The 72089-nt window shown below is 41.6% G+C and overlaps 1 protein-coding gene across 2 annotated transcripts; it reads left to right on the forward strand.

The window, feature by feature from the left end:
• The first annotated feature begins 6177 nt into the window (after nucleotides 1-6177).
• Nucleotides 6178-55228, forward strand: PRIMA1 (proline rich membrane anchor 1). 2 transcript variants are annotated; one of them, XM_026046716.1, is made up of 4 exons: nucleotides 6178-6270; nucleotides 12452-12602; nucleotides 34842-34971; nucleotides 54609-55228. In XM_026046716.1, the coding sequence occupies exons 1-4, from the start codon at nucleotides 6178-6180 to the stop codon at nucleotides 54706-54708; spliced, it is 474 nt and encodes a 157-aa protein (XP_025902501.1). In that variant the 3' UTR covers nucleotides 54709-55228. The 2 variants fall into 2 exon arrangements, with proteins under 2 accessions (XP_025902501.1, XP_025902511.1); XM_026046726.1 differs by lacking the exon at nucleotides 54609-55228 and adding an exon at nucleotides 51447-51585.
• The last annotated feature ends 16861 nt before the right edge of the window (nucleotides 55229-72089 follow it).

Consider the following 72089-nt stretch of genomic DNA (forward strand, 5'->3'; position numbering starts at 1 on the left):
TGTAATGGAAATGGCAATTTTCTGGCCGTAAATGAAGTCCTTACCTCTCTTCTACCATAAACAACCATAGCCAGATAAATGCTAAATCAAAATGGAAAGACTGCTGTCATCAAGCAACAGATAAATCCCCCGGGCCAACATAAGGAAAAGAAAAAGAACGGTGGGAAACTATTTACAAAGCCGGGTTGCATTTGAGTGTTTCTGATGACTTTTATTAATTATTGAATACTTTCATACATTATTCACCTTTCCCTGCAGTTTCTCCTATCATCAAAACCCCCCAAGGCCTGGAATCAATCAGGCAGCACATTGTGCTCCTGACACCTGTGCAAGTGGAGGGTTCATGTGAGGGAGACAAGGACCCTCCCAGTGTGCTGTAGCTCTGCTCTTTCTCCTGCTAACTCATGGTTGAAGCAGTCCTGCCCAGAAAGTTCTTCTTGGATTATTCCAGGGCACTCTCCTACATTAAAATGCAGAAGATATGAGGCAGGCCTGACCTCTCTTGCTGCATCTCCTCCAGGGATTTTGTATGCTGCTCACCCAAGTGCCCTGCCTGAGCAGCCTCTGCTCTGAGAGCCAGATGGCCAGGGTGGTCCCAGCCACAGTGACAGATTGGACAGCCCACCCTTGAGGTCTGCAAGCTGGCAGCTTTTTAAAATATACTTTCTATTTTTTTTTTCAGATTAAAGTAGAAGTAATAGAAAATAGTAAATAGAAATAAAACATTTTTGACGAAATATTGTCCAGCCTATAGACCTACAGCAAAATGTTTTGGTCACTAGAGCAATTCAGTCATGTTTAAGCTGGGAATAGATTCCCTTGGACCTATAATTTTGGGGAAGATCCTGACTCTGGGTGTTTACTAAGAAGATATTTTAAAAAAAAGATACAACAAAACTTGACTTCAACCTTCTTTTAATCAGTTCTCAGTGCCTTTAGTACCTTAAGCAAAATATTCTGAGGTTCCTACACACAGCAGAGGTTAAAAAAAGTCAACTTGATATTTTTCCCTAAACATTGTAATTCTATCCTTGCTCTTCTGCTGGAAATTCTTACACTTTTGTAAGTTTATTCATCCTCATTCTTGTCATCTATCCACCTCCATAACAGTGTGGACAATTATAATTACTACAGTTAGTCTACTATCTTAAAGGTAGCAGAGAAACACATTCTTAGTAGATGCATGGAATAAGCAGAGGTATTTTTCTAGAGCTTGCTGAATTTTACAAGTAATTATCATCTGATCTCATATTTTCTAGTAGAGCAGCTATAGACCATAGAGCATTGGACAATTATACTGAATTCCACATTGCAACTGATGAGGAATTCCTCTTAAAAATGTGTAGCCAGCCCTGTTTTACATCAGACCTCAAGAGAATAAAATGGAGTCTAAAAGCAAATATGAAGGAAATGACTTCATGAAGTCTTTTACATATTCAAATACCAAGAATATAATCTTCTGTAAAACATCTGCAAATGTATGTAAAAACAGATGAAACCGAAGCAGTAATTGAAATGGCACCATCCTGCAAACTGAAATTTATTCAGGATGAAAGGACTTCATTATAATAGATATAATGGACTAAAAAGGTAAGGGGAAGCAAGATCTATCGATACAGCTAGAAAAAGAAAGAGACATATTTGGGGGTATTCAAGACCTTCCTAACACATGGAATCTTCCCAGATATATTTATTTCCACATGTATTCCTTTACATTTGTGAATAAAGTTCAGTGATGCTGCTGAGCAAATCCACTTGCTGAAGAAAACAAATCGTGACAAACTACTGAAAGTGAGTAAGCAGGAGGCCTGTTTATCACCAAATGCAGCATTTTAGAGCTAGGAAGCTGAAAAGGAGAGAACAGGCTCACATGATAGATAGTCATAACTGGGGTCATTTCTGGTCGTGAATACAAATCTGCAGAGACCTGTGATTTAAGGTGCTGGAAAACAACCTAAAGATTACATGATGCAGCCGTATATGCTGCTCCTACTTTGCTCCTCCTTTGAACTGACATAGACCTATTGGTTTTGGTGAAGTTATTTCTGATCTACACCAATGGAAAGCAGACACCTTGCCCTTGGTTATAGTTGTAGGGCAGTAGCCCATATTTATCTAGGTGAAAATGTGAAGAGCCCTGAATACGTTAAAATTTAAGATCCACTTCCAGTATTTGATTAACTCTTAATTCAACCTATATTTGAAAAATATATTAACAACTCATTCTAGATGTATTTTAGGCAGGAATCTCTTTCCACCGAACTGGAATCATGGAAAGACTGAATGAGCAACCCTTCTAAAATTGAGACTATTGTTTATATGTATAAACACCATTACATTAAACTAGGATTATTCTGTATGGAGTAAAATACTTAGAATTATCAAGAGCAAACCCAACTTTTCACCCTCTAAAATTACCTAAGATAGTGTCTGGAGAACTGCAAATTCCTCTACTGCTTTTGCTCATGTAGTGACTTTTGTTAGTTTGTGGATACCTAAATACTCCCCTACAGGCTGTGAATTCCTGTGTAGTGAATGTAAATTTATGGAGAATAAATTTGCTTTTCACATATCAAAAGCACTGCTTTACATAGAGGGAACAGTAAAACATATTTTTAAAAGAACATCAATAGGAATGTTTTCAAAATGATCAAATGTTCACTGTAAGGCAACAATGTGAATTTACCAGTCTGCTGATGCTACTCTTGGATTAACACTAGGAATGGGAATAGAGACAGTAATTGAATTCGCAGTGCTGAAATATTTTTTCTTTGTGTTTTGGTTAGTGCTTCACCAGGTCTGAGACTCTTCTTGAGCTCATTGATTTGCAGAAATGTAAATGCCTTGCAAGGCCTGCCTAACCACAAAGCTCCGTCCTAAGAGCGGTCGCCCTCACTTCCCTTGCTCTGACTCCAGCTAAAAGCCCATCTGAATGTATCAGAAGTTAGAGGAACAAATTCTACCTAAAGTCAGGCTGGTGAGAATCTATTGATTTTAATGAAGGTTTGACAAGTCAGCTTGCAATAGACCCTCTGAACACTTGAATACATACTGTAAACTCAGTCTATAGTAACAAAGCAGCCTCTTAGGGCTCGTTATAACCATTATGGCTACTTAGATTAAAGGACTACAGATAATGTTTGCTTGTACAGCTAATCAGTGCTGCAGTTCTTATAATGTTTCCTGAGTAGTCACTGTACTGGAGTGTTAATCATGATGGTTCTCATTATGAGGATTTGTTAAAAAAAAGAACAAAAAAAATAAACTGATCTCCTCCTTGATAATCAAACCAAAGGAAAATTAATAATGGCCATTATTCTATTGAGTGTTAATGTGTGTGTTAAATGTTACAGAAAATGCTTGAATGATATTGCTCATGCAATCTTTTTCTGAAAAAAAAATATTTTCAAATAACTTGTTTTTGCCTTTTTTTTATATAAGCAGTGGCACTTAGTATTTATAAATCACTTATCCTCTTCAGAGCACTGAGCCATAGCTCAGGCCTGTGATACTCACACAAGTGAAGGATAAGGCATTGCTTTTGATTTCTGTGATGTGCTAAATATGCCTTGAAAGTCAGGACCCATTTACTACCTCAGCCACCAGACACACCACAGTAGCTATATTTGGACATGCCATTTTAACAGATGAGAAAATTGATGCAGATAATTTTAAAAATGTGCCCGAGGTAACACAGGGAAACACAGTTAGAAGCAGGAATACAGCTCAGAAAAGTTCAGTTATGCTTCAGCAATCAAACCTGTGGCCAATGCCCATCTCCACATTTAAGCAACACGTATTTCCTTGCACCCATCCTGCTGCTACAAACCACATAATGTTAAGCAAAACACATGTTAAGTCTGTCCTTGACTTGGAGCTTAAAGTTTTATAAATACCATATAATTGTCATTTTTGTAAGTGAGAAATATTCCTGGACTGCTACTTTCTCTCCATAGCAACTACATAATAGAAGTCAACGAAGTTAATGACAAGCACTGGTACCATGTTGACAAGAACTGGACACCTGTTCAACACTTTCTTCAGCCATTCATTTTACTGGGAAATACTCCTGCATGAGAACAGCATGACTGGATCCAGGGCTGGAGACTGAATTTCATGTATCCGCAGGCCCATCATTTCACTAAGGGAACTGCCCCTTCCCACTCTACAACAGGGAAGATGCAAATTACCTGGACAAGCTCTATTCTTATTTATATTGCAACAGTATCCTGCATTGCACGTGCATTTGTGCAAGTGCAAGGGGAGTTTTGCCCTGTGTGCTCTGACCCCCAGCGTGTCTTTGAACCAAAGGAACAACACTTAGAGCCTGGAACTTGGGCTAATGGCAGGAAAAGCTACAGTTCTTTTGACATTAAGTCACTGTAAACACTGAACGGAAAGAAACCTGTGTTGCATTTCTCTCTCCATTTTTCTTTCTTTCTTCCTTTTTTTTCTTTCTTTTTTTTTTTTTTTTTTTGCTGCACAACGCCTAAAGCCTTATCTCTCATTCTGTCAGGAACCAAGAACTATGTATACAGATGGTGCAATTTATTATGCTCTGTACTGTGACCAAGTGCTGAAATACCTTCAGGAAATCACCAGAAAGCCTGAAAAGCTTTGCTGTCTCTTGAGGCTCCAGATCAGTAAAACTGTAATTGAACAAGTACAATGTATTAAGCACTGAACGTCACATAGTACACTAACAGAGAAGACCTCATCTTTTTCAGCATCATTATAGAAAATATTTTTGCTGTACAATTACTGTCTTTTCCTCACGAAGTCATAATGTCTCTCTGTATTCTCTCTATATTGCAAATGTATATTGGTATTGCACCCAAATACATGCAGAGCCATAACGGGCCAAGTACAGCTCAGGTGAAACTGTGTTAAATTTCAGTATATTGTTCACAACTGTAAGATATTGCTAGGTCTGTTTGACCTCACACACATTTAAACTCAACATTGAGGGTGGGAGGGAAGTAATGATGATGTAAAAGGTGAATTTTAGCCCTTTTTGGAAGAAGGGCTTGCATATTCACATATTCCTCCTTCATTGAGCAGATTTTTATGAAACAGTTTTGCTTAACTTGGCTGAGTGGGTGCCAGAAATATCAATGCAGACTAAAATCAGTATCCCACACATATTTATCCTTGGGTATGAAATAAAGAGCTTGGACCCCACATCTTGTTTGAAGCTGCTAGTCTATTTGTTTCAGCGCTGAAAGCAGCACCCAGCCAGGGATCTGCATGAGCGTTTTCACATGCTTGAAACCAATCCCACTTGCAGCAAAGGCCCCGTTCACAGAGCAGTGGTTTTGCTCATTAGCTGCTTCTCCGAAAGCCAGCGCATATTCATCTGTGGTTTTCTGCACTGTTTCCTCTTCGCAAAGAGGCAAGAAGGTGGTGCCTTTATCATGAAGGCTTCTTTACCCCCTTCCCTGCGGGCACTGCTGAGTACCGGCACCAGGGAGGCCCCAACATTGGGCTGCGGAAACAGAGGAGCCCGCAAGTCGCGTCTACCACAAGAGGGAGGAGGGGGAAGGCGCCTGACGGGGATGTGGGGCTGCGGGAGGGCCGCGGGGCGCCGTGCCCGGGCGCTCGGTGCGGGGCTGCCCCGCGCGGGGAACCCGCGGAGGAGCCGCCGCCGGGAGGAGCGGGCAGCGCGGGGCGAGCCCGGCGGAGCGGCGCGCCAAGCGCACGGCGAGCTGGAGAAATCGCTGCGGCGGCCGCGACCCGCGCAGCGCCCGCGGCCGCCCCGGCCCCGCCGGCCCGGCCCTGCTCGCCCGCCGCCTCCAAACTTTTTCCCCCAGCCCGGGAAGGGAGGAGGAGGGAGGGAGCGGGCGCAGCGGCCGCGGGCGCCGCGGAGCATCCCGGCCTGCGCGGCGGAGCGGAGCCGGGGCGGGAGGCGAGGCGAGGGGAGGGCCGGGGGTGGCTGCACGTCTTCCCGCGGAGCAGAGCGGGCGCTTGCTGGGCGCTGGGTTTCCCGACCACCCTTTTCCCTCCCCACCCGCCCATCTCCCTGCCTCCCTCCCTCTTTCCCTCCCTCTTTTCCCTCCCTCCCCTCCGGAATTAAAGTTGGGAGAGTGGCGCTCCGGGGATGGGTGCGAGCCACCGCCGCGGCTGCCGGCTCTCCGCGCCCCGTCCCCGGCTCGCCCGGAGCCCGCCCGCCCAGGAGGGATGCTGCTGCGGGAGCTGCTGGCGCTGCTCCGCCGCTGCTGGCCCTCCCTGCTGCTGCACTGTGCCCTGCACCCGCTCTGGGGCTCCATCCAGGTAGGGACACCCCGCAGCCCGCGCGGGGGGCTGCGCTGCTCGGGGGGGGGGGGGTGCCGGGGATGCCTCTCGGTGCACGGACACGCGACGCCCCCCCCCAGCGCGTGGGCCCGCAGGCGGCTCCCCGCGCCCAGGGCCCTGGGGCTGCCCCGCGGCGGCGGCCCCGGGCCGGGCGGGCGCGGATCAACACCTGGGCGCGAGCCCGGGGCGCGCAGAGCTCGTGCCCGGCTCCCCGCTCCGCGGGCGCAGCGCGCGGCACTTGCGCGGCCGCAGGGTGGCAAGTGGGGCTGCCTTAAGGGGCAAGACGTGCAGAGCAAGGGATGCGCTGCACCAGGCTCCCAAAGTCTGGTTTTGGTAATGTTTGCCCACGGGTTTTGGGTGCTGGTTGCGAGCTGAGGGTTTTCTGGCGAAAAGGCTGAATCAGCTTTTTGTCAGTGCTGTTATGTGGTGTGACCTTGATTGTAATGTGGGGTGACCAACACCCCTTATGCAGATGGACTGAGGGAAATCACAGTGCTGAAAGTGCCCATCCAGTTCAGAGAGCCAGAATAGCAGCAAAGCTGAACTCACATGCGTCACTTTGATATTTTCAAGTTTATTTATAATATATGTCTTCGGAGGAGTGATAGATGGAGCCAGCCAAGTGCTGTTTAAAACTGAACAATTACAGTTTCTTGCTTGGTGAAAACATAGTGGAGACTCCACGTCTTTTACTCCTTGTTCCAAAGTTAGTGACTCCCAAGAGATTAAACAGAGATGTTTTTTTTAGCATCTTGTCTCTTGCCATGAATGACAGAGAGGATTCATGAGGATTCATCCTTCTTGTAGATTAAAATAATCAGAAATACAGCAAAAACAACTTCCTTCAGGACAATGCCTCTGTCATAAAAATCCCTGCCAGCACTACCCTCCTCCTGTCCTGCTCAAAGGAGCCAAGGGAGCTGGGCATGAGTTAAAATTGTAACTATATATTTTTAAAGGAAATGCAAGTGTATAAAGAGACACTTTTTGAATCTCTTCCCTGTAATTACTCTTTCAATCAAGCAGCTCCCCCCACCCAAACAACAACAACAACAACCCACATACACAAAATTTGCATAAACGTATTTCCAGGAAACCACTCAGATGATCTAAAGTGATCTTTCAAAAATAAGTTCACTTATAAGAACTGAAACAGGCTTTAGAAAACATGAAAGCCAGGGTGCCCAGCCTTGAAATAATTTAAGAGTTTTTTACCTCATTCTTCATCTATAATTGTGTTGTTGTCTACTGTTCTGTGTAAGAACAAACAATAAATCTCCTCATATTCAAGATTTCTGCCAGCCTCTTCCAAACCCAGAATGTATACAAGGATCCCAGCATGTACAGATAGAAAGGATAGGTCTGGACTAGTGGAGTGACTGCAGAAGCTGTGACCATGGTGAAGCTAATGAATCTCTGTAGTCCAGGAATATTTTAGAGAGCCCATACTGAAGTCTTGCTGTCTTTTCTCTAGTAGTGTAGAAAGCAGCCCATTTCTTTCTGTCCACACGGTTCCCTGCAGGAGCAGGTCCTGTAGAAATGATGTCCATCTACTTATGCCCAGGTTTCTGGCAGTGATTGCCAGTGCTGGGCACCCTCACCAAGATGTCAGCCCTCCCTTCCCATGCAGTGGATTTTCCCTTATCTTTAAATCCCTCCCTAGACTCCTCTTTTCCACATTGAGTCATAATCTTCCCTCTTACCTTCAAAGTCTTCCAAAAAATACTTTCCTCAGCTAATCCAGTAGTGTCCCATCTCATATCAGTCTCCCATCTCTGCTCTTCTTTCCTTAGCTCCTCTTCACTCATTCTGCCATGATGTGACTTACACGTGCAACAGCTTTCCCATCCACATCCCTTCGTTCCCTCCTCAGACCCTGCTTTGAAACACTTAAGAGAATCAGTTAGACACTGATGAGAGAAGAAGCATTTATCTCATTAAAAAGAAAATCTTTTTATTAATGTAGGAGCCAGCACAATGACAAGAAGGAAAAGACGATCCTATCTGGGGCTTTTGAAATAATTAAAAACAAACAACAGATATCATGGTAAATAGTGGGGTCACATTTTTTTTTTCTGATTTCATAAGTACGGATCCGGATTAACTCTACTGTGAATTATGCAGAGCTGTTCTGGATTTCAGCAGCAGCATTGCGATCTCCTCTGTGTAGACTGCTTCCAAGAAGCAAAGCTCCTGCCACATCAGCAGGCTTTTAGAGATCTCTCTGCTTTCTCAGTCAATTGCACTTTTCTTTGCAAGCTTTCCTCCTTTTACCTGACTCAGAAAGTCACAAGAGGGCCACCCTCTGGGGACTGTATTAATCCTCTCTTCCCAGTTCTTGGATCTGTCCTTTACTGTATAGCTTGTTCCTGGACTGCCGCAACACTGTGGGACTGCACTGAAATCCTAAACAGCTCTGACCACACGCAGGTTTATCCTTCCATGCTATGCCAAGCAGGACTAGGACCACTTTTTCTACAGGAAGTCTTGGATTAAAGAGAAATATGCCATAGACATAAACTTCAGTTGAAGGAATACAAAAGAAAATCACCAGTCTCACTTTTGTTTGCTTTTCCCTGGAGATCTGCAGATCGGTTTTGTATCTGCATGAATATTTAAAAGAAAAATGGCCTTTTTACAAGACATGTTAACATTAAATACACAAATCCATAATGTCAGCTCTCTACATAGTTCAGGCTAGGAGGAAATATGTCACCTCTAAGTCCAGGCAACACGTCTGGCGAACTGTTAAATGTGTTAAGAGAGACTCATGCCAACCAAAAATACAGGACAAAAATATAAGCCAAGAAGGCAGATGTTCATTGCGCTGGAAGAATGACCGAGTGGCGCAGAATTAACAACCAGAGAACGTGGCCTGTTCCATAGATCTCCAGAGAGGACACCTTGCTGAGGCAATCTTGGGCCTTTGAACCGGCGGGCAGCCATCGGGTGTTTGATTAATCCTTATCTGCAAACTACTGCTGAAACCATTCTGGGGCCACGTCAACGTCTGGCAAAACAAGCAAGCAGTGAAGTTTGAGATTGAACTCTAATTAGCAGGGTTGTCCAGTGCAAGGTTGGGTTCTGTCAACATGCCTTTTTCTCTCCTGCCATCGCCTGTACAGGCAGCTTACCTTCAACTGCACACAGTAGAAAAGAAGCATAGAGTAATTTATTTCATTATCCTTTGCCTGAGCAAAATTGTTCCCTAAAGCATGTTTTCCAGTGATTTGTTCTGCTTACCTTTAGAAGGCACAAATAATAGCCTTTCTTCCTTTCAGAAGACTAATAGGCATCAACAGTGGGATTTTTTTTTTTCTTGGAAATGAGCCAAATGTTCTCTTCTTCTTCGTTTTATCTTCCTACTCGCTACTGTCTTGTTAGTTAACCTTCTTGCATCAGTCCCTGACTATTTCTTGCCTCCTCAAGGTCCTCAACCTCGATTCATGTCTTCCCCTTTTCTGCCAGATTTCAGCTAATTTTCAATATTTCTGTTCTTTTAAACTAGCTGTCTAACACAATCTCTTGGCCAGGTAATACCTGCATCACTTACACTATCTTCTAGGATAAAATGGTTATTTTACTGAGAGTCAACAGTAGGGAAACAAACAGGTAACAAAGCCTGCTCTACTGAATGTCATCTCTCTCATGACTACTTCAAAATTAACATAAGGAATGAAAGGTCAAACTGATACTGAGAGGCAAAGCAAAGCAACTTCCTTTAGAAATAATATTTAAGAATGCACAAGCAGAGAGTAGTTATGTATGTATAGGGTTAATCTTGCCTGTAAAGTAATTGAGAGGAATATCCACGAGTTTCTGAGGATGTTCTATTACCAGCCTAAGGTAGGAGAGCCTCCAGGGATTTAAAAGCAGTCAATAGTTCTAAAAAAAGACAGAGCAAGCCTTTTGGTCCTGCTTGATATTAAGTTATAGCAATAAGTCAATGTAGCTTTTCCGTACCAGCACTGTGTTCAGACATATATACACAAAGCTGCTTCTGGACTGCAGATGAAGTTGGCTCCAAGTCTGTTCAATGTTATTCTTCCCTGTCTCTGTTTTCTCCCACTTCCCTGGCTCCCAAGCAATTGTAGTGATCCACAGGATTCAAAAACTGGAGTACCATAATTAGACATTAGTAATGGCTTCCAGAGGGCCAGTGAAGAGACAGTGCCCTACTTCTTCCACAAGGACCGTGAATGTTATCACACTGGTCTGACTCAGCAGATACCCCAAGTGAAGTAGACAGCTACATATTAACAACCATGAAGGATTATGAAGTCAAGTCACTTTGATTCATTAAAGCATTCAGAGAGTCTGTACAGGTTCAGGGAAGCTGTTTTGGATGGTCTTTAACCATCCTTTTACTGTTACTGATGGTGAAGCAGAAAGTTGGAAATCACTTCTGCTGAATTTGTGTTTCTCTGTATTTGGTAATAGATTTTCACAAGCTTTTTAAAGAAAAGAATCTTCTGACTTGTGCTGTGTGGGACCTTCCAACTCAGCTACGCGGAGCCTTTTCCACTCCTCTCTTCCCTCCCTGTAATAATTAATCAAAAAAGCTCTACCTCCATCTCCCCAGGGCCAGAGCAATGCATCTTTCTATATTTAGAGACTACCTATGCACATAAACACGTCTTCCATGCAGTGATGTTGTTTTAATTAGCTGTATCTCTGGCCAGAAACACGAGTTGAATGCATGCAACTTTCCCCAGCCAAGCGGCATCACACTACCTTGATCCCAAGCTGTGGATTGTGCAGAATGAAGAAGCTTGAGGGCCGTAACGCAGGCTGGGAAGTTGGGGTGGAAAAGGTAAAAGGAGATGGACCTTGTCTACCTTGGGCTGGTATGGGAAGAGGGCCAAAGATGCTGTGGAAAGAGGCTGGGCAGAAGAGAGGAAGGGGAGAAGGTGACCAGGGGCAATCTTAGACATATGGAAGGAGGTGGAAGAGGTCTATCTAAAAAGGTCAGAAAGGCTGCTGTAAGCACATTCTTCTAGCAACAACCATCTTGTCTTATTAGGATTAAGAGCTAATTGAAGAAAGAGACGTGTTAGACTGAAACTATTAGGGCATTAACACTCCTAAAACCAAAAAAAAAAATCAGCCTATCCCTGTAGAAGATAACAGCTGAATGCTTGCTTAAATGCCCTTAGATGTAGTCAGGCATGAGTCTGTCCTGCACAGTGCTCTAATTCTAAATTCAAATGCATGTTAGATAATGCATTTCCTAATCTTTTAGGCTTTGTATCCTTAAAATAGTATCCTGTACTTTCTGCATGATTTTCAGTTCATTCAGAAAGAGCTGGATTAGAAACCTTTGAAGCTAACAATTCTATATCATAATGTAAGATTGGAAATTTTACAGTTACTGAATATTCCTTAAATTCCTAATCATAAATATTATCGGTAGTAAGGAAAATTTGCTGTTAAGAGATGCTACTTGTCATCACCAGCTAATGGATTGCCTGTTGCCCAGTGACACCTACTCTCAGCTTTTTCAATGTCTCATCTTCAGCTTTATTGCTAGCCTACACAGTACTCCAGAGAGGCTACAAGTTACAGGTTTGGCATTTCCATTTTGGCAATTTTTTATATGATCCTCAGATGAGCAAAATGTGGGTCTTGCCCTAGTGTGTAATGAAACACTCACCAACATGGTCTCTGAACACCAAAGACAGGCTGGCAAAACAGAGGAGAGATCTCATCTGGCTTTGCATTCTGCTATAATGAAAATTAACATAATCCTGACCCCAAATGTCTTGTAATCGTTATTAGCTCTCTTCGGCTTGCAGCAGCAAGCCTGTGAATAATGCATGCTGCTAGATGGGTTTCCTAAGGAAAGAAGGTTTACGTAATCATATTGTCTGCCAGTACCCGCCTTCTCTCTTCCACATAATAACTCTGAAACCAGCTGGCCAATTTCAACCAAAATTGACAGAGAGCAAGAAGTCTTGAAGGTATTGTGTTAGGTAGAAGGAAAAGAAAGAGACTACATAGGGCAGAGACAATTTTAGTGGCCTCGCTGAGGAACAGGCTGTGGTCTGAGCTCAGTTGGCATCAGCTGTTAGAGGTTCTGCTCAGGAGGTCAAGTCCAAGAAACGCGTTCATGGAACATCAGCTGGTTTTGCTGCTCACACTGTGACTTGTTTCTTCGCAGGTCACTCAGGGCGAGACCCAGAAGTCATGTTCCAATCCCGTAGCAGAGAAAGCCACAGAGAGCTGCCAGCAAATTTGCCAGTGTAGACCACCTCCGCTGCTACCACCGCCTCCGCCTCCGCCGCCGCCGCCGAGGTTGCTGGTGGTCCCAAGTAAGTAGACACCGGTACGGCTGCGGTGTGTGCCGAGGGAGGGCCAAGTGACGGAGGTGCCTGGACAGGTGGAAGGAGAAAGAATGTGGGACAGTTAGCTCGTTTGTCATTTTCCACTTAGCAAATGGAAGAACTGTTCTCAGAAGAGATGGAAATCTGTTTTGTGATCAATGAATAATGCCTGGCTGTTGGAGGAAAGCCAGAGATTTTCCCTCCTTTCATTACATTATATATGATTCCTTGACTTTCAACGACTCAGTAACGTCCTAGCCCTAGGAAATTCTTTCTTTCCACTCCTGTTCACCAACACAGATGCTGCTATGTTTCCCCTTGATTTACACGACCTCCTGCTTAGTGGGGTCTGCACCCTGGATGTCCATGTGGTCCAAGACGAATCAATTTATAAGTAAGCAAAAAGTCAAACACTTTGCCTTGGCAAACCTACAGTTTGGGCTCTCTTCAAGGCACTGAAGCTATGCTGATTTACAATAGTAGTTGGTCAGATTCACTGTTCTAATTTGCTTAAAACTGTAACAAAATTTAGAAGTCAATGACAAGCAAGCGGTTTTCTTACTAATGGAGGTACCAGCTAAGGAAGAATGCTCCTAGCCATGTTCAGATTGCCCAGTTCCCCCTGATTTTCAACTATGCACCCCCACATCAAGCACTCGTTGAAGCGCAACCTGAGCTTACCTTTCTGTTGGCTACCTCTGCATGCTCCCTTCTTGCTGTGGGTGTGCATTGACTTGCTCTAGAGATGAACTGCCCTGGAAAGGGGAGGGCATCATAGTCAAGGCTGCCTGGAGAGGCTGTGGGGACTCTGCCCTTTGAGGACTTCAAGATACAGCTACAGAAAGTCAAAGCTGCTCCAGTCTGGTGCTGGCGTCTGTCCTACTCCAAGCCAAAGGCTGTTGCCTCGCATGGCTGTGGCAGTGGATGCATGGGCAGAGCCCATTGACAGCACAATTGGCCCTGCTGTAGCACATGAACTGCCTGGAGCACGGCTGGACTCTGCTCAGATACTTTTAGTTCCCTAGTACCCTGTTTCATAGGAAATCTCCTTACCACTTTCATATTTCTGCACATTTGCCTTTCCCTAAAAGGCAGCCTATTAATTCTTCTCCTTGCTTAGATAAACTCCCCTGGGACACTGTTGCAAAGTATATCTATTATCCTTCTCTGCAGTTCCCCCAGGAGAAATGAAATCATTAGGTAGCATCATTTGGCTGTTTGTCAGCTCCATCCCCAGATGTGCAGCAGACATGAGGATGCTTTCTGCAGGATTTTGAGACCAGCAGAGGACAGGCAGAATTTTGCAGCGTGTCTTCTGCCAGGGGTGTGTTTGGTATTTGTGCCACGCTGTAGCAGAAATGTTTCTTTCAACACTGAGGAAAATATTATGGGCAATAATATTGAAAATTCCCTTGGTCTTCCTCTAATATTCAGAAAACAAAATACATTGCAACCCTTTCCTTGCACCTGGGCTGCTCTCTGGTCCGTGAGGGAACTGCTCTTGCTCGCAGGAGAAGGGGCCGAGCAGGGTTAGCACCAGGACAAGCCCTGCTGCTGAACTGCACAGGGAGGAGAACAGCGACTGTGGCACTGACGTGTCTGCGGTGAAGTGGGAAGGAAATTACCCCGGAAAAAGTCTGCCACACATTGCAAAGGAGGAAAGGGAAATCAAATGGTGTGTCTAGGGCCCACGACAGGGGTAGCATGATGCTTACTCAGGCTGGATTGCCAGGTGCCTAACCCAGTTCTAAAAATGAGCTGTATAAATCCAGATGACTAATATTTAAACAAGCTATTTCATTTTAAATGCAATAAAAAAAAAGAGATTACACATTCCTTACACTAGCAAGCTTTAAAGTAGCAATCAAGTGCTTCATCTTGAAAGACACTTTCATTATCAGCTGTCTAGGCACTGTGATTTAACCCATGTGTAGAGCAATCCCTTTCCTTGTGAGAATGAACAAGCCTTCTTGTTAAATATTGATGTTATGGACTTTGCTTTTAACCAGTGCTTTGGGGGAGGCAACAGTAAAGGGACAGGACCTTCTATGACTAAGTGCTTGATGCTAGACTTGCAATTTGTGTTTTTTAAGTGATTAAAGTTAAGAGAGGGAAAGAAGAAGCACAGATATCTGCAAGGTTTTCTTTTTGCTTTTACAAGACACAGTGTCTGCACCATGTGATACTTTGAAAAGATGCTGGCATCTGAAAAGATGCTCTCAGAGATCTTTGTCAGCCACCAAAAGGCTGCAGCCTGTTAAGCACCATCCTTTAAAGCTCTTTTTCCATTCAAATTAAGAGCTGCTGGTGGGTTAGATCATCTCTACCTCCTTAAAACTCTATTGTGGCTTGTGCCTAATAGTGAGAGACAGAAGGTATAAAATTTCAGTCCATCAAATTACTACAGACCCTGACAGCCCAATTATCTGCTAAATGAAGCCATCTAGTGCCCTTTGACACGTCCTGTCTGGTCTTCAGTCGCTGCTTTGGAAAAGCTCTTAGTGTCCCCAAACCCACCCAGTGTATTGCCAGTCCCACCAGGATGTATGGAATGGCAGTAAATAACTACATGAGCAGCAGAATCAATCTCCAAAAAGCCTTTATTGCCCTTAAGGGGGACTGCGAGGGCTTTCATGAACAAATACATTACATTTGATATCTCTTCAGATCTTTCAAAATCAACAGGTAGATCCAGTGACAAATCTTCACCTCTATTTCAGATAGATTTATACAAAATCTGTTAAATATATAGAATTCCAGAACTAAACTACAATATCTGGTAAATGTAGTGTTTACACTGATGGATGATGAGCTAATTCCCTCCATCGAGAAAAGAATAGTATCACACAGAAATCAGCAGTCAGTTCAAATAAATGAAAGGTGAGAGGAAACACCAGCAGATATTTCAGTCATAAGCATGAATATGGCAAATGAAATTAGATTATTTGACTCATACATTGTCAAATATATGTAACAAAATTATAGGCTGGTAAATTCAGGGAATCCTTCTGCCGTCCAAACTTGACTGTTTCTGTTCTTCTCAGACGTGATCCTAGGCCCCCTTTTCCCCATGTTTATAATGCCTTAATTCCAGGTTCAGTATAATATATTCCCAGGATAATAATGTCTCGTTCAGTACAGGTCTGCTAAAGGCCTGCAAGGATAGGGGCTCCAAGTGGTAAAAGAAGTAAATAGGGTGTTGGTGGCTGTGTGACAAGCTGGTTGGGACCATCAGGAGACGTGCTGCCTGAGCCAGTTCCTCCAGATGGTCAGAGAACATTGATGTTTCTCCTGTAACTCTCTTTGCACAAGCGGCAGCCTGCTGTTTAATCCATACCTAAAAAGCCCCTGGATGATTTGGTTGATGTAGTGATGGAAAAGCTCATAAGGCTCTGAGGGGTCAACTAAGTTTATATGCTGGCAGCAAACAAGGTATAAACTTTCAATGCCATTCAACATATTCCCTAGTTATGGTTGTAATGCCCTCAAAGAGAGATGCTCAGAATCTGACTTTTAATTAACTGTTTCTCTTTCCCTCCATATATTTTGTATTTGGATTAGGCCCAAGACTAAAGCAAGGTGAATGGAGAACATGTTTAGGCAGCATTTCTAGTGCTGCTTCACAGGCCCATGAGATTAAGCTAGTTCAGAGGATGTTGACCCTTCAAAATCTAAAATACTGCTGTTGTCAACACTTAAATACTTTGTAAGCTCACAGAATTCTCCACAGGCATTGCAAAGAAGACTGGACTTCATTTGAGGCTCTGGAAGTAGAAGTCAGGTTTTTAAAATTGGAAAGGATTAATGTCGAAGTCCCAAGTAAAATAATTAAAAGTAAAATAGAAATAGTGCAGTCAGTGTAAGTTTTAACCTATGTGAAGTCTGAGAAGTTTGAAGAGAAAAACATTCATAACTGACTTTCGTATGAAGGCACAAGGCAGGGAAAAGACTTTCATAGGAGCTCTTCACTTGCATGTTGGCAGCATTTCCCATCTCTGCTCTACCCAACTCCTGCAAAGAGCGAGGAATCCATATCATCACCTCTGTTTGGGTGATGGCAGTATCCAGTCAAACACTGGTCCACTGAAATTTAGAGGGAGAAGCTTTTTTAAAAAGTAATTATCTCAGCTTGAATTTATCTTGTGTGTTTATGTCATTTTAAGCTTTTAATATTGTACAACTGAGTCTGGATATGTGAACCTACCTTAGAAAATTGGAATCCTTGCACATTGTATATATAGGTAGCTCTTTACAGCTCCTGCTCAAAACCCAAGCAAAGTTTGCCCAGAGCTCTCAGTTGAGATAACAATAAAATCAAGTAAGTACTAAGCCAAAACAAATGATGTCACTGCAGAGGACTCTAATCTCCAGGCTGTAATTGTACTATTTTGTTTTTCAAGGTCAAATCCGTTACTTTATCTATGTAGACAATGCATCTAATTAACTAATGATTTGAGCTAGTGAAAATGCCAAAGCAAAAACGAACAACTCCTGGAAGGGAGCAACCTTTTTGGCAACTTTCTCAGCAGAAATATATAGCTTAATTTGAGAAAGCGAGTAGGTCTCCTTCAGTGTCTGTAGGAAGCATGGGGACATTCAGATCTATCAGGACAGATGGTCACAATGTCTGTATGCAGGCAGAAGTCTGAGTACAGTAGCAGTGTAACTTCTTAAAATCTGAGGTTTTACAAAACTAAAATTTGCAAATTTGGCTTGCTAACAGTATAGACTTTTGCTGTGGGAGTTTGTCATAGAAATAAAAATTTCTAGGTACTGGGGCATAAAAGAATAAGAACAGGGTTTTTCTTAGGCTTGCCTGTCACCTAAATCCTGATGGCAGAATGAGTGACCCTTGCAGCTCCAGTAGAGAGCTGGAGCTCTTGCTGAACTCTGTCTACAAAGGACCATCCAGGGGAGCTCTGGCAAGCCCAGCACTCGCTGCATCGTTTCATGTACTACACAAGTACAGATGATGCTGTGCAACCTTTGGCCTTTGCAGAAGCCTATGACTGTCCTCCAGCAGTTGAAAGGAGGCTGTGTTTGCAAACGTGAGTTGAAACACTCTTGGAGGCTACCATATGTCTTCAAGTGTGGAGAGCCAAAGAATTTGTTGAGGACAGCCTGGTGCAGCTCCTGTTGTATGGGCCATGTTTCCTAGACAGTTTTGACTTTGAAGTTTCCCTTTGAGGAAACCACTTCTCGCGAATGATTTACGTCTATTTGAATATCCGGTAAAAATGTGACTGTGCTCTTAAGTGCTCTGCTGGAAACAGCAGCCCTCATTGACCCTCATTAGGCAACAACCATTTTAAGTAGTTTTGAGATACTTGGGCAGACATGATCTTGGATGGACTTCTCTAAAGCACTGATACCCAGAGGAATCGGAAACAAGTGTATGAGGGCTGTTTCTGTTTTATAATGGGAGAAGACATTTTCTTCATGCTTCATATAACATAGTTCCTACTAAAACTGAGTGGCAATGGAGGAGAACTACAGTAGCACCAGAAGGGGAGGGGGAGCACACAAACTCCCACGTCAAGAAATTTATGGTAATGACAGTTAATGTGAGACAATATTGTTTTAGCACAAGTCTGGTCTAGACAGTGATTTTTAAATGCAAACAGAATGCTGAAATTGGGAAACTCTTTCAGTCTTGGTAACACAGCTGTTGTACTGTGAATTACAGTCTTATGTGAGAGTATTGTTTATAAATTACAAAGCAAAAGCAAAATTAACTTCTGGATTTCTCCCATACACACTTTAATTTTACTGGAGGTTTGTGGCTCCAAGAACTGGAAGGAGAAATCAAGGCTTTCGAATCTTGATTGAAATTCATCCCAAGAACTTGGAGACACGGGAGATGGCACATGCAGATGCTAGTCTGGGTCACTATCCTGTCATTTTCACATCACAGGCACTGTTGTCTCCTTCAGCACAGTGAACCAGATCATTAAGCATCCCGCATGGAATTCAGGCAAAACCCACACCCTTCAGTCTCAGATGCAATGACAAGATTTCCTGCCCAAAACTGCAAACATCTCCATTTTCATCATTAAAGAGATAAATCCTTCAAAATCCTGACATTTTTTAAACATAATATAGCTACTTCTGGTGTAGCAATCAAAATTGCAAGTCCTTTCCTTCCAGTCAAAATGAGAATAAATACTTAGAGTGAGATTTCTTAAGTAGCAAACAAATAGGAACTTGGAAGTACGTTGGAAATTGTGGATGTTACAGTAAGCTTAGGGATTGGATTAGTGAAGAGAAAGCAAGTAAGACTGGAGAGGGTTCTTTCTAATACTTTCATGCCATGATATTGCTATGAATCATGTGTATAACATCTCCTAAAATCATCCTGCTGTAAACTGTTTGTGATTGTAAAACCCTGGTGAGACAGAGCAGACTGTCAATCCTAGCCCTCATTGCTTTCCGTGTTCGGAGTTACTGTAAAATCTGAAAAACTTTGTCAAAACTAATTTCTATTTAGGCAAGTGATGAATCTTCCTCCTATCTGGGACCCTGCAGATTTGTTCTGAATTTTTCATGCAGTAATAAATCCATAATATGGAAAAATCCAGTCCCTTGAAAATGCACCCGTTGATACTTTTTCAAGCATTTAAAAGTAAGAGCCTCAGGCCAGATTTTGCATTGCAATGGGAGTTCTGTTATCTATAGATTAAGAGTATTGTCTAATTTTGAAGCAAGAAGCATTAGTTATTAAACTGATTCTGCAGTGGAACCGTCCTTTCGGCTTTGAAATGTATACTCCAGTAGCGTGATCCTTTTTTTTAGCAAAGAGACTTGGAAGAGCCGAGCCATTAACTCCCTGCATGGATGGCAGTCCATTGGTACAGGGCTACCGTTTCACTGATTAAGAAGATACCAATCTTCACTGAAGTTCCTGATGAGTCACAGGCTGCTGATTTACAAGTAATTCTTAGGTTGCCCGGCCCATGGCAGAAATGAGTTTTGCCTCATCTTGACAAGTTGGAGACTCTTAATTGGCACAGGTTATCCTAGCAGTGAAAACTACGGAGCTGCATTGGTAAAAGAGCCCATAGCAGTCAGTGTGTATTCTTGTACTGGTTTTGTGTATCTTTTTAGTTATAAACAAAGCAAAAAGGTACCTGCATAACTGCAACTTATGGGTAATTTTTAAATCTGTAAGTAGCAGACCAGTAAAGCAGCAATTTGGACACTTTGGATGTTATTCTAAAGTCAATACATTGTATCCATTAATATAATACTAACATATCTTAACAACTGATGCTGCTGGAAAAAAAATCATTAGAGTGAATTCAATATTTCCATTAGTAAATTATATCACATTATATCTCTCTCTGTATATACATATACATTAGCAAATCATGAATACCAGATTGTTATTAAAGTGAATTGCTTTATATTTTTTGAGATTGTCTTTTAAATGGATATGATATTTTGTCAGTTCGTTGGTTGGAAATATTTTACACATAATCTGTTCTTCGGCAAATGCTGCAATTAAACTAGATTTTTACCAGGAAGCTAGTGAAGCAAATACTATTGAATCATCACTGGACATTTTCCTTTCCATTTGGAAGTAATGTATAATGTTATTCCATGACTATCAGTGGTGCAAAGGGAAGCTTTGCTTTAACTCTTAGTTTGACCCATCAAGCCACAGGTGCTTTGTCTGCTGTTTTGGGACTGATCTCTGGTGGTTGAGTAGTGCAGGCTGGGCATGAGGATGAGCAGCATCTCTGCAAAAGTCTCCGTATTCTTGCAGGTTCAGGCTTATGCATAAAGCCTAAGGAAGATGCAGATAGCCACAGCAGGCAGGTTTGCTTGCCTTTGCTGCTGTGAGGTAGGCTCTGCATTGTCTTTTAGCTTTCAGGGAGTTACAGATGTACTCTTAAGTGGAGAATGAGCTTTCAGATAGGCATTTGGCACGGTGAAATAAATGGTTCTGCTAACATGATGCAAATATTCTGTCTTTAATTGGCACTGCATGAGAATCTATCAGTTGATAAATGGAATTTTATTTTACTAGGATTAAATTTACCCCTGATTTGGAAATAATTTTACATTTCGGTTCCATTTTGTTCTAGGCAGGTCATCAATTTTAGTTATATTTCTCTTAAATAAAGTGTACAAAAATGACTTTAAGTGGAATCTGAATACAATTTGGAAAAGGAACTCAAGTTCACTAAACATGGGGGTTATTAAATGGTCTTCTTGGGGACATTATTGAAACGATAGATATAGCCCTTACTTTTAGCAATAACTGAGCCACTGAAGTGATGCAAAGAATAAGCTAATATCAAAGAGAAGAATTATGTTTATATAGATGTTATACACTAACAGAAGTATCTGCTGCATAGTCAACTTAGACTCAGGTACCGATTGTTAGTTCTTGACTATTCTTTAAATTCATCTGAGGTCATGAATCTTATATATATATGTGTGTATATATATATAAAATTAATTATATCCACACTCTCCACATAGTGTCTGAATGCCCAACACATACTTTTTCCAGACATGGACACGAACCAGTGCCTTGTGCCTGCTACTACAAACACATTAGGAAAATATTCCTAGTATTTCCAAGCATTCCCAGTGTGTGCTAGGCAAGTCAGTCTCATTTGGCTGCATCTGGTTTTACGTCTGCGTTCCCTGAAAGCACTAATTTTGAGAAAGTTTCATCTCCAAGCCTCAGGGCTTGTCTAATCTTTCTTATTATCTGTAGGTTTCCAAGCTCTTTAAAAGCCTGCTAAGTATCTAAGAAGTAATCTCTTAAGTGTAAAAGTAGCGCTGAATTTTATTCACATTTCATAGCGCTGGTGGTCAGTTCTGGGGAACCACTCGTGCATATTGCTCAGCTTGAAGAACTTCTTCAGATCTGTCATCTTCCTGTGGAGTTAAATCTGCCAGCTCTGAGGTATCTCATTAATCATTCACTGGCAAAAGGCTGGTCATCAGAGCAGCAGCTCAGACTTCCAAAATCGCCTTCCAGCTGTCTGAATTTGAGTCTCTCTCATCCCTCCTTTGAAGGACTATTAACTGCAAGAGCCGAGAGGCAAACAAGCTTTCAGAAGACTTCCCTGTGATGCACTGTGGCTCCTGCAGAGAAGATCTCTTGCCCTCTCTGCAAGGGATGGTGACAGGAATGCTCCAAGTGCTACTTCTCTCCCTGCCACCAACCCCTCAGTGATCAGTGTGATCGTGTATGAAATATAATTGTCCACCTCTGTACAGTTTAGCTTTGAGGCTAGTGGATGGCAAGTCCTAAGGGTTATTATTATTATTATTAGACTCAAAAGTGAGCAGTAATTGGACTGGCTATTTCATACTGCCCTGGGCACCGCAGAGCAGGGTGCCTGGGTGGGTGGACAGCAAGGAAGAGGAGGAGAAGGCAATACATGACCTGTTGGGAGGCAGGTAAAGAGATATAGACTGTTAGGAGCACCTCCCTGAGGAGTTGGCAAGAAGATTAACTCATTGGGGGAGGCAAAAAAATACAGATGACTCTTTTGCCTTTGTACAAACCTTATGGTGGAGGATCTGGGGGTGATCTTGGATGTGTGGTGGAAGAGCAAAGCTCTGTAGGAAAGTTCACCTCCTCTCTCCAGTGAGGTCCTTGCTGTTGTGTTGAGAACCCATACATTCAATTTGCTTCAGGGAGCCTCCTCCTAAAAAGTCACTGCACGTGCTGAGATTGCTCCTGCACGTACTGAGCTCAGTGGCTGCGAGTCCCAGCGGGAAGGGAGCCTGCACAGAAAACATGAAAATTCACAGAATCACAGATTTGTGATTTGCGCCACAGAACCACAAAATTGATGGCTCTGTTCTCTCAGCCCTGTTAAAAGACACAGCATGGAAGCTGGTACTCTACCTGCAGGGAGCTGAGCAGGTAGGCTCGCAAAAGCCGTCTCCTCTCAGGTGGACTGGGAACATTAGCAGCAACCTGAGGAAAGTCCACAGTACCTGCTCAGGCTGCAGGGCTGCCAGCCTGCCACCTATGACAAGTACACATTTATACAAAAAAAAGTACTGGGAGGGTATTCCCTCCTGTGCATCTTATTTTTATATAGTGTTGAGAAAATCTATGCTAGCAAAAACAGACCAGGAGAGCTGTACATGCATGGTTATACACATGTGTGTATTTGCTGAATCCTAATGCGGCAATATGCTCATACCTTTGCAGGCAGAAAAGGGCCAAAATGGCAAAGGCAGACCCAGCATGAAGGTTTGGAGTTTCCAGGAGTCTTTCTCCTACCCCAGCTCTGTGCCAGGGTGCCCAGTGTGCCGGGGTGCTTGGATAACCCTGTGCACTGATTTTCCGTTCTGGAGAATGGCCTGCGCTCCGAGTGCTCCGGCGTGCCGGGCTGTGTGTTTGTGCAGTGAAGTGCATGGTACGTGCCAGCACATGCCTGTCTCTCAGTGGTGCTACTGTTCAAAAGAACTGAGAATTACTGTCCTCAGGTCACTGCTGAGTTATTGTTGTTCTGCCTCAGACTGTTGCGAGCCGTTGTGCTTGCTTCAATAGGTAGTTGATGGGGAAACTCACGGAAACACAGCTAGCTGTGGTAGAAATGTAATAAGATGAGAATTCTTTACCCTGTTACAAAGTGAGTGAGCAATAACAACAGTGGAATAACACTTTTTATCCCTAACCCTTGCAACTATTTGAAAACTGCGACTATAGTCTTCAGTCTGGAGGAAGATGAAAATCTTTTCCAAATGACTGAAGGAGCAAGGGGGAGGACTGAGCCTGGAACCCACTGCTCTTAGGGGAAATTCTGTCCTTTACCCACAGTGTCTAAGTAAAGAGGTGTTAAATCCTGTATCATGAAACTCAGAAGATTAAAGTTAAGCTTCTATATCTGTATCCAAGCACCCAAGTTAAAGCATTTTGACTTTCTGAGTGCTCAGAACCTCTGAAAAAGAGGTCACCTTTTAAAATAAATTCCTGAATACTAATTTAAAAGCAACATTGCAGGCACTTGCGACCTGTTTTTTAGAGGCACTAGACACCCACTAATCTGATTGCCTCCTAGGAAGCCGCTGTTTTTCTCAGGTTTGAAAGCAGGCCACCAAGCACAGCAGCACTTGCCGAGCATCTGATCGCACAGCATGGCAGGGCTGGCAGAGCAGGGGCTTTGCCCCCTTTGAGCTCAGCTCAGCACTGACCCAGGGGGACAGAGTGGGGAAGTGCAACGGTGCTCAGGAGCCTTCCCAGAGCGGCTGCAGCCTTGCGAGGAGGAGGCTGGCTCGCAAGCCGAGGGCTTCAGTTCTAATTTGCTAGGGACAGAGAGCGATAGCGTGTGATTGAATCAGGATAAAGACAGTTCTGCCCTTTTGCTGAGGGGGGATCAAATGGCTAAACAGTGCCTCACTGGGAGACTGCTGGTTAGGAAACATGTGACCCAGCAAGATCAGAGGGCAGCAGCTGACGCGAGCATCCATTGTAAAGATAAATGCCCGCGCGGAGCGCTAGCACAGGAGCTAGCTATGATGTAATCTCCTTAAAAGCCTCTTATTTATTTATTTATTTATTTATTTATTTATTTTATTATTTTTTTTTTCCACAAGGCCTTGAATTGCTCCTGCTTCCCCAGACCCTTCTGCAGAGAACAGACTGTCTCCGTCTGCACTCACCAACCCCGCTCTCCTCCCAAAAACCTTGGCAGCTGAGACCGTGTTTTGCTCCTTTTACAGGTCATACCTCAGCTCTGGCTGGTGCCATCGTTTTCACCGAGAGCCTAATAGGATTAAGGCCAGCAGACTTGGCCCTCCGCCCGCCAGTTGCCTGGAGCACAGACTCTCCCTCCCCACTGTATAGATATTTCTCTGACTGCTCTGCTGGCTCCTCCTCCCTTCCTAAGCACGCAGGGCTCTGAACTGAAACACCAGCAATGCTGAGATCAATGCACATTATCCTACAAGCTCAGCACTGGCTCTTCCTGTGCACCCTGGGAGATGCCACCACATTTTGGTCAGTAGGTCTAGGCCACACGAGGCTCCCAGCTTGGCATTGGGAGCACTGGCACCCTTTCGGGTGGGAGACGTGGAAGCCAGCAGTGCTGTTTGCTGCTTCTAGTCCTGTTCAGTAGCTGTACGTGGATCCAGGGTGTGTGTCCAGCTGCCAAGGAGCAGCCAACATAATCTGGAGTGTAGGACTGCCCAGGAACTGAAAGAATTTCTGTTTTCTGGCTTTTCTACTGAGCTGCAGTGATTCTGGGCAAGTCGCTTCCTCACAGGATGCTTCAGCTATGCCAGGGTTACTGATGCTTTCCTTCGGTGTCAGTTTTGATTTTGGTACTAATTGGGTTAATTATCTAAAGGTGCTGGAAACCTGGCTGGGAAAAGCAGTCTCATGAGACCCGACAAGGCAGCACACTAAAACGGGACTTCATTGAAATCTGCCACAAAACCTAAACCTGTCTGTGTGCAGGTTCAATAACCTCTTAAGCACAGCATTTAAAACTCCCTTGCAGCTCCTTCTCCTGAAGAACTGCCCCTTTCCTACAGCTCTTGCAAACTCTCTTCTCTGTAACCAAGCATGTTTCCTATTTCAGAAGGGAAGTATTTTTAGATATGGAGAAGGGATTTAAAGGGGAGGGTGGACTAAGCGTGTAGAACAGCATCATCTACAGTGTAAAAACTGCGGGGGAGGGAATTTCTCCAGCATCATCCCACACATGTTTTTATTATAGCAGAAGTTCCCGCTGCATAGTGATTGCAGTATCCCCCTTAAAACTGTAGTAGGAACATATGCACAGAGCAGCTGCATGATATAAAGTTGTCTGCAACATAATGTGATAAACAGAAGTATCATCTGCTTCAGGAATAGCTCATTTCCACAAACTAGCTATTCCAGGGAGGCAGTACCTCGGAGCAGGCTTTCTGCTGAGCATTCGCCTACCACCTAATAGTAGCTGTTGAACTCACAGGAGTAGCTGTTGCATCTCCCAGGGTGCTGAAACAGCCCTACAGCCACAAATAACAGGAAGGGCACAGATCCGTGCAGAAAGTAATAAAAAAAAATTAAAAAAAAAAAAAAAGTTACAGACTTGGTCTGAATTGAAGTTTGCTGCAGATATAGATGGTTCTTATTTTCTCTGTTTTTCTCTATGACAGTCTATTGCACATCTGTCTCTTTAGAGCCTTACTCCAGCACAGGACATTACTGGTTTAAAAGGTTCTCTGGTCTTTTCCGTATTGAGCAACATCTTCTTGAGCCTGCTTTTTAGGGCAAGATCTCAGGGAACGGGTCCAAACAAAAACACATTCCAGCTCATTGCCCTTTGGGGACTGTGATGATCCAAACCCTTTCCGTGATGTTTGGATTTACAGGAGATTAACGTGCCCCAAGTGGACTTCGCCTGTTATTGAAGTTGTCATCCATTTCTGCTTTCTATTCCTGTTGTATCAGCCTCATCTCTCGAGTTAACAGTGGCTGTGAGCAAGTCTGCTCCTCTGCTCTGCCTGTTCTGCACCTTCCTTGCCCATCCTCTTGTAGTACAGGCAAGTTTGAGTCTAAGCTTAAGGAAAAGAGGTATTGTGGGAACTCATTGCATTTATTTGTTTATGTTTCATTGCATTTGCTGGATTTAACCCAGTAGATACTGTGGCCATGCTGGAGCTCTCTTCTGCTGCTCGCTTTGATGCTGCTCCTCAAGGGGATTGAGAGCTGAGCAGCCAGCAGGTTGTGCTGGTGACCCCAGAGTTGTGTCCTATACAGCAGCTATACAGTATTGTGCCAGCTACTTGTAAGCATGCCATGGCATAGCCGGGCAACCTCCTGCAATCTTGCTCCTTTTGAAATGTGGTAAAATCCAGGTTATAGTTCTTCAAGGTTTAATTTTGCTCTTTTGCTGTTGGGAACAGAGCCAGGTGCTGCTCCTTGCACACATGCTCTAGTTCTGGCTACCTCTGAGACCTGTTTTGGACCTGGAATGAATAACCTAAAGCTGGGATTGCCTCTGCTTAACTCTTTCTGAGCTTGTTTGTATGCATTACTCAGTTTGCTGTCCAGCCTGAAGGCAGAGTAACAAATGATCGTTTGCAGCTTGTCTCTGAGACCATAACCTGCAAAAGGCATTTGTTCCTATCTCCTAGCTCCTGTATCTGCAAAATGGATTGTTTTAGACAAGTATAGAAGTGCCAAAAATGTAAATGTTTGCAGTCACGTGTTCAGACAATGCAGGAATCCATAAGTGCAGGCAATGGGAGAAGAAGAAAAATTAGGTAGGATTTCTCATACCCTGCCCACGAAACTTTCTGATTGATGTCTTTTAGAGGGTGAACATGTGCAGGAAAATCATTGGCAGCAGCTTTATTTAAATACATGCATATAAAGATATATATTTGATATATATTTATAAAAATATATATTTGACATACATATATCCTTTATGTGCACATAGGCATGTGCGTATATACAAAACAGGGAGTTCCTCTCAGATAGCCTTTCTGCCTGCATCCTCTTGGGATATTTTTCCCTGTAATGAGGAATATAGATATGTTTAATGGATATGCTCACAGGGGATATATACTATGCCTATTTCTGAAATGTTTTTTCTTTTAAATAACAGCTGGAGGTCTATATTTGTATCAAAGTCTAACAATAACCCAAATTTCATTAGAATGCTCTTTGTGAAGGATTTATTTTTCCCATGCTGGCTGCTTTTCCCCGTGAGCAGCCCTGGGTGCACACAGCATGTTCCTATTACGTGAGTTATCCGAACACATCTGTAACTGTTCCCGTGTAATGAGTACAGTAAACAAGCACAGAATGCCCAACCCTGACTCACAGACACCACAGCATTGCCCGAGGCGGGATAAGAGGATAAGAAGATCTGTATCTGAGTAGCCTTGAGCTTGAAAGGGTCTGGGAGTCTGACCGACTGCAAAATCAGGAGTGGTGCTCACAAATTGCACCATACACATGCTGGGACAAGGTCCTCCGTCGGTGGTAATCTCATGACGTGGTAGACTTCAGTTTACACCAGCTGAGCTTTTATTTTAGCTGCCCAAGGCTTCATTCTCATATGCGACCAAGTTATTTGGCACTGCCCCGAGAATAATTTGCAGTGCTGGAGGATGTGAGGGGCTTGCCTCTAGGCTGGGCAATTTATACCTCAGCCACCCCTGTCTGCTTTTAGAAAGTTTTCCTTCCTAATGTCTACCTTTAATCTGTTCTACTGTAATTTTAGCAACTCATGTCTTCCCCTGTTTCCACTGGCCATTTTGTTCCCGTCTTTTGCAGTATTTATTTCCCTGTTGCAGTATTTTATGTTTTTAAATACATTATGTTTCCTCTCAACTATCCGCAAACTCCTTCCTGCCCTTTTTTAAGTTCTGGACATTTAGAGGAAGCTCAATTGCTAAGTAACAGGAAATCTAAGACAAAAGCATGGCATTCACTGTCTTCAAATCACAACATGCCCAAATTAAGTAACTAGTGGATTGGTTTTAATTTAAATATGAACGTAGGATGAAAAAAGATGGATTATATGTGCAGAATTAGATACACTGAAAGAATGGAAAGTCTGTTGACCACAACCAGTGGCTGTTCAAGCCTCTCCTTTGCAAGAAAGATGTGTATATAAAGTCACTGCGCCAAGGCATTGGGGCTCAGCTGCTAGAAAACATGGATGGTGGAGGCACTATCGAGGGGGTATCCCTGAAATTACATGACCATGGAGTAAAAATCATTGTGGTTCAGCCTTGTGAAAGCATAGGTCTTCCCTGGGAGATCTGAGTCTGAGCTGCAGTATCAGTCCCATAGTGTTCATGAAAGGCTACAGGATCAAGACACATGGGCTGGTGGCACACAGAGTTTACTCTTTAATTTTCCTGGGGGTATAATTTGGCCCAGGAGTAATCCTGCTCAAGACATCAGTTGGAAGCATTCATCCAGTTTTGGGATGTGTGTGTGTGTAATCGTTACTGTAAGTTTTTTCCTGCCACCATCTGAGTTGTTTCACATTGTTCAGCTGATTCATTAAATTCCTTCCTATATTCCTATATGAAATGCCTTGATGTGAAGAGATTTAAATTTCTACATGTTCAAACTCTATCTCCATGTTTAATTATTCATGGATTGTTCTGGGAGTCTTTGCATGTGCCTTGACATCTGAAATCACAGCTAAACCGCTCCAAGCTTTCCGAGCTTGTTCCTGCATCTCAGTGTGATAATGACTGTAGGGATGAGTGTCTTCTCCCTGTTTTACAAATGGAGATGTCAATGTGCAGACAAGTTATGTGAATGAATCAAAGTTCACATAATATATTCAAAAGTGGGAGATAAGGCTAAAACCCCCAAAGGCTGCCTTAGCCAGCAGATATACAGGACTCTCTAAAATATGGCATATATATATATATATATATATATATATATATATGTGACATACATACAGATCAGCAGTAACACCTAGTTTGTCTACATCTTCAGTTCTGTTTAACTTCCAGGACTAACAAAACCCTTCAGGCTCCTGGAATACAAACCTAACTTTCAAAATAAAATTCAGGCTTACTTTCAACTGCATTAATTAAAAGTGTATGGCTGATCTGGACAGCCTTACAATAGGAGAGTGCTTTCAGGCATAAGGATGGCAGGGCTTAGCCTATTGTGAGTACACAATACTAAAAATGTGCAACTGTCTCATAAAGATGATTACACCAGCACTCTTGACCTTTCTGCAAGAGCAAAAATAAAAACAAGAGGAAAAACAACAATCAGTTTTGATTTATCTTAAAAGCTTTCTTCCTTTTTTAGGCATGAAGTTACTGTTGATGAAGAGAGGTGAGAGGGGTCACTGTCATCCTTCTACATCATGTCAGCGCAACACCAGTTGCTTGGGTCTGGGCCAGTAAACAGACTGACATAGACTTTGTCTGGAGACACCTCCCTGGGACTCCGGTCAGAGCTTGGGTCCCTGTCTCTGTGTCTCTTTTCTGACACAGGCTTGTGGTTTGTTTTTCTGGGGTGGATGATGGGTAAGAGGATGGACAGACAAGGAGTGAATGGCCTCTTGAGCAGGAGCTTTTCTCCACTACCTTTACTTGTCACTCTGGAAAGTAAAGCAGCACAAATTCATTCATTCAGCAGCACAAATGCAGCTCAGTAAACAGGAACATGTGGTAACAGCTCTTACTCTCTCCTGAACTGCTTGTAGATCTTGCTTCCTAACATACTGGCATTTCCATGTGAAGAGCAATTAGCCTCCAGTCAGTAGTGAATAATAACCCTAACCTAAATAAATAACAGGAGTGTTAGATTTCCAGAGTCTAAGCTTTATAAAGTACAGATGTGACGACTAAAGATAATCTACCCTAAGGATTCCTTGTGCCATTTCTATATTCTGCGACAGACAGTACAAGTATGTGACATTTTTATAACATATATAAAACAAATGATGATCCAGAAGATACTGTTAAAAAATGCTTCATCACTGTTTTATGGCTTTTTATTTTTAGCAGCTTAGGACAATTTTGAGAACAATGCACTCTGAGATTTGCTATGGAGAAATTCGAGTCTTTGTGATCCTGTAGAAACTTATTTCCAGTGTTACAACCTCTATTTTTATGCCTGGACATTCAGGGAAGGTCTCTGTAGTTGAGCTAATCTTTTCTGGTATGCATATTTCTGGCTAAATCCAAGTGAGTAGATACCTGCTAACATTAGATAGAGTTGGATCTATGGTTTGAAATGTGTACTTGTGCCGAGCTTAGAAAAAGAAAAAGTGTGAGATATTCATGGTACTTAAATAGTTGCTAGGATGCCTTTGCCCTAAGTGCAATATTTCATTAATTTGTTTTCAGTAAGTTTTATCCAGCCTCCCACTATAGGTCTAAACAGGGTCTGTCGATTTTATTAGTCTTTATGCTGTTTTGAATAGGTGAAGGTGCTGGCACTCTAAGAGCAAATCTTACCGATATTTGTACTTCATAAATTTTATGCCCACTAAAAAAACGCATTGTGCTTACACAGACTGGCCAGAGACAGAACATTTCCTTCAGTTAATTTTTAAGTTCAATTTCTGTGAATTTCATGGCTGAATTTCATCTTTTAGGAAAAGTAAACAAATGCTAGATCTTGAGCTAAGTTTTTAAGTGCAATGCTCCACCAGGCTATCTTCTTCAAGGGATACTTACCCTTAGAGATAATAATTTCCTTATTTCTAATCTAAATATGCCTAATCTCTAGTTTTAGTCATTATGTGCTCTTACACTCACGCACTTCTGCTAGAACAAGAGGCAGGTAAATAGAGAGGGAGAGAGGATCAAAGGCTCTGGCTGGGACTGGAAGAAGGTCTTGCTGCCCAGAGCAGCGAGGAGGTGAGAGGGAGCCCTGGGCATTTGTGCTACTGTTGCTAATGTCTCATCCCATGATGTTTCCTCTGCACTTCCCTGGCCAGGATGGTTCATGGACAGGACCACACTTGCAGGCAGCGGTCTCCATACCGTATGCAAGGTTATTGGAGCAACAATACTTTGGGGGGAGAAGGCAGGAGCCTTGTTGGGGCCTCCTTTCATGTTCCTGAGTCATTAGCAATCACTGCTGGTAGCCATGGATTTGTACTTGCTCCTTGGTCATTTACATGTGCTCTCTCAGCAGGAACTTTTTACAGGCAGATTTAGAGACAAAACAGTTGCTAGCTTTTCATTTATTTCGTGTGTAATATTATAGTTTCATAACCTTGACATCAAGTGGAATTAAGTCGAGCGTCATACTGAAGTCTAAGGTTATTACACTAACACAGATACCAAACCAGTAATTTCCTCAGAAAATAGCTAGTGAGTTTGACAAGACATGTTTTCCTAAATCTATGTTCATTCATATCAGTTACTTTCCTTTAATACTTTATTAGTTGAATGGTATCTTCCCTATTTTGTCAAGATTTCTGTCAGGATGACAAGCCACTATTGCTCAGCTCACCCTGCTTATCTGTTTTAAAATATCATATTTCCCTAACATTTTACACCCAATGAATTGTGTACCAAAGGAGGACAGTTGCTGTCCACAGGTGATGATCAGGGTCATAGAGGACAGATTTAGTACCCATCTGAAATCAAGGACAGATTGCTATTGATGTGCCTATAAAGAGAGTTTTTTTCAACACGCAGAATGACATTTCAGGGCTTAAAAGCAAAAGCACAATTTGCACTGTGTGAAAATCACTTCCTCTGCTTAGCTGATAATGAGATTTGTGCAGAGCAGACAGGAGTGAATAGAATCACCTCCTGTCCAGAGATGGCCCCCCATTGAGCACCTGAGTTTGTTTGCATGGAACCAGCACGAGGTGCCCTTGACAAACACAGTGGCTGGGCTGGCAACTCTCAGCTCTTGGTAACCCCAAGGTGAATATGAAGGGACTCCCCATGGCCAGTGATGCTCTCCCCTCCTCTCACACAAGATGTAGTTTGGATGGTTTGTGATGGATTTGAAAGGGGTGGTATGAAGGAGGTGACCATGCCTAGCTCCAGGCTCCGTGCCATCCAAGAGGGCCAGGGAACTCGCTGCCTTGGCTTCCTGTCAGCACAGGGATGAAAGGCAGAGTTTCCTCAAAAGGAAACTGTGAGGAGAAATGTGGCACAGACGTAGACACACAACCACAGTCAGGAGCCTATGAAAAAAAGGGTGGCCATTTCAAAGGAAAAAAAATTCCTAGCACTATAATAAAGGCTTAGAAAAAGAAAAAAAAATAAAGTTATAGAAACCCACTAGCTACTACAAAATATTCTTTGATAATACTCAACAAGATTTCCTGTGTTTTTTTTCAAGTACTTGGGTCAGATCAATGGGGAAAGGTACCAGCTAAGTTAGCAATTTTTGTTTTAGTGACATTAATAACTAAGTACAGACAGGCTGTTAGCAGTATAATCAATAATTTATCCGAATTTTTTTCTTGCCTCTTTCCATATAAAAATGCTATGATAAACTGTTAAGAAGCCTGTGTTACCTAAAAGGTGTGACACGCCTTGCTTTCTACTCTTTTTCTGACATTCTTTTTATGAATTGTATATATATATTATATAACTTACATTATATGAATTATATTTCATTCATTTTATGAGGAAGAACTTCTTCACTGTGAGGGTGACAGAGCCCTGGCACAGGCTGCCCAGGGAGGCTGTGGAGTCTCCTTCTCTGGAGGTCTTCCAAACCCACCTGGATGCCGCCCTGTGCCCCGTGCTCTGGGTGTCCCTGCTGGAGCAGGGGGTTGGACTAGATGATCTCTAGAGGTCCCTTCCAACCTCAACCATTCTGTGATTCTGTGATTCATCATTTTCATTTGTTGTGCCAAGGAACAAACCAGTATCACCATCTCCACTTGGTATGGGACTAGTTTGGTTGAACCTGCTTTGCAGAAAGAGCAAAAAGTGGTAAGGACATTCTCGAAAGCCTCATTTGGTAAGATCTTGTCTGATTTTGTGTGACACCCGCTGACACGTGTTTTGATTTCATTGGAACTCGTGTTTGGGGCATCACCAGAACCACCAAGTTGGCCCTAACACTGTACACTTCTTCATGCAAACAGTTTGTCATCTCTGAGATGTCCTCTGTTTTGTAATGCTGTAAAAAGCAATGTTGAAATCATTGAGTAAATATTTAAAGAAAATAAGTCATGTTACAACACAATACATGGTTACATTGCCTTATAAAAATGGACTGCAGTAAAAAAATAAAAAATTCAGGACCTGAGATGGACTGAGTGAGTGGATTCATTGTCAGAAAAGCAACCAGGAATCATTAACTCTTCAAGTAACTTAATTTTTCAGTTTAATATCTCTCTCTCATTGAGAAAAAATAACAACAAAAACTACAATAAAAAAAATCAAATAAAAAAACCTCACCCACATCCTACATAGTCAATATATGCAGGATGAAAAAAAGCAAAATTTGCTAGGCAATGAATATAGTGATAGCCTCATAGGCTGATGTGTGGGGGAAAGCAGCAATTTCTTGATAGTATGGAAAAATCACTTATCTAGTAAATGATCAAGCTGTTGGCTGTATTATTTTGGTTGCTTCTTTGATGCACCAATAGATCTTCACCTAGTCTTTTGCTAAGGCACTCCTGCAGATTTCCTAGGATGAATGCTGCCAATTCTCCCACGGATCATGTCACTGGAATTTTATCTCTGCAGTTTTGAACTTCAAAGTTTTACCCAACAGAATATGTGTGTTTCTCATTCTTAATACCAAAAACAGGAGGAACGAAGGATGTGTATAATACGAAGGGTGTACCAGCCCAAATAACCACAGTCAAAAAGTGTGGGTTTTTGCTATACTTAATTCTCTCCTCTCAACTGGACTCAACAGGAGTCAGAGATTTAGACACGCTCATTGACTGATTCATTATTAGACTCTGTATATGGAGATGAATTCTCATGAAGGTTATTTGGTTGTATACACTGAATTCAGGGGTCTCTGCAATACGCTGGTTCTGCTCATGGCATTGTCTGCTGCCCAGTAAATATGTCCCCTCAAACAATGGGAGGAGGAATATGCACCCGAAGGAAAAGATTTGAACTAAATGGTCCCAGCATTACTTTGACCCAAACTAGATTTTGCTCTGAGTGATACTTACAGACAGAATTCTAGTCTTCTATTAAATAAGAAAAAAAAATAATAATTTCCTATATTTTCAAGAGCAACATATCTCTCACTGTTGGAAATAATACAATTCAAAGGTAGTGTAATGGAAAATAATCTTGTCAACTAGAGTCCTCTAAAAGCAATTAATACATGTAATAAAATTCCTGCTCTTTTAAAATGAGTTCCCCTTCCTTGATTCAAGGTTAAAGTGATTGCAGCTACAAACCTGATGGGTAGGCATTGCTGCTTCTCCCCAGTAAACTTCCCCTAATGTGGGTTGAAAGCCTACACTTATCAGCAGGACATCTCTCTGAAAGTAAAGCTGATGCAGCAGGAGAAGGCAATCAGGGAGGGAAGAGCGGTTTCCTGCAGGTAGCAGAGCTGAGCCTTTCTCCTCACTCCGAGCAGCAGGCTGCAGACAACAGAGCCACAAGAACGTGTTTGGACCATGACAATCATCTCGTACCAAACAGAGGGAAGTTGATTGCAAAAAAAATACTCCTAATGTAAAGTATCCTCTTTGCATGTGTCTGTGGCCCTGGGATAGTGCTATTGCATTGGGTGACTGACATGTAACTGCTCATAAACTGTTTGGTTGGGAGAACTCATGCATGTTTCCCATATTCTTTCTACAGCTCCCAAGTCTACCTTTTGTCCCACCGAGGAGACCTGGTGGCCAGGCCTGGTTATTACCATTGCAGTATGCAGCGCCACACTAGTGTTCCTCTTTGTAGTTGTCATCATTTGCTACAAAGCCATAAAAAGGTAAGAATACGGGTGCTTTTGCAGTGCTTAGGGCAATACAATCCTACAAAGGCTTGCCTCAGTCTTGGCTGATGTCTCGTTTTTGTCTAAAGGCATCCTAAAGGCAAAATGCATACTGTGCACATCCTATAGTCAATGTGTTTTCATTGGAGAGTCACTTAATGTTCCTTTTCTTGCCTGTGTAAAGGATGATGTTCAATGCACAGCCATGGGCCAGAGGATGAGAAAAACTAGAAATGGGACAGTGCCACAATGTTCAGTTTAATATGAACTTCTTCATAGATAAAGTACTGCAAGGGTGCTGGAGAATGTTGATAGGCTTTAGTTTGACCCAGTAAAAAGATAGGAAACCCTTTCCTATCCTCCTACAGACCTGTGAGCAGGTGTGACAGGATCCAGAATTCATGATGGATGTGAAATTTTTGACTGAGTTCCACCACTATTTACAGCTTTTCAAACTGATGTAAATCCTTTCAACTCAAACTCCAGGGTAATTTGTGCAATTCTGGGGGAGACTCTAATTCTAACTTATTCTCAGATCATGACGATCATCTGCAAAATCAAATTTAAAACCTGTTTCTTTTCATTTAAAAGCTATATGAAGAGTGCTTACTCTGAGAAGTAACTATATCAGCTCATCTACAACTGTCCTTGCTCATGTACCTCTGTCTTTGGGATATATATGCTAGTATAAGCCTGGAGGAGTTAGAAATATTGATTTCAATTACTTAGAAAAATGTGAGAACAGGACCATTGCTTTGTCTAAAGGATATTTCAATTATCTAGAAAAAAAAAGTCAAAACTTGGAAATTTCTATATGAAGGCTTAAACTATGAGTCTGGAGTGCTGGTCTGGTAAAGAGAGTATCATGTGAGAGTTGTAGTTGGGATGGATGGAATTTCTTTTCTCTTCTATGGGCTCATATATAGCCCCAGGGGCACCCAACTATTATATGGAGCTGCCATAGGTTCACCATGAGAGTTATGGGCATGTAGTGCAGCTGGGTGACCCAACCCAAGCAGAGCTGTGCTCAGTACACATTTTTTGAGATACTGCAGTGACATCTGAGTCACAATTTGGATTAATTAATGTTTTCTTTTTCAGCCAAAGCTTTTTTTCTTTTTTATGGAGAAAGGGTATAGGAGAAACAGAAAAAACACTTTTCACACACACAAAAACATATATATGTACATGTATATTTCCAGAAAAACACAAATGCAAGATTTTTGATTAGCCTTAGCAGAAATATAACATTGTGACCATTGCATATGCTTTCTGGTTGTCCAAAAACATACTCAAGATGTGAAGAATACTATATCCAAGAGCATCAAAAAGGAATAATTCAAACAAAAAGACAGAAATCTGTAACTAATTTCTTACTAAATTTACATAAGTATCTATTCTGGCTCTGATTTCATTAAAATGAATGCTTATTAATTTTCAGGAATTATAAAGCTTTCATTCTATCAGTGGAACTTTCAAAAAGAATCAGCTATGACTGAAAGTCCATTTGGATTGCTGATTTAATGCAAAATTTCTACCTATATTTCCACAGCTGGAGACGGGTCCAGTTCCATGTGCAAACCTGTATATGATTCAAAAACAATTACTGCATTTGTCTGCCTGCTGCCAAGCTGTGAATGATTTCTGCCAAGGCTGCAAAATAGGCCAACGAGAGCAATAGCTCTCCAGGGCAACTTGTACCTAGCAAAGAATATTTCTTCAGATCTTCTCTCTAATGCTGATAGGTGGGGAGTAAAGAAAATAATAAATTTAAGCAGGCAAATGTAGAGATGCTTTGAGAGTTCTGTGGGAATTCACATAACAAAAAGCTCTTGTGTTTCATATCAGTGAAGTACAATACAGATACTTGATGAAGACACCCATTATTTGTCAACAATGTGACGATCAACGTGCAAGTCAGCAGCTGAAATGGTATTAGGCTCAGGGAAGTGAAAATTCCTTTAGATCTTGTTGACATTCACACTGCTGACAAATGTTAAGCTGAAAACTGCTCAGAGGTAGAATGGATGGATATGAAAGAAAATCTTATTAATTTTATTTTCTTGCAGAGTAACTAGAGCATTTCTTTTCATCAATGAAAACATCTAAAAACGTCTTTGTTAAGTGAATGCCCTAAAGTGCTTGGCACCATTCCTCAATAGTTCAGGTTCCTTGATCCGTTCTAAAGAATATCTATTGATGAACCCTGGGAAATAAGATAAGATACTTCATGAGAGGTAAATCTGTGCCTTTGACACAGAGTGTTATCACGCATTGTTGAGCTGAATAGATTTTGGATAGTCTGAAAAATCCTTCACTGTATTTCCAGCTGAAAGTTAAGCTTGTCTAGAGAAAGAGTAGGGAATTAATCTAGGTGAAGTCTAGTTTCATTCCAGCGTGTTCCCTGTCCCTGGGAACATTCCCCCAGGCTGGGGAATTTCGTTCTGCCCTGGACTCTCTCACACCTGCGTCTACCTGCTCAGCTCTCCAGTCCTTCTTGCAGACTCTGCTTCTCTGTGTGTCTCCTTTTCCATCGCAGCCTCTCCAAGAAATCTGGCTCTCAGAGTACGCCAAGGAAAGGGCTGTTCACAATGATCAGCAGAAACAGACCCTGGGAGCCCTTTCTCCCTCTGTTTCCTCCTCTGAAACAGATATAAGAGGATATAAGATGCACTTGCCTGCATCTTAGGGTATCACTGAGATTCCATCACTTACTGAGCAATGTAAATATGAACGTGGCAGGAATTATTATCCAAACATGCATTCTGTAAGACCTTGCAGAAGAGTATCACCCTCTAGATTTTCTAGACAGGATTTTTTTTACTTCTTCCTGGGGGATCAGGAAGAGGAGATCTATGTCATCACATTTGGAAACCCTCATTCTGATGGGAGCCCGTGGGTGCAATAAAACCTTGTAGTGCCAGTAAGTGTAAAAACTGGCTTGCCTGTAGCAGATGGCTCATATTGTGTTTGGTGCAACAGGAACAACATTTAAAACTTCTCGCCAGCCCATCAGCTAAAAAAAGATAGGTTAAAATAAAAATATTAAGAGCATACTAATCATTTCCTTTTAAGGTATATCAATGGGTAAAAGAGGTACTATAGTCCAATCTGAATTAAACTATGGTACAGATGTATATGCCATATATCTCACAATGACAAATCCACAAGTATTACAGGAGGCTATTGCAAAGAACCTTACTGCAATAACTTGATTCCAAATGAAGTGGATTTTGTAGTCTGAACATCAGTGATATCCATCTCCTGTTTGCTTAAAGCATTTGGCTTGTCTTAATTAGGCAAATTCACACTGAAGAGTGAAATAACACACTAAACATACACACTAAAGAGTGAAATAACAGTAGTTATCTGGTTCTAGAGTGTAGAAAGAGTTAAAAGATTTAACAGGAAGGTGCAGGCAGAGATTTATTCGCACAGAGGTTGGATCTGTGGTAATAATTCCTCACTTTTATAAGAATCAAATTTAAAGTAGAAATAGAAAGATGAAAAATCCTATTGCAGTTAAGTTAAAACCTCATTTACTGGTTTCAAAGAGCCAGACCGGATCAAACTCTCTCATGACTGCTTATCTATAGCAGGAAGAAAAGCAGTTACTGTCCTCAAAGTATCATAACTCAACTGTATTTTTATTGAATCTATATAAAAATGGTCTCCTGGTGTTGTTTGTTTTCTGCTGTAAAAGCTAAAATATCAGCATATCACCAGCTTTTGACACTTCATTTTTGTCAAAAATGTCACCTAGTGGACTGGGGCTTCCATGTGTAAAGTAATTACTAGAGCCAAAATAGTCTGCTGTTATCATCATCCCTGCATCTCCGTGAGAAATATTCAAGTTCCACCAGCATGAAACAATCATAACAAATCCTGTATTGAAATCCTGTGCTTTTCAATCCAAATTGCAAAATATGTCAGCCAGCTCTATCAATCAGTGTGGTCAGACAGGTAAAACATTCAGGAAAATAGGTAAGGAACAGTTCCTCCAAGGATCTGAGAGCCACCTCTAAACTTAGTGCGTGCTCCGCAGGAGTTGCAGGCATTGGATGCCATGTGGCTGGATGCCAGGGCTGGCCCACCAGCTCTGTGTTCTTGCATAGATCAAGGCCTGGAAGAGATCACACATCATGTTATCTAGTGCTGCAGCATGGTTATATCCACAGTGATAAAACCCTCGGTAAAAAAGATGCTGTAAGTACTAAATTGTCTCAAGAGTCTATCAGTTATTTTCTCATCTTGCTGGCAGAGGAAGAAAATTTCTAAAAATGTGAATTTTCCCATAGGAAATGCTTCCGTGGCACTAAGGATTGGCCAAATGTGTGGCACTTTGTATCAGCAGCAAACGGCATCTGTGACACCTTTCACTAGATGACTTCTAGGACAGGCATAATGACTAGGTAGCACTCAGATCCATAATAAGTAGTGGGAGATTTATGCTCATTTTTCAGATCAGAAAAGCGGTCTTACAGCCAGAGATTCTGTAACAAAGAGCATGTGTGAATGAGCAAAGGCAAAACCTGTTCAAAACCTGGAATACCTTCAAATATTTCTTTAGCATTTCTCTCTCTTTCTGCGAAGAAACCAGCTATTCTTCCTCTTTGCCCAGACGACTGTGGCCAAAAGGTAAAAGCAGATTGTCCAAGAACAACTCGTAACTTAGCACAGAGCGGAAGAAGCTGGATCATTTCAGTGGTTTTGTACATACCTTACATCCACAGGTAATGGTTTGCACATGCCTTACGTTCACAGGCAAGCAAACTGTGAATATAAAAGCAGCATTAACAGACCTTCAGCTAGTGAAAATCAGTGTACCTTCAAGAGAAAAAAAAGGTCAGTGGCATGTTAGTCATTTTAATCACCTTTGGAAGTAGCTGTCTCTTAAGCTTTGCTCAAGATCCCTTAAAATTTAAGCACCTCAATCACAGTAAGACAGTAAGACTGGAGGGAAGTGGAGAGTAAACACAGTAAAGAGGATTAACAATATTGTTTGGTAAATAAATATCTGAGATGGATAGGGAGGAGAGGGATCCACATAATGTAATCCTATTTCTATAGCTCAGTGGTGTGTCGGACTCCGTCAGTGAGGGCTATAGGACATTTACATAGAGAGAGAAAGGGAGAGAAAGATCCCAGTCTCTGGATTCTTGTATAAAATTAATATACTGAAGCCATCTCTCAAGCTGCAAAGGTGGTAGTAAAGCTGGCAAGCACCAAAGTCTCCACACCAGCTGCTGCTCGAGGTACAGAGGCTGGTAGGAGGTGCCTGGGATGGTTTTCCAACATCTGAAGGACCTATATGAAATACCTCCAGTGCATCCTTATGCGAGGTGATCTGAGCCCATTTTACCTAAATATGCTGTTCCTTGGCTTTGCAGGATTTTGGATAGAATGGCTAACTCTTCTCGGTTGTATATCATACGGTTTGCTGAGAAGGAGTCTGCTTGCTTAGTCAGCAAGGAAAGGCTGATGATGGCTGTTTCACATGATGTACCTTTTGCTCCCTATTCTAATTGTGCTAAGGCATAACAATTTTTTATGTGTCCCCACAGCCTGTGAGAAAGGTGCCATAAGTACCTACATATGCACTTCCTTAAATAGCTACTGAGTTCACCTTCAAATAATATTTAAGTAGAAGAAAACATTGCATTGAAGTAAAAAGGCAGGTCAGGTGTAAGTTGTCCTGAAATTCATTGCTCAGGTGTTTTCTAGGGTACTCAGCAGTAGTGTATGATTTATGACCTCTATATTGCAAGGTCTAGTTTCAGTAAGAGGAGCACAGTTTGAAGTTGATTTTCATTTAAAAAAATGAGGCAGGATGACTGTAAGGAAAAATATTGGTTTTTTTTTTTTTTTGACAAAAGTGGGAGGGAGGACTGTGATGAAGCACTGTGCACAGAGGAACGCACACCCAGGGGTGAGGGGTACATCCCCCCAGCAGGCCAGGGGCTGCATTTCTCCCCATGGCATTTAGTAGCACTCGTTCATCCAAAAAAACAGGAACTACACCTCTGGGAGGCCATCCATGGCATGGAGGCCATGCACAGCCTAGTCCTGCATCGTTATTAATTGCAAAAACACAATGTTTTGCAATGCCAAATTATTTTATAATAACTTAAAGACCACTGCCATAGCTGGACTGATGTCCACGTCCTGGTCTCATGACACTGTATGAAGTCAAATATCCTGTGTTTTCTCCAGGGACGTAACTACCTAGCAATGAATGTGCGTGCAGAGCTAAAACGAAACAGTGGCCTAAATAGACTTAATTGCTTTAAAGTGAATATGACACACAAGTCAAGATGATTTGTGACTGCTAACTTCTCTTTTATTCTCCCTGAAATATTAGCAAGATTTGAACAGAAGTGGTGCTTTAATTCTCAGCAGATTGCTGGAAAGACCATAACTGTCCATTAGATAAAGCAGGAGTGGCGTTTGGAAACCTGGGGAAAAGCTTCTGGGTGATTACCTTTTCCACTGGCTCCACGTTGATGTTTATCTGCATCCAGCCTACTGAGCACTCGCAGCCAGGCGCTCTGCATCTGCTGATGAGAGCGACAGCCCCCATGAGCAGCTCACCCTGACACTGTGACTTGACTCCCATCCTGGGAATGTGGATCCTCTAATCACAAACCAAGTGCTCCCACCAGCCAAGCTTCCTTGCTGCACAAGATCCTTCTTTTTCTCCTTATGAAGAAATGAGTTGTTGTTAGGTTTGTTGTGCTCTTTCAAAGCTTTCACTGCTTGTGGAAGTAGATGTAGCCCCAACTGATGAAAATTGAGAACAAGTAAAAGGAAAACAGTAAATCAACTGTTTTGTTCCAATCAGCCCTAGTGTCGGGGTATTAGTTGTGCAATGATTTCCAGGGGTATATGTGTAAGACAAACTGTTGAAGAGCTTCTGACCTTGAGCCAGGCACACTGAGGCTGCCAGAGCCCTTCTGGATCTATTCTGCTGTTTTAGTAGCATCACTAAATTTTCTACAGGAGGGCTAAAAAGGGATTTTCTACAGGGGATTTTCCACAGGAGGGCTAAAACATGGCACAGTCCAACATTTTTTCGATGCCTCAAGATGGAAGATGATTGAACTAGTTTTGAATTAGACAAGACAGTAGGAGACAAATAGTATTGTTACCACTTGTTAACCATTTCACTGCAGACTGATGAGTAAGGGGTGTAAAGTATCCTCCCACCCTGAGGATGGCTGTGCCAAGCTACACGGGCAGTTTTTGTGGGCAGGTGTGCCTGGCTGTTTCTGCAGTGTGTGCTCTGCTCTCCAGGGCTGTCAGTCCAGGACTTTTATAAGCACTGCATCTTTGCATTGCTACTACAAGGGAGGATTCCTCCTCCCCCTTTAAATTATATCAAAAGTCACAATCCACTAGGAAGAAAGCTTGCTGTCATAAGAGGATAAAATATCACATTATTTGCTCATAACCAAGAACCTTAGAAGCCTGACGGATGCTTTTGCCTCTAACATTAAACAAATACCCTAGTGTTTCGCAGAATGCTCTCATAAATTGCTTTCACTTATTCTCTTCTTATTTATAATGTATTAACAAAGAGGCCAGCAGAAATCTCTACAGCATTACAGACAATCCTGTGACCAATTAACTTTTCATTGAGAGTACCAATGAACCTGCAATTTTTCTGTTTTCTTCTGCCAGTGAGGTGCTATGTTGAAGTGGCAGAACTTGGGAGATAAATTACATTATTCTACATTTATTGCTTCAGTGCAACCCTGTAATGATCAGGAATGGGTTTTATAGACTCATGCCAGAGTGTAATCCTTATGCTACTGTGATTCTATTGGTTTCAGTGAAGTTATTCCTGATTTATCCAAGCAGAACTAGAAGATACAGGCCGATACTAAAAGTTTGAAATCAGCAGGGCAATTGTCTATTTGAGCAAGTTTACTGTGAGTTTTTTTATTGAATTATGTTTTTTTTTAAGTCCTAACTTCTGATGTAATCAGAATTAACATCAGTGTCAAGTTTGATATCAGGTTTTAAACTACTCATCTGTTCTCTTTACCTGTGAGTCTAAAAACAGACTTTAAACTCAAGACTCCTACATATTCAAAACCCCATAAGGCAAAGAAATAGTTTTATCTATAAGAAATTCATTTAATTTTTAAGCCAATCTTACTTTTTGCAAGTTAACATGATGGCACTTGTGGCTGACTCGACTGGTGAAAATCCGCAGCTGTGATGGAGGTAATTTGTAGGGACATTGAAAGAAGGTTTTTAACATGATTATCTGTGATATCCAGAGTTAGGACTGCTTTTGTTATGGCCTGCAAGAATCCACCAGCAGCACCACTAGGAACACCCAGAACACTCTTTCTTATCTCAGAGGAAACATTGTATTAGGGAGGCAGAGAGACCAGTTACTCCAACTTTACATTGTCTAAAAATTCCCTTTACATAAAATGAACCCCATAGTAACCTGCCAAGTGTCTTTATTTTACCTTTTTTTTTTTTTATTCCACTGAGGTTTTCCAGCGCATCTGGAAATGGTGGACATTTCCAGAAACATGGGAAAAACATCACTTTAGCTTTAGCTTGATTTCTCCATTGGTTACACATCGCAGCTCCCAGTGTGTTCAGATGACATGGTGGATTTGAAGAAGCTTGAAAAATCTGAAAATTAGAATGAGAAAGCCAGAAGAGTGTGGGCCTGATTATTCTGCATTACCCTGCTTTTCATTCTAAATAAGTTTATTGACTTTACTCATGACCCATTTAGTTTCCCCTAACCACACCTAAGAGGGCAGCAGTGCCAGATCACCACTGCTGTTTGAGGAAAGGCACCCAGAGAGGCCCAGGAATGGTGAATCTCCATAGCTCCAGTGATTTCCACCCTCACTCTGGGTTCAGAGTCTTTACACAGCGCTGTGTGTTAAAGCTCAAGGAATTGCAGGCACTGTGGTAGGATGTGTTACATCCTGTGCAGGGAATCTCAGCCAGATGTAAACAGGATCTAATCCCTGTAGCATTATTCCCCACTGTAATTTATGTGCATTAGCTTCACACCTTTGTCTAATTAATCACAGCTTGGTGCACAAAAAAGCTGTCATCTTATACATGTTTTGCCAAAACAAAAAAGCCTTGATAAAGGCTCAGGAATCTTGTCCACAGCAACAGACATGGGGATATTGAGGATCTGAGCTCCCTGGTACAAGAAAAACATGGATATAATGGAACAAAAGATGCCAAAGGGACAGAAGTGTCTCTCTAACAAGGAGAGGCTGAAAGAGCTGGAACAACTCGGCCTGCAGAAGAGAGGTTGCAGGAAGGACCTTGCCAATGTTTATAAGTATCAGATGAAACAGTGTAAAAAGGACAGCCTCTCCTCAGTGGTCCCCAGGACAAGAGGCAATGAGCACAAACTGAAACACAGGAAATTCCTCTGGAACACAGGAAATCGCTTCTCCGCTATGTGGGTGGTTGAACATTGGAATGGGCTGCCCAAAGAAGTTGTGGCTCTCCATACTTGGGGATATTCTGAACCCAACTGGACATAGTCCTAGGCAACCTGCCTAGCTGACGCTGCTTGAGTAAGGAGATTGGACCAGAGGTCCCTCCCAGCCCCAGTGATGCTGTGCCTCTGTGCTCCACGCTGCTCAGAAGGAAGGTCATCCTATAATCCCTGCTGCCTTGCTTCGATCTTTGCTGCCACTCAGCCCTGGTGCCCAGGGCAGAAGAGGTGCAGGGAAGGTTTGTGCCATGCAGAGCTACAGCATTTCTTGGTCCCACCACAGCTCTACTTGCTTGGGCAACTTGGAGCCACCCTCCAAACCCTTGAAGTTGTACTACAGCCACTCGTGTGGCTGCGTGGTCTTATTTCTGCTGTTTCTGTCCTTCCCTCCCTGCCCCCCCACCCCAGTACTTACTGCTAAATATTTATAATACTCCCAGGTTGCTAAGCAGCACTTAGCTCCTGGCTCAGAAGAGAGCCTTGACGAGAAGGCAAGACGCACAGCAGGTCAGCGTGGGCAGAGCTGAGGGTGGGAAAAGCCAGGATTTGCTAGTGGTGGTCCTGCTTTGTCATCTGCTTACCTCGTTTTCACTTGGGCATTACCTCTGTCAGTGTGCGTGTGGTATCCCCATGGGCACTATAAGGCCGGAGAACAAGACTCCTATTTTCTCTGACTCAAAGACCTTTTGCTGAATAGCCATCTCAGGGGTATTAGTGGCCATCAGCTGTCCTAATAGTATCACAGCATCCATACTCCAGGGTAACTAGATGATAGAGCAAAGCACTAACAGAAAGAAGAGTCTGATCACAACTGAATGCAAGCCAGAAAATTGTCAAGAATGGAAAATAGTGTCATTCCTCATTCTGTCCTTTGCCATAAACCAACCATGTGAGGAAACGGTGGAATTCCTTCTTTGGTGTCTGCCTTTTGATTTGCATGAAACATTATGAAAGCTCGTAACACTCCCAAACAACAGTAGCTGGAGGCTAAACTGGCTTTTCCTTCGAGTTGCTCTGAACCTTGGGGAGCCCTGTGTCCTTCTTTCTGGGTATGGAGACTGACAAAATTCAAGGCCTTCCTTAGCAATTATCCCAGTTACAGCTGGCTAAGCTCAGTTCCCAAACTGCACAAAACTAAACCTGTGTGTAGATATCCAAGGTGTGCAGGACCTTCTGGTTGCTTTGTCCTTTGTATGGACTTGCCCAGTTGCATGCCTGGATTGTACGGAGGTTGGGAACCCTACGTGCAGTCCATACTACACTCTGCACTGTCTTACAGGGGTTGCATCCATCCTGCAAAGAGCAGGATCTGCCTCTGCAAACTTTACTTGGTTGCTGTTGAAATTTATAAGGAACTCCCTGGAAGTCAGTAGAGTTACACCAGCTGGTAGCAGGGACAGATTGCCTCAAATGTAAAATAAGCCACTTAGTTTCAAAGGCCAGTTTATCTTATAAATTTTGGTTTTCTTTTCCATTCCTTGCATTAAATTCTGGTGCAGACAAAATTTTGTAGAAGAGATTTTTGTAAAAAGAGGCATCTTATTGTAAAAGAGATATAAGGGAAAATGTACTGAGAATTTTGGTTCATCTGCAGAGAAAACAGCCTTTGGTATTTAAGCAGGACCTTGATCTTCTGTATGGATCATATCCATCATTCAAGCTGTGGGATGTGTCTGCAAGGGATCAAAGAGCAAGGCAGTCATCCTCATGCAGAAAAAGAGATGAGCACAAAGCAGCATAAAAGATCAACTTTGGCAGATGAGAAGCCCAGTGCATGGATAGCAATATCTACAACCATAAACCCAGTTATGTAGTAGCTTAGAAATATCTTTTAGTAGCCCCACTGTAGCTTAGCAGAAAGAGTTAGGTAGTTCTTTGGTGTTGTTCAATATATAAGTTCAGGTGTCTTTTCTGCATAAAGTGAGCGAGGTATTCATTAGTATTGATAGTGTTAGGTGATTGAAAAGCATCTTTCTCCAGATTTCCTTAACGAATGTTTATTAAGCATTTTGAAGATAGAACATCCTGAATGGTTGTATCTGTAGTTCCATCTGTTTCAGAAGGACTGGATAATGTTATGGGATTAAGAGGAAAAAGATCTTAGTTCTAGCTTTCATTTATATTTTTGTTTTACTGTTCCAAAGAGTGTCAGAAAAACAGAGAAGAGCATTTGCTGTCCTCCTGCCAGCACCAGTGACAATATGTCTGTCTCAGTTTTGTGGAAAGCACCCATGGAAGTGTGCAGAAGTGAAGGACTAAACATGTACATACATTCAGCTTTGGGGCACAAAAAGGGGATTGCTATTATTTTTTGTTTCCATCCCTGCATGCATCCCTTGACTTTGATGTTTAGTGAGACAGCAGCAGCTTACTCTATCAATGTATCCAGTCTGTGCTGTCCTCTTTACAGAGGACATTAATAGATAGGATCCATGAAATGCTACTCTCTTCCCCACTCTGAGTTGCATGAAATGGAGCTTCCAAGCAGGAAGGAGTCCTGCCTTCATTATTGAGCTATTACCTATTCCTAACTGTCATTCAGACCTGGATTTAGCAATGTCTGACTTTAGACTTGCAATGTCTGAGATATAATCTTAGGTTTTGCCCTGATCACTGAGAATCAAGCCTAGTGAAACTGTGGCTGTATTTCAACATTGGTGAAATGATTTCTCATATAAAAGTGGTTGTTTCTGCGCCGTGAAGCAGTTCATTTTTCTCCTTTGAACCTTTAGGTTGATAGCATAGACAGCTTACTAATATGAGACTGTAACAAGTTCTTTGATATCTTCATCTTATCCCCCATATGGCATTTGATCCCTTTCATAAATGTATCGACCTTCTTGAAACTGTGCAGCTTTCCTACTCCCTCCTCCACAAACCAGTATTTTTCTGAGAATGATTAATTTTGTTCTCATCTATATTCTTTGCAGCAGGGTTGGCCATGCAGGAGAGGGAGCCCACCTGGCTCATCCAAAGCCACCCTGTTCCCACTGGCACTGTGGTCACTCGGCATCCTCTGCCAGGCTGTGACCATCTTCTGCAGCAGCTGAAGCTCCAGCTTTCTCCTCTGCTGTGCTTCAGAGGCTGCCAAAGTTTGCACCTGTGTAAGGCCAAATGATAAGCACGGATCAGCTCCGGACTCAAAGGTTGTCCTTTGGTGGCCCTGAGATCAGGATCCCATGGCAGAATGGGGAGCATCAGCCCAACTTAGTACCCAAATAGTCCATCACAGCAACTTTCCTTCCAAGGAGGAAAGTGTCACCCCCTCATCTTTCAAAGAGGTGACAGATGACACTGTGGGGTCAGGAATTTAGAGCTTTGTCCCTGTGGACCTGCTTCAGTTGTGTTAGCAGAACGATACATCCATTGCAGACACATTACCAGTTAGATTCATTGTTTGCTCTTTCCTTAGCAGAGAATGCCAAGCGCTTTCTTTTAGTGGCTTTTTGCCAGGCCAAACGGCCAGGAAGTGAGCTCATTTTTTTACATTAGGCTCATTCATTTTTTTACCTTTTGTCATCAAAATGAGTCAAAAATGTATTCTGTACTGAAAACACCTGATGAATAACATCAAGTATCATATTCCTCCAGTCAATAAAACCTTTCAAAGATTATTATAGGAAGTGCAACGACTGGGGTGACATGCAGGGTTACTGAAAGTATTTTTATCAATTACAGTGATTAATAATCCAGTATAATAATAATAAAGCTACCTCCTTTCTGTAAGATTGGTTTTATATAGGGGATAAGTAAGGAACATAATTATGAAATTAGTTTAATCGAAGGAGTAGTAGGAAATGTGACTGCGTTATCTTAGTCTCTCAGACACAAATCTTTCTTTGTTACATTGGAATAAATCCTGCTAACGTCCACTAAAGTTTGCGGAATTACTCTGACTTTGCACTGCTGAAAATAACTGAAGAGTAAACTCCACTTCTTCAGTTTCACGTATGACTGCGCGATCTGCTGCAATTACTTGCAATGTGAAGGGGCCGAATTCCCTTCAGATGTGCCCCAAGTGTTTGCAGGAGGCTGAGGGAGCCACAGAGGGAGATCTGCACGTCACATCTTGCACTCTGGGCACACAGGGTGTGGGGAAGGTGCAAACGCTGATGAGCGGCTGCAGCGCAGCTCCGTGCGGAATATTTCATTCCCTGAGAGACGCACTCAGCAGAGGCTGGATCATCAACCTGTGCACAGCGAGGGGGATCTGACTATCACAGGGAAGTGTGGAACACCCCAAAATGGAAATCACCCACATGCTGCAGAACCTGCTCAAATATATTCCAGAAATGGTTCAGCTAAAAATGGCACTGAGGGAGAGCCGAGTTAGCGGAAAATTGCAGGCTTGAAAACAATCCTGTGAACAGGGCTGCTGGCTTCGGCCTGAATAGAAGAAACTCTACTTTGGAGATGATATCCTGAGGCTAGATCAAGGGTTATTGAAATATGAGATGAAATACGACTTGCAGGGCTCTGAAAGAGACTTGTCCATTTTTTTTTGTAATGTTTCTAGTACATGCACTTGTGCAGATCTCCTTCTCTGCATATGAGAAACAGAGAACGTCTGAAGATGTTAAAACTGTGCTGCCTTCCTCCTGTAAATCTGATTTTTCATCCACCATGGAAGATCGTTTGGCTAAGACTGAAGTATTCAACAAGACCAAGGGGAAACAAAGTCATTTTTTGATTCAGAGGAGGCACCAAGGTTTTTTCATAAAAAGCAAAGGAGAAATGCAGCTTAAGGAAAGACACCTCCATAAAAAGTTTAGAGCAGAAAGTAATCCAATGTACAAGTTGTTTTCAAACTGTGCAGGTAATAATATCTGTTATCCTGCTCTTCAAAACTATTTCTAGTTTGGAAGAATAAGTCAAAAAGGTCATATAGTGATATAACAAATACCAGGGCAAGACTGTTTGTCTTTGCAATGTAGGGTTATCTAACTTACTAGACTGCCAAGAGAATTGCAGGGAATACATGTAAAAGTCTTGAAAGATTCAGAATATTGAATGCTAATCTTCGACAAATGCTTGTACAATAGTGAGTGTGGAGTTGAAATACGTCCAGATGGAGCTCCTTTTTATTATAACTATAAAACATGTGCTTTCTATGTAGGAGGTAGTTCAGCCAGTAACCTCTTCCTATGAGTAATGCATAGTACGCTGCTTGTTTTCTGGACAGATTGATGGTCTACATATGGCTGTAAACTAATTTAACTAAGAAAAACTAAAATTTCAAACAATTTTCAGCCTTAGGGTTTCTTCTTTAATTTCTATCTTTACACTTTCAAATAAAATGTACTCGCTGTGAGACAGTCAAAAGGAAAACTCAGAATGTGACTCTGTTTCCATGAACTTGAAAAATATTTCCAGAGAAATTTCTCTCCCTTTGATTTTTAAATGTGAGTCTGTATGTACAGGTTGTAGTGCCAGACTAGCCAGCTAAGGTTGGTTCCTGGGCAGGGCCTTTACTGAGAGGCTGCACACAGAGTTTGACGGCTATGTCCTATAAAACAACTGTCCTCAATGCTCTGAGCCTCTCTAGGAGGAGTCCTGCAGAAAAAAAATGATCTTAGAAAGCAAATTAGTGTCTCTGATAAATTGCTACCGCAGGAATTGATTTGCCTCTAATGGCTAGTGTTCAGATTCCTCAAAGTATTGTTTGATGAACACCCACAATACCTAGATGTAAACATTCTCCTGTCATTTTCTTTAGATTTGTACAAACATTCAGGTCACAGAGAGAAGTGATCCACTAACATCACATGTAAATGATCCACTGTAACACCACTGAATGGCATTACAATATGCATTTTTCCATTACTATCCTGTATGTGCTAATTAAAGATGCTTTTAGTATGTGACTATAGCCCAAATACCAACTTGCCTGGGCTTCCAGGGTAGACCAGTTGAGCCAGGACCTCTAAATATATTTACTACAGGTATTGGTAAGAGCCTAACCAGAGAGTAACAAGGTTAAGTAATTTATCAGATATTTCCCTGTTTCTTGAACAACTTCTGTAGCCTAAGAGGTTGTTGCTGCAACTGGTTCTCAGTTGGTACATGGATAGTGAAAGCAGGTGTCTCCTGGCAGTGCTGAGCAAGGTATCTGCATCACAGAAGGAGGTGGATTTAAGATCCCTGCCTTTCTCTGCTGCCAGCACAAGGCCACCCCTCTTCCTAGGCTGGGTTTCAGCTGGGTCCCACCTTCAGCTGCTTCTCCCTTTTGGCTGCTGGCCATGACCATGGTGCTGAGCAGCGATCGCCACGAAGGCCAGTGCTTAGGAAAGGGGCTTCGCAATGCAGACTGTCAGAAAAAGTCAGTTGTGTTTAACTCATCTCTTTAAAGCAGCTTGAAGAATGTGAATGTTGCATGGGATTGTGTTGTGTCTTTTAAGCCCTCTTACTATTTAATATTCTGAACGAACTTCTACTCCCATTTCTAAGTGGTCTTCTCCTCCTCAAACATTTCATAAGCCTTGGGCAATGAGGCATTATATTTGATTAAATGAATAATGCTCTCAGTTTTTCTTTGATTTTGTTTAAAAAGTCATATAAAGAGATTTTTTTTTCAATGTGTAACTTTGAGCTAAAACATTTGAGGCTCTTCCTTTGTACTCTACCAGCTGAACTGTATTAGTAACAGTAAGGCTATGCCAAATTTACTCCAACAACAAAAGCTGCCAGGAAGGGCTCTGTCAAATATACCAACTGATTTTCTTGACTCAGTGTGATCAAGGGACCCGAAACTTCATTTTCTTTAAGAAATTTTCTAAAGACAGAACATACAAATTCAGTTTGATGTGCATTGTTGCATCGACCTTTACACAGGGCTCCGCAGAGAGCTGGTACAGCACCAAGATGAACTTCTTTGCCAAAGAATATTTATTATGTAATGTGATCAGAACTTGATCTAAAATTGAAGCTTAGCATATGAAGTGCACGATTAAATGCTTGTTTGATGCTTTCTTGATTGTAGGATACATACAAATTAATGCATGCATGGTGGAGATGTCATTATGGACTCGGAAATATCATTTCAGGCGTGTGCTAAGCTATGCAGAGTTGCATGTACCTTTCATTTGCAGACGTTTTGCATGAAGATTGCACCAGTCTGTTTGCTAAACATCAAAGCACAATGTGTAGCAAATCACATTGCAAAGCAATGCAAATCACTTGCTTGCAAACAGCCTGTTTCGCCTGCCACCAAGTGAGTATATCACAGACATGAATGTTTATTCCCTGCTTATTTCCTCACTAATTTGAAACATCCATCTTCTCAATGAAAAGTAACACAGAAGGGAAATGCATGAATGCAGGGTGACACTACTTCAGCTGACAGGAGGCTTAGAGTGTTACACGTAGGAAGATCATGAATTACCTACCTTATCAGGCATAAAATGTGACAAAAGGGTTCCCTTTGGTGTGTAAGCAGAAAAACAGGCATACTTGTATTTCAGTTTTAAACAGTTTTAAGCAGTTAAAATCTGAAAAAAGAGCTAGTGACACACAGAAGTAATGAAATAAAATGAGGTCCTGCTCTAACACAAAAGCACAGTTCAAAAATTTCAGCAGACTGAAAAGATACTGGATTTCTAAATACATAGATCAATCTTAATCATTGTGATAACTGCATATACCTCCGTCAAGCAAATGATTTAAATGGTGTAAGAGAGAGGCAAGTTTGACCCAAAATCCGCATCTGTCATCCATTTGGGAATAAAATGAGTGAAGGAGTTAAATGGAGCATTTCTCAAGCCTGAACTTTAGTGTGTGCCAAAATCAAATAAATGCCTCAAATGGGCATTTCACTGAGACCCAAGAAAGCAGTTGTTTTGTTTTACCAGTGCTACCCCTAACCAGTTGGTAAGACAGAAGTGAACCTCAGGAATGCAGAGAGAACCCTGGTAAAATCTCCATTCCAATATTTTCAGGCTCTGAAAAAATACAATTTCAATGCATATCTAGTAGCAGGTGTAGAAAATCACTAGTACCTCTCCAGCAGTGTCTCCAGAGAGATCTAACTGCTGCAGGGGCCTCTCTGAAACTCCCAGTGAGATGGCAGGCTGGCTTCCTGCTGGGACAGAAACATGGGGATGTGAGAAGAGAAAACATGCTCTTGGGGAAGAGAAACCAAAGTGAAAAGGGAGAAGAAAGGGAAAAAAAATCAGCAGGAATAATTAAGTCATTCTTGAATCATTTATAGGGAAAACATATAAATAGAATGAGAAGGAAGGCACTTTTTAAAATGAGGAAAGAAGAGCAAGGCTAGACAGCCAGAGAAAATGGAGCTGGACATAAGTAGAAAGACATTGGACAGCTAAATATCGAAAGAAGGGGTAAGTGGAAGACAGAAAAGAGAAGCTCGGAGCTGCCTAAATTTTCTCACTTGTTGACCCTTCATCGGATCTTGAAAACAAGAGGAAGTTTAAAGGCAGCCTAGGAAGTCTGTAAGCCTAGCCTAGGAAGAAAAAAAAGACAAGAAATGTTGCTGTCAGGTTGTCCATTCTGCTTGTCAGAAATGTGGGGAGATGGACAGATGCTTTATAATGTGAAAGACAGAGCTGCAGGAAGTTATGTCAGATACTGACAGGCACAGCATGTTAACTTCTCAAAAGGGGTTCAACAAAGCTTTTAGGCTTCCCTTCCAATTCCATTTCCATTCTCTAACAGCTGGAAACACAGTTAATATTAACAAGCCTTAAATCTTACCCGCTGAAGGGCAGTGTAAGATACCACATTGAGAAGGAGCTCTCTTTGTGATTACAACTAAAACAAATTTATCTTCTTATCATCAGGCTCCATAAATCTTTCACTAATGCTTTTCTCTGCTGAAATTAAATGTCATTAACTATTTTTGTATTAATTGATTTTTTTATTAAACTACATCAAAATCGATAGCCCGGATGGACCATTGTCTTATATTTGTTTATCTAGTCCTCGCTTTGCCGTTAGAAGCACCACAAACGCAAGAGACTAACATGTGGATCTAACATCTATATGAAATATCTGTATGAAAAGCAGAAAGGTTTTTGCTCTTACTGTATGCAAAACTTTGGCTTTAAATAAAGGTCATAGCACCTTGGGGAAAGAAGTTTTGGGGGATGCACTTAATTGATATAACATGTCCATTACGAGATTTGTGCTCAGGTACCTCTCTTTAGAGTAATTTTAAAATAGCAGATAAGATGGTTTTGCTCATGGATTTGCAGAACCTTGTTAGTTTGTTAAACTAGCTAGGTATTTCCTGAGCTGTCTCAGTTATTGTGCAAGGATCTGGACTGTGTTGCCAAATGGTTGGCAGCTACTAAACAAAAATAAATACAGTGGATGCTTCCATGGCTGGTGTTGGGGGGCCAGTAGATGACAGCAAGCACAGTGCTTCCAGTCACTGAGCATATTGTTTTACCTGCCGCAGAGATCTGCAACATGGACTTTTATGTCTGTGCTACTAAACTGTGCTTCCTCTATGGACAATAAAAAAAATAGGAATGCCTTAGGCACAATGCATTTGACTTATTTTAAGCATCTACTTTAAGCAGAACTGAATCGTATTTTAAAATTACTTGTTTCTCTCCACTAAGCTGTAAACAGAGCTTGGGGTGATCACAACTGCGCATATCTACATTTGATCAGACGAGTCCTGATACTCGTAACTGAACACAGTGGTTTTATGATGAGAGTTGAATCCTCAGTGGACATGATTTGCCCCCAGTGCAGTTTCGCTTTTAGAAGAGAGAGGCCTAGGACAACCCAAAGACAGAGCGTTAGACAGAGCACTAAGGTGGCTCCCTTCATGCCAGGTTTGGAGGTGGTAGGAGAGCCAGGAATGTACCCAGGCCCCAGGCAGCAGAACTCTCTGACCAGCAACCTTCATCTGACCCAAAACCCTCTCTGCTTTTTTGACTGGTATAGGCAAATCAAAAGACCATTACATGGCCTCAGTACCAGCACCCACATGCTCTATGCAGACCCTCAGATTTGAAAAAATTTAACTCCTGATTTGAGGAAACAAAGTGTAAAAGTCGAGTGTTATAATGCATCTTAAAAGTTAATCTGTTTTAATAAAGAAGATGTTTATCTTTGTCCTTTCTTTTCCCTCCATCTCACCTATACACCATCGAACCTGTGACCATCCAAGGAAACCACTGAGAAAAGAGGAGAATGGAACCAGTCAAGCTGAATATGCAATGACTTCCTCCCAGAACAACAAAACAGTTGATAACAATGCAGTCGTATAACTCCTGAAAGCCCTTCGAGATGCAGGAGGTGTTAAACTTTAGAAGCACACACACAAAGTATGCAAGATGGGTGAACTAAGGCAAGGAGAGGCGCTCTGTGGCCAAGGACTCCATTTCAGAAATGGCGCCCGCAACAGTGATTCCGAAGAGCTGCTCTTCAGGCCTGCTGCTTGTACACGGGAGGATAAACTTGCCCACGTGGGCTGCCTGGAGAAAAGGCCCCACAAAGGCCTAGCATTGCATGCTGCATCTCCTGAAAGCATCGTCACAATGACTTCCATTCGTCGTCGTCTTCTCCTCTCCCCCCACTTTTTTAGTTTGGACTGATTAAGCAAAAGCTGCATAAATAGAATCTTTTGGTCAAGAGGTGATCTGCCAGAGCGGCAGCAACTTATTATAAATGGGTTTGAGGTTCAAGGGTGGAAGTTGTCACCTACATGCTTCTCCAGCCTGCGCAGTGTTTTCACTTACAAGCCAGTAGCTTTGTATGCTTAGTTCATTCACTCTTTTCATTCCTATTGTTTTGTTATTGAAAAAAGGGAGGAAGGTTTCTGTTAAGCCATCAAGCAACCAAAAATTGCATGGATTTGTGACTTAACCCAGGAAATTCATCTGCAGTCTTGTGACTATGCAATTTTCACGGCAGAAGACTTTCCAGGCAAAAGAAATCAAGATATATCATCTTAGCAATTAACATCGCTAATGAAAAAGAGATAATATTAAGAGGTGCTTTGAACATTACTACTTCATAATCAGCCTCCTTTTTTCATCACATTTTATTTTTTATCTATAACAAGTTTTTTCTTTGTGAAATTCTACATTTTTCTGTGTTTGCATCATACTGATTTGCCAGGGACCCCTCCAGGAAAGATTTTGTTTACATTCTGAAGTGACTATTTGGGCAGGATTGTGTTGAAAGGACTAGCAGCACTTTGAAAAAGAAATTGTCTGCATTCACTGATCAGTGCTGTTTGCTGAAAGTGTTGAGTCTCTGGAACTAGCCCACCAAGGACATTGTTAGGTCTGGCTCAGAGGACCATTTATGAGGAACTGGTAAGTTGGTTGTGCCCATGTTAACTCAGTCTCTGAACAGAGACTGCCAAGTGTGCCAAATTCAACCTAATAGCTCAATGTCGTTCTTTTTGTGATGTGGATTGCAGGTAACTTAAAGCAAAGCTGAATCCACCGAAATTCAATAGGATCTCAGGTTAGACGCAGTACATAACCCCTAGGATAAAGGCCAGTGATTAGCCTCTGCTTTCCAAAAGTTTTCTTTGTGTCATACCTCCATGTATATGTCTCCATTTACCTCTGTGCTGAAAGGAGCGATGCAGTGAAAGACAAGTTTCCACACCTCATCCTTGTCCGGACGTCAAGCTTCAAAACCACTCAGTCTCTGTGTCTGGGACTAACTCAAGTGAGCCAGCCCAGCCCAGCTCCGTACAGTGACTGCACTCCAGCCTTTTGAGTCTGTCAGTACTGCAAAATAGAGATACTTTCAGTTTTATATAAGGATGTGCCTGAACTGCAAAAATTAGATCTTGATTTTGAACACATTCCTGTCTGCAGTTGGTCTATCTCTGGTATTTAAAGTTTGGCCTGACAATAGAAGATGACATTCTGCAGGCTTTCCCCACAAAAAAATGCTCTGGGATGTTCAAATCAGCAGTTTCAGCTCAGGCCCATCTCTAGTTTTGTATTACTTAGTGGACACTAAGGCATATGTAAATATAAGTATCTTTTCAATGATGGAAATGAAATGCTGCTATATACTACTGTTGAGGAATTTATGGAGTTACCCTTTCAGCCTTTTAGCCTGTCATCAATATGTAGAAATTAAGCTATATAAAATTATTTTTAAAAGTCTAGACTTTGCTGAGAAGTAACACAATGATAAAAGCAGAAGCGAACAAGTAAGCCCAAGAGTATCCTCATATCCTCCCATATTTGTATTGTGTGCTTGCACAAGATACACTGATACGTTCTTAGATCCAAAGTGGGATTAAAATAACAGAATCTACATTTTGACTCTATTATTCCAAATGTTGGTCGCCTAAGGCACATAGTCCCTAAATATTATAATAAAAATATTTCAAGTATATTTCTAGAATATTTTTAAGCTATATCATTTATTTTGTTGTAATTACCAACCTATGTTTGCCTTTTTTTTTTTACTTTGGTGATTTCTGCATAAATGTGGCATAGTTTGAGACTGGTTGCATGTTTAACGAAGAGTATGAAGTATGAGTGCCGGTGGGTTTTGCATGATACAGGCTCAGGATCAGCACTTTCTCCTAAAGGTTGATAATTTTATTTTCTAACAAAGCTTTAAAGACATATTCTATAAGGCCAAATAAACAGAAAGGATTTGTAGCTCAAGAAATCCAGCAAATTGTGTCTGCTTTAAAAAAAAAACAAAAAACCCACAAGTGTAAAGAGAAGGCCACAGAACACAGTCTCATTTTCAGAACTGTCAATGATAAAATGTCTTCATTGAGAGAAGCTCCTGGTGACACATGCCCTCCCCCACAAACAAACCCACCCCAGACATCTAAAGATTTTTGCAGCAGAACATAAACATTCAAATCTTCACACAGAGCAGGGAGGAAGGACATTTTAAGGGATACCCACATATATCACAGATGTTATTTCTAACTCCACTGCTGATCTCCTGTTTACTAGCAAGCAAGTTTGCTTCTCTGTGCCTCAGTTTGCCCCTGTGTATAATCATGATATAAATACATACCAGCCTCGTGACAGCACTCACAGGACGTGTCTCATTACATAGGAGGCACTGCTCAGTATTTTATTCAATGCCCTGATATTAAAAAACAATGTTTGGGCACATTGAAATCACCATCCCCATAGTATTTAACTAACTATGTGGCCCAAAATATCTCATAAATGCTCCCCCTGATTTCTTTTCATTCTCCTAGGCCACAAGAGAAGACCAGCAGACAGGCTGGGAGCTGCTCCCTCTGCTTTTCCTGGGCTTTTGTTCCCAGAAATTGCACAGCTCCATAGTAGGAATAGAGAGGGAATTCTGTATGAGATGGTTCTGTGTTAGATTCCTCGCTTTCTAAACACAATTGTCTACATTGCACCCAAATTTAAGCTGGTCTCCAGAAAAGCCCCAGGAAAAGGACAACATATTTAAGTCTTCAGCAAAGAGAGGCCAGGATGGTGGCACTTTGTGGAAAAGATTTCTGAAGTTTTCTGGTTTTGTTTAATACTCTCCAGGCTACCTGCAAGGCTTTTATAAAAGAGCCTTCTGTGTTTCCTTGTTGTATTATAATTAATATGGAAGGTAAAAGAATAGTCTTGATGGATAAGGGCTTCACTCCAGCAGTGACCCTTTAGAGATGAAGCTGCTACTTCAAAATACCACTTTATAAGCATTTGAAGTTTATTTTTAGCCTCTAAAATATGAGGCTTAGGAAGGTCCCACATAGCTCCATTCATAGGACAGGTAGATCCAGGAGGCCCCTTTCTGCACAGATATAACTGCTCTGCTTTTACACCTCTGAGCACAGCCAGACCCACCCATGGAACAGCAAATTGTTTTGGTCAGTCTGAGGGAGAGGATTAACTCTGAACTTTCTCCTTAAAACCCATTTTAATTAAATACGTATCACCACTAGCAGATACTGCACTTTACAGGGCCTGAGCTGCAAATGTTGTTGAGTTGGTGACGCCAGGAGGAGCTGAAGGTGTCAGTGCTTGGCAGGGAGCCACAACCTTGCACCTCTTCCTGGCTCAGACCCAACACAGAAGTGTGACCAGGAAAGCATCTGTACCTTGGACAGATGCTGCAAAAACAGGCACGGAAAGAAAAATAGGAGAGTTCAAAGTATAAGATATAAATATATTGATTGATATATATCTATACGGAGACTTAATTGTCCAGCCTTGCATGCCATATGGTCATGTATAGCATGTGAAACAAGTATGGACTAACTGCTTTGAAGAGGTAATGACCATAGATGCTGTCAAGCAATGGAGAATCAGGCCTATGATAGATATATATTTACAATACTCCCTGCATCTGTACAAACAAAAATATATTATTTTAAACTGAAAAATAGTGTGTTTAAATCAATGCATGAATGTAAATATTCTAAGATCTGCCTTCTTGACTGTGTACCACATGTACAGATGAAAACAACTATTGTTTATAGGAAATCTGTATCAGTGGTTAAATGACTAAAGAGAAAAAAAATATCAGAATTAATGTTGTCATGTTTCTCAAACAAGCCATTAATGTATATTTAGTATTTAAGGATATTGCTCAATAAGTATGTTCCGTACCAAAAACTGTGTTGCATATACAGATTGTGCAGTACCCTATTTTAAAAAGGCACCATAATTAATTTTTATTTTAAATAAAAATGTACTTGTAAAAAGTTTCTTGTGTCCTGTTGGTTGTGTGGCTGACAATAGAGATACGCAGAAGAGAAATACTGAACAGAGGAGTGAAGGTAGCAGGCACTTCTCATATTGCCTAAATTAGCCCCATTTTTTTTTAAATATTTTGTATTCTGGTTGCAGAACAACCTGTGGCTATTGTTCACACCTATATTTGGCTGGGTTAGGGTTCAATTTTGTCTAAGACTGTAGTTTCAGTTCAAGATATAGACAATGCACTACTGGTGCTAGGTCTTGACAGTTTTCTTGTCCTCAAAACTTATCATCTCATATGTGCTGCTGTGCTGATTGCACCAGTCAGCTTTCTGTGTCCTCAGCTACAGTGGTTCTTATAGGAGAGCACTATGAGACGTGCAGGGACAGGAAAGGAAACCATTTGTTGAGGGAAAATTGGATGCAAAAGAGTCAATGTTTCCCAGAAGCATGCACAAGTAAATTGCTGTAGCTGCCTCAAACCTAAGCAGCCCTTTCTCTTTATTATGCAAAAGGTTCTGCAAGTTTCCCTAATAAAATAATGCTTGAGTGACATTGTTATCTTTTGCATACTCACTCTAGTGACATACTAGTCTCTTCATTCATTTTTGTGCAACTGTATGTGGACTGTATCCTTCCTTTTCCACCCAAGAACAAAAGGAAATTACCGACCAGCCCTTCAATAGGCCTGCACTGATTGATGGCCGCGAAGCCTGGGTCCTCTGGCCAGGATTCATCGCTCTTAATTTTATTCTTTAACTGACATGTGAGTGAGGAATACAGTATACACAAGCTATCCCTGAAATCAAGAGTTTCTCAGCAACCTGAACCGTCCTCTCAGATGTGTTTCTTCCTTAACTGATTTCAGAAGGATCTCCAAGTAACTTTCCAAGTAACTTTGCAACCTATCCGCCTCATTCATAGATGCCTTCATAATGCAAAGATTTGTCTGCTAAACTCCTAGACCTTAATGGTTTTCCTCTCATTTACAAATAAGTTGATAGCCCAGGTTTGAGTCCCCTAAAAATGAACAAACCCCAAGCTAGCACTAATAAAAAACTTAGATTGCCAGTTTAATGAGTTAGAGCAATAAGCACTATGCCACATAAAGTGATGTCCAGGAGATTTAAGTATCATCAACTGTATTTTGCAAAAGAAAACTTCCATGTTAAAATACTTTGTGAAGACTGAGAAAGAAAACACATCAACTTCAGGTGTCAAATCTAATGGTGTAACATCCATACAGCCAGTCTCCAGGAGAGAAAGAAATAAGTCACTTCGAAGGGAAGATTGCCTTGAGCAAGAGGACACTGATGGAAATCTAGTCAACAGAGTACAGTCCTGCTAGAACTCAGGTGAGTCCCTCAAGTTGCAATAACAACAAAAATATTAACTCATAATTTAGTGCCGGTTGGCTAGATATCTGGATGCATTATCACAGTGAAAACCAAAGTAAGAATACCACAGAAAATGACCATAGTATGAGCGCTCTTCAGTAGACAACAGAGTATTTGGTGCAAATCTGATTAGACTGTTACACAGAAGAGCAGCTTCTAGACAAAAAATTGTGATTTGACTTTAAGCATAGATGGAAACATTACTAAATAACATGACCGCTCGGGGAGAGGGCTGGACAGGGCAAATGTTTGGGACATCTGGGATCCCCCTCTTAGCCTCCTTTAACAATTTATGAATTAAAGTCCTACAGGCTTTAATTTCCAATTTGCTGTATAAATGGCAAGGCTGTAACAAATCAGTTCTATTATAAATGTTGGCTAGATACATCAAATCTTTCAGGTTTGATGGTTTCCTTAATCTGTGAGCCCTTATAAAAAAAAATAAAGTGATATTTATATACATCTTCCTAAAAGTATTTTCTTATATATATATATGTATCTGTGGCTAAAAGGAAAAGGAGGTTTCATTGTAAATAGCGTCTAGCTGTTTTGCTTTCATATGCATTCATATAAATTTGATGACATTGGTTTTGTGCAGCAATAAAAGAATTTTGAGCTGGAATGTGAATAAATTTCCCTTTAAGTTCAGCATCACTTCGCCCCACACACAAACAGAAATGCTTTCAATACTTGCGGTCTCATTTAAAACAACCACAGTCGGAAGCAAAAAAAGAAAATATAAAGAAAAGCCGCAGCATGGCAGACACATCCAAGTGAACGAGCCTGTGAGCCAGAGACAGCCTTTCCTATTTTGATTTGTAATTTGAGGATAATCCAATTAGACATTTCAAGCAATTTAAACATTCATGCATTGTCCAGCACCAAAGCATGAACTGTTCAGCAGCAAACTAGACCTGACAGCCTTAGCAGGCCAAGCAAAAATCTCTATGTTTAAAAAGAAAAGCCCTTACCTAATTGATGCCTACTGGAAAATTAAAAGAAAAGAAAAAAGAAAAGGGGAAAGAAAAGGGGGAAAAAAAGGGAAAAACAGAAAGGATTTGGGGGTGAGAGAAATACAAATGGTGGAAAAAGGCATATATCCTGATTAGGGGCTTCACACCTCATTTGCAGTCATTTTCTTAATAGAATATTTCAGGCCTTTATGTTTTAGAGAAAGATTAAAATGCAAATGCACCTGATGGACCATCTGTGACACCTCTGCTAATGGCAGTTGAAAGGGAGCACTTGGAGGCAAAATGGAAGGGACCTGCAGCTGCTCATCACAGCCTGACCCTTCCTGTCAGAGCTTATGGCACTGAAGCATCCCAGACCCTCCACTGCTCCAATCGTGCATGGTGCTGCATACCCCCGCAGAAGGAGAAAGTCCCAAAGAGCTTACAGCCTATTTGGACGTGACAGAGAAAAGTTAGAGGACAGGCAGCATTATTATCATGCCATTCTGTATGCAGTCCTACCGCAAGCAGACAACCTTATGCTCAGCCTACCACTGGAAAAATTTGGGGCATACAAATCTAGCCCTCAAAACAGAGATTTGGACCACTTGTGTAACAGTTCCTATGATGTAAAGCTGTCCAGCAATTCAAAACAGGGATGGTTTCAACAAAATCCATTATTTTAAAACAAACACATTAATTTCTGGAGGATAGCACCGTGGGTGAAAAGCCTGCACACATAGAGGAGGCTTTTGAATATGGAAGCTAGTGCTTACCCAGCCCTAAACTGGTACAATAATAAGGCCAGGAATTTCAGAGGGAATTCAAAATGAGGGCTGCAGAGCGTTGTCTTCTTTAAATGTGTTGTTCTCTGGAACCTCTGAATTCATGGGAAGAAAAGAGTTATTTGTCTTTTCCCTATCAAGCCTCATGGGAAGCAGAAGGTCGCGCTACCCCATGGACCAGCCAGCTGGCCAGCAAAACTCTCTTCCCATGGACGCGGACCTGGTTGCTCTGAGCCATTCTTTCCATCAGCAACATTTAGAGGCAGGTTATGAAACTGTCTTGAGTTGTCAAGTGAAATCTTCCTGGCAGGCTCTGTCCCTTTGGTGTCCCTTCAATGATTCCTTAGGCAATTTCCGCAGCAGAAAACAGACCTGCAAAACTTTACAAGAAGGTTTCACAATTCCTCTCTCTTTAACTATTAAGCACCTGGGATTCTCCAAACCCAAAATGTATAGAGGATATGTGAGTGCCAGATGTAGTCCCTGCATCTTTCTATTTTAAGACCCAATTTTTAGTGTTTAAACCTTAACCAAGTAAAACCAGTTTGTGCTGAAATACTGTGTTGAGTGTCTGCTGCCAGCTGACTGCTCTTTGTCTAGAGTTACAGAAACACAATTCAGTTGTTTTGAAAGTGAGATATGGGGAAAAGATATTAAAACAAAACCAAACAAGAAGTTCTGACAGTTTTATTAAGAATCTCTGACTTTTACGGTCTTTGGAGAAGGGATTAAATTTGTCCAAGCTCTTTGTGAAGACAGCCGTTGCCAGCAAACAGCCTCTGAAAAAACAGTTTCCCTTCTTTATCGGGCTTTTTAACACTATGGGTAAATTCTCTGAAAAGTCTCTCACCTCTGCAAAGAGGTTGCTGAATCTCTGACACTTCTACGTTTCAAAATTAGACACTGAATTTAAGTCTGTCCTTGTCAAAGAACAAGTCAATCAGATATCTGTAAAGAAAATCAAGGATAGAGCTAAAAGAAGTCAATTCTCCACATTTGCTTAGGGAACTATTATTTCAACAACAGTTCAAAATCCAGAATTAATAGAGTGTTACTCAAAAAGCATTTACAACATATAGAAGAGGAATGGCGAGGAAGGAATTCAGAAATGGCAACATATTTCCTTCAGGTATTAAAAGAATATTATTTCTCTACTAATTTAGTTAGAAAGTACTACAAAATCTGCAGTTGAAACAGAATTTCTCATTTTAAAAACAGATTAAAAGACAGACTCAGCAGAAACATTACTAGGCCGAGAGTTCTACAACAAGCTAAAAATTCAGTACTTTCCCAGCTCTTTCAAGGCGCTCCCAACACTGGATAAATATTTATCTCATTACCAAAGCAGAAGTTGCATTTATGGCCTCTCCTTTGCCTATTTGTTTAAAACAGTAATTTGAAAGCCATTTTTAACTGATCCCTTTCTAACGTATATACCCAGAGAAAGAACCAATAACGCCAGAGAGATTTACTACTTCTGTGTTCTCCCAGCTTGTAAACTTCTGCATAACAGACCATTAACTAGGAGACAGGGCTATGAACATGCCTTTTAAACCCCCCCAGATTTGGAATGGTTTAAATCTTTAGATCTTTAAACCACCTCAAACACAACAAAACGTCATCAGGGCCTGCAAGGCAAAACACCTGTATTGTCCTGCAGTTCCTCCATTCTGGAGGAGAATCTTCTTGGAGAAGATGTTCCGAGGACTAGATACCATAGGGGAGAAAAATATATGCAATAAGATAAACTGCCTAGCAAGCATAAACAGAGGCCTGCTTCAGTCTCACCAAAGCAGAATTTTTCTATATGCAGCCATAGTGGGATTACAGCCCAGCAAGTGGTACTGATACTGGTAGTGATGTAGGTAGAGACCCTCCCCATTCCTGATATCTTGCTTCTGAGGCACTCCATTCTTCCTGACCCAAGCAGGCAAATTCAGTATGGCAGATATTTTATAATTTTTTTTTTTTTTTTTTGTAAAATGGCAGTGGTAAAATGAGAGACAACTCTAGGTTTATCCTTTTTTTTTTCCCCCCCTAATTTTTAAGTACCGATTGTGCAATTCTGAAGTTAATGAGGCTTTATAGGAAAAGAGGAGTTCACCTGCATGAAGGAATTAAAGAGTCCGCTATGTTGTTTTTCCTCATGCCTCACCACCTGCAAATGAATTCAGGTCTCCAAACTGTTTTTTCAGTTGCATTTCAGCAATTCATCATTTCCAGACTATGATCTTTGTGATCCCCAGGTGTTTTCAGGAACTTTGTCCATGAAGAATAAAGCAAATTTAGCAACTCTTCCCTAACTAAAGAGTGAGACTATATTAACAACACAAGGTTATATGCCAGCTTCACTGGCAAAAGCAACATTACTACTCTATAATAATTATTATAGGAAAAAGCACCAGAAGTTTATTTTACCAGTTGTAATTTCCTGTAAGAATTGCTTTGTTAAGATACTGCAGAAGATGGAAACAAGCATTTCTTAGAGCTACAATTGGCAATTTCTCAGAAAAAAAAAAGTCTTCTCTGAAATGATAATAATTGTACAAAGAGGAAACCAATCCATTACAAATTCGAGGAATATGCTAAACATTTCCTTCAAACAAGTTTTAACTTATGAAAATGATTCTTGTGATGGGATCACATTTGTTATTTATACTATGCAGGCTGCTGTACACATGCAGTGAGAAATGTCTTTCTAGCCAACACCTTTTAATATAAACAGGCTCGACAAGGGAGAGACCTTTTGCTCTCAGGACCACTAGGGCTATTAATAACATTGTAGCTTCATCTGTCACTCAGAAGTGGTTTATTCTCTACATCTATGATTTAAAAAAACTAATTTATGAAGCCACTGAATACCTGAGGCAAGATTCTCTCACCTAATTTTAACCAAGTCAACCTAAAAAATAGGTGTTTAATATATGCAAACTGTTGAGAATCTCCTCACTGATGAAGAAAGCCAAGCACCTCTGGAAGGCAACTCCTCTTACCCTGAAGTACCTAATCCTGGAGGTATGAGGATTCTCTCTGAATATTCTCTCTCCAGACAGCCTATTTGGAAGCACATGAGATGACTGCTGTAATACAAGACGTGGCTCCCAGTGTCTGAACTTATGCATGATGAAAGGGCAGCTCCTGCTTCATGGCAGTGTTTTGGCAGGGGTCCAACATCCAGCCGGACGATGTCCAGTATTCACATTCTAGTGGGAAGAAACACAAAGTGAAATAATAATAATAATAATATGTAAACAGAGAAGGAACAGTAAAACTGGTCATATTCATACATAGAAAATCTAATGTCCTTCTGGAAAAGATATTGGATTAATTAATACAGAGCTAGACCAGAAAACCTGAAGAAAAAACTTGTCTGTGTGTATGTGTGTACACATGTTGCAAATTAGTTCCTCCAGATAACCTAATTGTTATTCTGAAAATAGTAATTCTCAGGCAAGCAACACCTTAAAGGTAATATGAACAACCTGGTCAAGTAACCATTTAATAGAACAACTGAAAAACTTGTGGCACATCCTTGTCATTCCCAGTTAGCACCTGCACCTGCAGCACACACTTCCCTGGCAGATTTTGGGATTCCTTAGCTTCCCTCTGTGGAGTCTTCAAATGTGCTCAAATGTGTTTTCAAATGTGTTTTTTCTCCTTCAGTTTTTGAGAAGTTTGTCATATCAAGGAAAAGTACTCAAATCCCTAAGTGAGGAGGTTAATGCCCTTTCAACCAACTCACCTCAAAGGTGACACAGTACCTCCTCTGTCCAAGCTGACTGGTCTACCACCATTGACAAGAACAACCTGAGACAACTGGAAAGTCAACTCTGTTTTGATGCCTGCCTCCTGTCAATGCCTTTGGAAAGGCGTTGGAAAGACATGCCCTTTCTCTAAGGGGACTGAGCAGCTGAAAGAAACATGACAGTTCATCAGCCTAGGAAAGCTTAAAAACAATGAGCATTGACTTTATATCTAAGGGTATTTAGGAATTTTCTGTCTTGACTTGCATTTAAGTGGAAGTAAAAAACATTCCCCCCAAACAAATAAAAAATATGCCAGCTACCAATCAACCTTTTGCAAGCATTTCAAGCTCTCAAAGCACGTTTACTCTAGGAAAATATGCCTTCATGCCAGGAATGTTCCTGGTGATGTTATTTGTAGCATGAAAAATCTTTTTGAACAGCTGAGTCAGAATTATTCTTCAAACCGCATCACTGTTTTCCTGTTTGCACAAATGTGTCCGTACAGGGAGATACTATTTCAGAACACATGATGCATTAGCAACTTATCTTATCCAGATTAAGAGTTCAACACCTCTTGGAGATGGACAACGAGGAGAGATGCACAACTGATCATTACTTGATGCCTTCTTATTTTCAGGAGAGAAATAAAAATCTTCAATAGAGAAGATAAAATTAAGACATATACTATATGCTAGCGATAACCAAACCAGCATAAATTAAACATGACTTTAGATGCTAAAGAATAACCTATAATCTATATTTATTGTGATGATTCCATTCTGTATTCGTCTAAAATGCTTGAGACTGCAACTATACACAGGAACTGAACTTGACCCGAAAATGCTACTTAATGCCTGGTATTAATAATAATAATCATTATTCAGAGAATTCCCAGATGGATTAATTCATCTTCCGTTCTGCAATAGCTACAGTCGTCTTTTATTCAGCATGTTCTTTTTATTCTCTTCTAATTAAAAGTGATTTTCTCAGCAGATGCTTTTATTTTTTATTTGAATATTTGACTCAGCAGAGCTGACAATGTGCATCCCATGCTCACACAGCATTCCAGCTCTGTCCCATGTGTCCCATAGCCCATGTGCAGGGTACAGCCAACCACACAGAGGCAGAGCTCTAAAAATTCACCACAGGGAGAAGCTGTCATGTTCCTTTGTGGCCCACAGGGCAGGTAATGTCATCCTGCCTGGTTTTATATCACACGATAACCACAAGGCCAGCCTGTGCGTTCTCGATATACCTTTTAGGGAACTAGGCTTAACAATATGATGAATGCTACCAGCTGTTGGATCCTTGAAAACACAGTCTGCAACTATTTCAGAAAAGGAAGGTGGTTTCGTTTCTGATTATTAATAATTTTGTTTCAAAACCCAACAGAAGGAGATATCTTTAGCTTAGACCCTTAAGTTTAGGTACCTAGACATCCATCTTGAAAACTGCCCTGCAGGCCGAACAAGCATTTGCCCCTTCTTCGTTGGTTGCCTACTTGCATCTCATCCCACAAAGGGTTGGTTTTTGTTGCTTTTTGTAAGAATTAACGTTTTATGGATGTAGTTTGTACTTTGACGTTGCAGATAAAGCAAGTCCAGGTACAAATGAGACTGTCTCCTTCAAAGAACATTTGCTAGAGTCAGATGAATTGTTCCAAGTGTCCTGGTGACCCTGAGGTAGTTATTTATATACACATCTAACATGTCCCTGAAGTTAAATGCAACTCTCAGGTAGAGCTTTTTGAAGTATCCAACAGGGACAAAATTACAGGGGCCAGGGTCTGCCAGCAGTGGGTGCACTAGAAATACAAACACGTGAGAAAACTATAATTTGTTTGATCTTATTGATCTTATTTGAGTCACTGAGTTCAAGGACAGAGACAACAGAGCTGATGCTACGCCTTGTTTTTTGTTTTTTTTTCCTGGATGCTTTACAGCTTTTCTTCTTCACCAAAAAGAATGTATTGAAAGAAAAGATTTTTTTATGGGTAACTAAAAAAATCTGATAAAGAAAAGAAAAAAAAGTGTAGTCTTGCCCCACTAGCTGACTATATGGTGCGATCTGCCCCTCTCACAGAGCTATTCTATTTTATGTAAGCAGTTCCCATAAACTTGCTGATGAGCTTTAATGAGCTTTTATCACAAGTTAAAGATACAACCCCCCTGGTCCCTTCATTTACTTAACAGAAAAAAGGTTAATCCACTTCCTTATTTTCTTCCCCCTTTTATTTTGACTATCAAGGCTCCCGCACACTTCCTTCAGTCTGAAGCTCGAGAAGGTTTTCCAGCCTCTCAAAGCATTTCATTACTTTATCTTCATTATTTAAACAAATGCAGAACACTTCTCCAGACAGGTTGCAGGGCGCCAGTTTATCTGCATTAATGTAATAATAACCCTTTATCCACAGTATCCAGCCTCTCCTTAAAAACCAATCACTGACTGATGAATGCCCTGTGAATAATGGGATTTACATGCTGCAGCACTAGATGTACTGCCTTCTTCATCTGATCCTGCTCAGCTGTGCTTCGCTGCTCTGCTTTCCCTTTTGCTCTTGTGAAGTCACCTTGGAACTTGCTGTCTGAATGTTATGATTAAATAACCAATTTGAAGAATATGCGTGATCTCCCTAACGGTGCCTGTTTGGCACATCCAGAGAAGTTTAATTCCAATGCATTTACTCAGCTGATCAGGGCCAAGGGGTTGCGATGGTGTCCCAACGATGTGCAAGGTTAATGATAACTGTTACACGTTCTCCCATGCTGTCTCTGAACTCTACTATCACCAGGACCTCCAAGGCTTAGCATGATACCATAGAGTCCTGAAGGAAGGAAAGACGAAGTCCATAACATTTATTCTGTCCTAGGATTTAAAGAAAATCTATACTAGGCCAGTCAAGTGCACTATTTAGAACACTCAGGAAGAAGCAGAGAGGGACAATTGGTTTAAAAATACAGCAACTAGCCAACATAATTGATTTAAAAAGAGATATAGCTTATAATATTTGTATATATTTGTAAATATAGACAAATAAAAAATGGAAAATGGTTTCTTTGTGAGCAGAGGACCAAAAAAAGGGGCACATAAGAGTTAATCCTAATTTTATGACTAGCACACTGGAATTTTTGACAGTAGAATGAAACTTCTGCTAGTTGTAGAAAGATAATAATCTTGTTCTTTTGGCCTTTTGTGTGAAACTCTTTCTAACTTTGACTCTGCTTCGTACTAGGTAGGCACCTCATGAGAGAGGTCCAGCTATGTTGGGCAGGAGGTACAAGTATAACAAGAAACTTGTTGCTGCAAAAGCTAAATTGACAGAAAAAAATAAGACAAAATGAGAAATTTCTTCCATCTGAACATGGGACTGTGGGACAGAGTGACTTGTTCAAAAACAAAAGTCCACAAGCCAGCCCTGCTGGATGCCTGCACTGCCTAGTGAAGTGCAGATGTCTCAGTTAGAGTCCTGGAGCTCTGCTCTGTTTTCTATCTGAGCCTCATCATGTTAGCATGGCACTAAACCCATGGCAAACTAGCTTTGTTGACAGATACATGCTGAGCCACAAAGACCTCTATTCTTTCACTATCACTGGTGAAGATTAATGTCTTAAATGCCTCCTTTTTCTTTGAACTTTTCCTTTTGGAAGATTTTTTTTTCCAATGGACAAAGCATTGCAAAGTCTGGCTAAATTTTCCCAGCTTTACTGCAATGAAAAGGTCATATTTGGTGGCATTTCTTGTAACCACTTTAAACATCTGGAGGCCCTCAGAGTTTGCTTGTCCAAACCAGTTAGGACCAGAAGGTTTCTTTTTTCTTTTTTCTTGCTGGGGAGAAAGTTCATAAAAAAAAAAAAAAAAAAAAAAAAAAAAAAAGGAACATGCCTCAGAGCAACATTTCAAATGGAAGATTATCTGCCCTGAAGATCTGAAAACTATTTTGCTATATTTATCAGTTTCATAGCAGAGAAAGGCCAAAATGTGAATTTATTCAGTAAAATCAGCAGTCTCTTATGCTATCACTGTTCTAGTTGGAATAAATCTAGATTTGTATTTTGTGCTTTAAATTTGGTAGGGTTTGTTTTTTTTCTTGTATAGGAACATGTCCTATAGATGATTTGGGGTATTAAGACAACACATGATCTGGAAAATCAGATTAAAATTAATACTCCATTAATGTATACCCAAAAGAAAAAAAAATACCAGAAAAAAATGATGCAGGACCACTCCTCTTTTAAAGAGGCCAGATCCAGTAAGCTAACCCATTAAGCAGCTGACATTCCAGCCTGCTGTTTTTTCTTCATTTCGGATCTTTTTCAGTTCTTCATGCAAGAAGAATTCTCATTAATTTTCATCTCAAGCAGTACCAATGGATGTTCTTCTGCAGACAGTTTCCTGAGAAGACACTTCTCTACACTTACAGGCTGAAATTCAAACAGTGTGGCCTATTACATTTTATTTTTCTTCTGAGTCAATGACCTAGACTTTATAAACAACCATCTTTAGCCTTTCCTTAACAATTAATTTCACTCCCTATTACATTTATTTTTCTTCTGAGTCAATAACCCAGACTTTACAAACAACCATCTTTAGCCTTCCCTTAACAATTAATTTCACTCCAAAACAAGTTTCCTTTCAAGGTTTGGATTTAATAAAACAAGGAGATAGATGACAGGACACTTCAATGGAAATCCCGGCTCTGTCACGTACTTCTCATCAGACACTGACAAGGCAGAGTCAGATCCCCTAAAGACTTCTGACACTGCAATCCCAAAGAGCTTCCAAGTGCCCACTCAGCTACTGTCTAGCTTGAGAGGGGCTTAAATCTCCCCTTGAGAGGGGCTTAAAGTCGCCCTGCTGCTAGGCAAGCGCGTGGCCAGCCTGTTCCCATGGGCTTCTCGGAGCGCAGCGCGCCCAGGAGTGGAGGTGACCCTCACCAAAGGGGTGCGCGAGGCCAGTGTGAGGGAGTCATATCCAGGGAATGGTTTTCCCAGCAGTTAGGGCAGGTTGCAATGCTTGCTCTGGGCTCTGAATTCCTGGGAGCAGGCAGCCTAAGAGATGGGGTCAGTCACTTCTGTTTTGTGGACCCCTGTAGAAAGCCTCCTCTAGAAACATACGGATTGCTGCATGTATATACAGCATTGCTCGTCTTCATCAGCTTTCACAGCTCTCCAAGGCATAAGCTCCCTGGGGCGACTGTGTCGGAAAGCATGAAGTTAAGGAGTGAAGACACCTGCACACCTCCGAGCGCAGGCACATGCAGAGGCACCTCCTCTAGCGCCAAGTGATTCATCAAGGAAAGCAAACATCTTCCTTTTCCTGACAAGATAAAAAGAGGGCACCACAGAGTAGACATGCCTTAAGTCCATTCCCGGGCTATAACTCATTCCTGCTTCCATGTTTTGTATGACTGTTCACATCTTGCAATAGCACATCCATTAGCCCTCCTCCCATACAAAGAACCACCACTGAAGTCAATGAACCTATGAACACAGGCCTAAGGAACTCCTAAAGAAACCCTAAAGATATTTTTGTCCTGGCCCTGTCTACAGCAAGAGGCAAGTGAGGTGGATCCATGCTGAGCATGAGGCCGAGGCAGATACCCCCAGCTGAACCCACAGCTCTCCTGCAGGGTGATGCTGCAGACTGTCCCCTGCGCAGGGGGCATCTATCTGAGCTTGTGTCTGCGCTGCCACCACAGCAAGGGACGACAGGGGCTGCAACTCAGCCATGCCCCTGAGCAGCGCCTTGCACTCCCAGCTGCCCCCAGCCAGGCTGCAGCACAGCTCCTTGCAGCACAGCTCCTTGCAGCACAGCTCCTTGCAGCACAGCTCCTTACAGCACAGCTCCTTGCAGAACAGCTCCTTGCAGAACAGCTCCCATGCAGCACAGCTCCCGTGCAGCACAGCTCCTTGCAGAACAGCTCCTTGCAGCACAGCTCCCATGCAGCACAGCTCCCGTGCAGCACAGCTCCCGTGCAGCACAGCTCCCATGCAGCACAGCTCCTTGCAGCACAGCTCCCTTGCAGCACAGCTCCTTGCAGCACAGCTCCTTGCAGCACAGCTCCTTGCAGAACAGCTCCCATGCAGCACAGCTCCCGTGCAG

This window comes from Nothoprocta perdicaria, unplaced genomic scaffold (genome assembly GCF_003342845.1).
Source record: "Nothoprocta perdicaria isolate Ctin4 unplaced genomic scaffold, notPer1 scaffold_108, whole genome shotgun sequence".
Lineage (NCBI taxonomy): Eukaryota > Metazoa > Chordata > Aves > Tinamiformes > Tinamidae > Nothoprocta > Nothoprocta perdicaria.

Bases quoted from the DNA above. Each gene is read 5' to 3' on its own strand.
- PRIMA1 (XM_026046716.1), top strand. From the start codon at position 6,178: ATGCTGCTGCGGGAGCTGCTGGCGCTGCTCCGCCGCTGCTGGCCCTCC. The intron at 6,271-12,451 runs GTAGGGACACCC...GTTTCTTCGCAG, and splicing joins CGCTCTGGGGCTCCATCCAG to GTCACTCAGGGCGAGACCCA. The intron at 12,603-34,841 runs GTAAGTAGACAC...TTCTTTCTACAG, and splicing joins GAGGTTGCTGGTGGTCCCAA to CTCCCAAGTCTACCTTTTGT.